Source organism: Mercurialis annua, linkage group LG3 (genome assembly GCF_937616625.2).
Source record: "Mercurialis annua linkage group LG3, ddMerAnnu1.2, whole genome shotgun sequence".
NCBI classification, from domain to species: domain Eukaryota; kingdom Viridiplantae; phylum Streptophyta; class Magnoliopsida; order Malpighiales; family Euphorbiaceae; genus Mercurialis; species Mercurialis annua.
In genome coordinates, this window is record NC_065572.1 from 8,707,426 (window position 1) to 8,763,688 (window position 56,263).

Below are 56,263 nucleotides of genomic sequence, written 5' to 3' on the forward strand. Positions count from 1 at the left end.
ATGAGTCTTTTAAATTCTAGTTCACCCGCCAACTCTCCTCTTGAGCTACTACATGACTCGGCAATAAGTGCGATTCACGATTCAAATCGTCTGATTTTATACGATTCGCCCATTAATCGATTCAAATCCTTTAGTGAATCGTAATTTAACCTAAATTGGTGCTGAATCTAGCGATTCTATAACGAATCAGAGTGAATCGGCGAATCGCGCGATTCACCAAGATTCATAAATAAAAAATGGAACAATTTAAAAAGAAACAAAATAAGCAAAAACCATTAAACTTGTGGCTTTTCATATTTCATGACTTAAAATATGAGAAAATTTATAAATAAAAGAAAAATTACCCATCTTAAAACTTTAATTTGAATAACACCTTAACATAGGAAAAAAAAAACCAATTGTACCCTTATTTGGGTTTTCATGTTTCAACTCTATCTCAAAGCATTAAATTGACCTTTTTTCATTTTAAAAAAAGGTTAAAATAATCTCTCATTTTTAGACTATATTCTAATTAGACGTTAATGTTATTAATAGTAGAAAAAAATATTCTTCCTCAAAAATTCAACAAATAATAATAATAATTTTGATTATATTAATTATCAATAACTTTTTAAAATTAAAAACCGTAAAAAAACACTCTTTACACAAAACGAAATCGATTTACACTTTTTCAATTTTTTTTTCGATTCTCGGACTTACCGCCGTCTTCCATCTTGATCGTCCTTCCATGGAATAAGGACGAGCTCCTCCTTCCAAAGAAGAAGAACTTATTCTCCTCGCTCCTCCTTACATGTAAGGAAGAGCTCGTCCTCCTTCCTGGAGGGACGAGTAAGATGGATGACAGTGGCGGGTCCGAAAAAGACAGGTGGCGGGTTTTTATATTGGAGGAGTATGATGGACGGTGATGGGTCGGAAGCATTTTTTAATTATTTAATTTTTTTGATAAAATTTAAAAAATTATTTAATTAATAGGACTTCTTTAAACGTTTTTAAAGATAAAAGACTTATTTGTATTATTCTAAATAGAAAAAAGAGTTAATTACATATAAAATCATCACCTTTACACGATTTTTCAAAAATAACTCGACTTTTTAAAACATGTCAATTCAGGGCATCATTTTTCATTTCTTTTCAAAAACAATATGGACAAATTTCGCTGTTTTGGACACTCGATGGTCTGCCACGTCAGCAAAAACACCACTAAAAATTACCGATGTTGTTTAAAAAAAACAAAAAATAGTGCCTTGAATTTTAAAAGTCGAGTTATTTTTGAAAATTTATGTAAGATGGTATTTAAAAAAAAAGTCTATTATTATCAAATGCTAGGTCGCCTTACCAATTATAAATAAAAAACTTTTAATATTTATTAAGATATTTCTAATAAATAAATTTTAATATCAATGACTACTATACACTAACTTGATTATTATTGCCGACCTCTATACTTATCATAATCTTTTTGTGGAACATCATAGAAGAAGCAATATGCGAGTGCTGGGGTGCATCATATTCTAAGCCGCACGTCAAATTGACCGAAGACGTGTCTCTTCATTGATAGCACAGATTTTGCTTCGTAAGTCTAAACTTCAAAAAAGTAAAAACAAACACGAATCGCGCTCGTTTCTCTCTCTAAAACAAAATAATAATAATAATAATAAAAAAAGAACAATCGTAAATGTAACGTAAAATTAGAAATTACTTCCGATCGAAATTATTATTATCTTTTGTTTGATAATTCATTTTCTTGAATATTCTCGCCGATCAAAAAGGAAATCCATGTTGAATACTACTGTTACAGTATCACTACCGCTACTATCGCGTGAGCAGATGATCGTCATCGCCTAATCAATCGACGGTCACCGGCGAACGGAAAGATGTTGGAGGATCAGGTGGCGTATCTGTTGCAGAGATACTTAGGGAACTATGTTCGAGGTCTTAATAAAGAAGCTCTCAAAATCAGTGTCTGGCAAGGTTTGTTCTCAACTTTTTTGTTTCACTAGCGTTTTTTTTAGTATTCCTTATGAAAATCGGATGTTTTATTGAAATTCGAGGTTTTAGAATTGGTCTAATTCTTGCTTAATTCATTTTCTGATGTGTATTTGCTATTAGTAATTTTTTAATTTCTATACGTGATATTTTTCAGCTATTTAGGTTAAGGAAATTGTAATGTCAATGATGATATTTTTTGTTTTTGATAATTTTAAGTATTCATGGATGGAGTTGGGGAAGTTAGTTTAGATTATAGAACTAAAGTGGAAGTAATATAGGTAAAAATTGCAAGTTAGAGGATTAAGCTTGGGGTTAAGCTAGAAGTTCGCAGGATTAACTAACTCAGTGTAAAGGGTGTATGTACTATTGTTCATTTGTATGATATTAATGCAGTGTGATCGAGATGGAGGATAACTATAGCTGCTCACTCATTGCTAAGTTGAAATGTAATTTAAATAAGGAAGATAGGATTCTTTATTGTTCTTGTGGTTTATTTTAGCTTCTAGGAGTCGCAATTGTGAAATTTCTAAAGTAGCATTACGTTTTTTTGATGTCAAATTTACCATAAATGAAGTCAGAAGTTGTATGTAATAGAATAGTAGTATTAAATGAACTCTATGTGCACCAGATTTGTATGACATATGCTCAGTTTTAGTTGCTTAGTTTTGATTTGAAGTTGAGCTGATCACAAGCTAGATGTTGAATCCGGAATAGGAAATCCATGTAATTGCTTAACTTCTTGAATGAGCTTTGACTTTCGATTGTGAATTTAGAGCTTTTGCTAACTTGGTTTTAAGTTTTTTCAATTGTGAAGTTACAGCTTTTGTTATCACATCATTTGACTTGGGAATGCCAAATTTAGAACTCGCATCCATTAAAAATTTGAGTTATTTTTTTTTGAGAACTACCAGAAAATAGGATTTTTATATTTCAAGTTCTGATTTTAAGTTTAGGCCTTTGCCCTTCCAAATCTAAAGCATGGTTTCAGCATTGGAGTTTCCTTAAATCTTTCAGACCTGCCAATTTTCTTTTCTCTCTCTTATCTGCTGAAACATAACAGAGTAATTTGCGAAAAACAATTCAATGTATAATTTCCTTGTTTTGTCCTTAAGCTCTGTCTAACTGGTTGAGTTGTTCTTAAGCTCTATTTCGAGTTAGCTGGTTGAGCTGTTCTTAAGCTCTATATCCAGCTAGTTGAGTTGTTTTAAAGTTTTAAATCCCACAGATTCAGGAGTCCTTTTGTTTTAGTTTAGGCTTTTCTTTCTCTCATCATAGCCTTTTGTCCTTGGGAACTAATGTAACCAGCTGGCTGTTCTCTATGATACCCTCGACTAGGGAGAATTAATTTTCCGTCAATGGCATTTGCTTTGCCCTCGATGGTGTTTTTCCAAGTTTCCAAGCTTGTTCAAATTTGTTAATTCCTGTGATAGGCCAAGGCTCTCATTCTTTGGCAGTATATAAGCTTTAGAATCTAGGGTAGATGTATGGTCACTGTATAAGTGCCACTTAAATCAAAATTGAACTTGTGTTGAATTGATGAGCTTCGGGCAAAGAGGTATAAGGTTAAATCCATGTCATATAATAGACATTTTGTCAATTTTGAAAGTGTGTTATTTTCCATGTTTTATATTTCTCAGTTCTTACAACTGTTAAAACTTAAAACAGGTGATGTTGAGCTAACAAATATGCAACTGAAGCCGGAGGCACTTAATGCATTACAGTTACCTGTGAAGGTTAAAGCAGGATTTCTTGGATCAGTAAAGCTTAAGGTTTGTTGGTGCAACATTTCCTTGAAGTAACATAGTTTTCCTGAATTCTAAATTCATAATGTTCGTGGGTGAATTGCTTTGTGTATGTGGTAGAAATGAATACATACAAATATCTTTCCATCAAAATTTATTTAAGGAGTTTAAAATTGTGCTTTATTTGACCTTATTTTATGCAGTGCGTTCTAGAGATTTTTTTATTGTCTATGGAGAGATTTTGGTTGTAGGAAGGATGCCGAATTGACCTTACCCCTTACGTAATGGAGCTGTCTAATAGAAAAAGAAGCAAAATTTTCTCTTTTAATATGTCTTGGGATGAAGTGGTGTATTTTCTTCTTAATTGACATTTGGATAGTAATTCATGACTTGAGAAATGGTTTTTTTAAGCTTCGGTAGTGGTGCATTCAGCAAGAAATAGAATGAAATAACCGACCGAATCAAAGTATTTTAACCTAACTGTAATAAAATCGAAATAACATTTAGTTTGATTTTTGTTTGGCATTGAAGATGACCAAACCTACCAGAATAAGAGTATATATAAGATATGTTTAAAGAATATCAAATTCTTTTATTTGGTTAAGTGGTAAAGTGTCTTGTTTTCCCCCAAAAGTATTGGTTTTGATTTCCATCACTTGTATTTTATATGTTTTTAGTTTGTTTTGTTAACTTAATTGCTATAAATACTTAAAAAACAATTTCTTTTGGGAATTGAATTGAGGTCAGATGGGACATGCATCAATGCCCTTCCTACCTGACCAGCACGATAGTTTATGTTATATAATTATCCTTATCTGGATATTGATTAGAAAAATTGAAGCAAACCGATTTTTTCTGTTCATTTTTTCAAGTCCCAAAATAACCATTCAGTTAAGTAGACCGAACCAACCGCTCCTCAATACTAAGTGTAAGAGTGACCATTTTGTCGATTAAGTTAAAACCGAACCAAACTCTCTCAAACTGAACTAATATAATTTTTTTGCGCCTTTAACCGAATTGGCCAATGTTTTCATACTTCACCATAATAAAGTGATTAACTTGATTAAATTTCAAAAATTAAAAACCAAACCATCCAAATTAATAGGTTAATTCTGTTGATTTTTTTAAACAATCAAAATTACAAACTCACTTAAATAAAATAATAAAAAGTATAATAACCGAACTGACTGTCTAACCAAACTTAATCAAAAAACTTTGTATGATCCAAATTAAACAAATAACCGAACTCTCAAACCAAACTTAACCAAAACACTTTACACGGTCATGTATTTCGGTCAAACTGACCGTTTGCTTTAGTCCTATTGAAGTGTTTGTTTGCGTAGCCCGATTCAAGTGTTATCCAATTTGGTCCGAGGGTTTATTCTCTTAGCTTGTTTCTATGCTATTGTTTTGTTTGTTGTTTGTTGAGTTTTCTGAAGAGGATCCGTTGTCTTTGAAGATTGTTAAGGTGATAAAATTATTGCTAGAGCCTCGCCCAACAGTTTGAACTTTTGGGTGAATTGGTTATTTGACATGGTATCATAATCTCTTTGATCTAAGAGCACGATCATCGACGATCCCCATCTGTTAAATTAACATTTGAATACGAGATAAGGTGGGGCCGTGTCCTTGTTTGTTCACACATCAAGCTTAATGAGCATTTACGTGCTGGAGTATGTTAAGATAATAAAATTATCGTTCGAGTCTCTCGCCCAACAACATGAGCTTTTGGGTGAATTGTTTTTTTTTTTTTGGGTGAATTGGCTTTTGAGACTTTTACTGAAAAAAGAAGAGAACTTTTGTGCTGGCATATGATTATTTATAATATACTTTATTTATACGTTGCACATTTAGAAAACATAATCTATTTACTTAGGAAAAGGATTTGGATTTTCAAATTGAACTTTGGTGTGAGAGTGTCCTGTTTTATTTGGGCGGGGTGGCTAAGAACCTTTGGATAAAACTGATCATAAAGTCATACCATACAGCACCGGCTGAGGTTGATGAGTTATCATAACTTTTTTCAAGAAGGCAACCTATCTTTTGTATAGTTTACCATAGAAGTGGTAGTGGATGAGTTAAGTGGGGGAATTGTGACTGCTAAAATGTCTGCTGTGGGTGATAATCATTGTGGGGATGGATTTTAGTTTTGAGATACCTCTGAAGCATTCCGTCTTTTAGACATACTGAATTATGAAATGGATTTGATGGTTTTAGCCTTTTAGGTTTCATTTAGTCTACAATTCAGATATTGGTTTAGCATAAATCTTCTCTTTTGCATTAGAGGAAAGATCTTTTAGTGCTTTACTTTTTTAGTCCCTGAAGTTGGTTGGTGCATCAATTGATTGGGAAATGAAATGTTAATGTTTGGCCGTTTAAGTTGTTGATAAGAATGGTTGGATTAGATCTAAATTTGCTTAGATGATTGACCATTCATTGCTCTTCTGATATGATAGCTTTGTGATCTGTTTCTACATCATTTATCTATTTGCTGTAGAAGGGATTGGTGTTAGGGACATTGGCTGGTTAGACGGTTTGGAGAAGAGGTTTCTTATTGGGGCCGCTTTGCGCTGGTTTTTGTGGATTGGCTTTTGATTTTTTTCTTTCTTTTAGCTTTTCCAAAAATTACTTCAGGAAGAAGTATTTACCAGATTCTCAAATTTTTTTAGGAGGAATAAAAGGAAAATAAAATCTAGAAGCTAATTTAGAAAATCTGTGCCAAACTGGGCCTTAACGTTCAGCTACATGTTGCAATAGGAACATCTGGTGCTATGATGTCGATTCAGTTCTAGTTATTCATGAAATTACCTGCGGGAGAAAAATGCTCTGCTTGACTGTCATTCTGGACGGATATTTTCTTTTTGATGGTTCAAAATAAGAGGCAACTAATTATGGGGCCAATTGGCAGAAGTGCATGAGTTTTTGCTGTGTTTGATTGGCTCATGACAATAGATCCAAGGTCCTTTTATATTTAGTTATCAATTGCACGGCAAGCAGAAAGTGGAAACAGATCATGATGTGTAAATTAGGCAAAGATGTCTTGGGGATAGTTGCAGAAAAGAAATTTTAGATATAATGGGATTGGTGCTGATGTCATTTTGTGGTTAGACCTGCATGCTAAGGATTTATATGCTGAGATCCTAACATAGTGATTGTATTTTATAATTGAATTATTTGATGTTTAACTTGGACTGCGCAGTATTATTGGTTGCTTCAAGCTTATTACCATAATCTGTTACTTCTTCTTTTTCAAATATGATAATCATTGTTATTTTATTTTCTCTAACTTACTATGACTTAAATCTTGGCGCTTATATTATTATTCTTAAGATGGTAAACAGAATTTTCTGAACTCTGAATTCATATCCATTCAGAAAAAAAAATTGATTTTATGTTGAATAGTGATAATACAGGAAAATGTATTGCCCAAGATAGAGACACAAAATACTGTTATTTTATAAATATACAAGGTAGAAATGAATGGTCATATTCTGCTTCCATGCTTACATATTATTCTATCGGCTCGCTGACTAACTAATTTTGGAATTGGTATCAGATACTGTAGATTGTTTGCTTGTTCAAGAGACATAATTTTTTTACATTTCAGGTTCCATGGAGTAGGCTTGGCCAAGATCCTGTTTTAGTTTCCCTAGATCGAATTTTCCTATTAGCAGAACCTGCAACCCAAGTGGAGGGGCGCAGTGAAGATGCAGTCCAAGAAGCAAAGAAAAACCGAGTACGGGTAAGACATGTTGATCCATGGGTAAGTAGATTCTGTTTCTATGTACTGATATTTTGATTCATTAATTGACTTTCCTATTTTTTGGTCATAGGAAATGGAGATGAAGTTGTTGGAGAGGGCACATCAATTGAAGTCAGAATTGGTATGATTTTTACCTGACGACTTATACACATCCAGCTAAATTTGACGATGCCTAAAAGGAGTCGTGTATACTGAAATATTTAGAACTTTGCAATTACATAAATTCCTTACAAGAACTTATACTGCTTTGTCTCCTAATTGGTGTGTCATGTGCCCTTGTAATGTAGGTTGGACCTTTTAGATTTATCTTTTTGGACATTCTTAGGAAGATAAGGCAAGTGCAGAGTTTTGGAGACTTTTGTTGGCTTGTAATGGATGGTCCTAAATCCCTTAGAATTTTTCTTTTTCTTATCTCCCCTGATCATTTGGCTGGAGATGCCCACAATTTTTAGTTTTTGACTTCTTGTGGGATTTGTTGTATTCTTTTGGTTTATTTTGTGTTTCTGCTCTTAGGATTTTTGGGAGAGTGTCTCTGAGTTTAGTGGTTTAATATTTGTTTTTAATTTAACTGACAGTTTTTATTTGTTTATTTCTTACATGTATCTCCAATATTTTTTACCTATTTAACTTTGCTGACAGAAGTCAAGCTACACATTAGTAAAAACTTTCATATCCAACTTATAGCTTACTGCCTTCTGTTGTCGATTTTTGCTTTTTTGCAACTTTTCAATCATGCCAAATTTTAAAAATTATCTTGCTTCAAGCGTTGAACTTTCAAATGTAAAGTAATCTTGCCGTAATTTGATATTCCTTGGTAGTGGTGTCTTTGGCTCAAGTGACGATGATAGTAAAAATGTAAAGTATGCGTTGTAAATCACCAGCATGGTTGACTTTGTTGGAGTATGAACTGTTCATCTATGCTGCTTTGTTGCTCCCACGCAGTGGGGAGTAATAAGCTGGAACATAGATAAGTTGGTGCTAACTTCTACTCGGATTTACCGAACAACCACTGGCAACCAAATCTGCAAACGAGCACCTTGATCATCCCAGTGTCTTAACCGTCCATAGCTTAGTGTCATGTCTTGTCAAACGTGTTCTCTATTTCTATATACCTATCATGTTTATATTTTTTTTAGTTTTGTTCTTTATTTGTGTCATTGGTTCATTGAAGTAGAATCTCTGCTGTGTTTCATACTGCATTCTTTCTATATTTTGATTTTACTATGCCTGTGTCCTCTTCTTTACGGTCTTTGAAACTGCTCGAGGACTTGCAGGAAAAGAAAATATATACTGAGGAATTGTGCCAATGTTCTTGGTGATTGCAATCTGTCTTGTGTATTTTGAGTTAAAAGTTGTTCTTTGTTCTTAATGTATTCACCTCAAGCGTTTTCTTCTATCATTCACGTATGTTTATCAACATGTTCCTTTTAGCTCCATTGAGATAAAATAGGATAGAAAAAACAGTTAATGGGTTTTCTGTAAATTTCATTTAGCACACAACTTGTTCATGCTGTCCTTGTTCTTCCACTTGTTTAGGTTTTTGGCACTTTTATTACCACATAATCAGTATAGTTCTAAGAATTTGTGGATAAGTCTTATTTGTGGGTCTTCCACTGTCCCACCAGTAATTTTATGATCTCTTTGGGAGTTGCGTTTCTCAAAGATTATATCCTTAAATTGTTAGACTTGACAGTATTGGCTTTTCATGTTTGACTATCAAGAATACATCGTGGATGGGATCCCTTGTCAACACTATAATTGGGAATTTGAAGCTTTCAATTTCAAATATCCATATTAGATATGAGGATCTGGAGAGGTATGCTTTCACATTTGAGTATCAATTGCTTGATTATCTTTGCTTTATTTGACACACTATTCTCTACTTTTTAGCAATCCCGGTCACCCCTTTGCAACGGGTTTAACTTTGGGGAAACTCTCAGCCGTGACAGTTGATGATAATGGGATGGAAACTTTTGTAACTGGTGGTACACTAGATCGTATTCAGAAGGTTGTATTCCATACTCTACCCAGATTTTCAATATGGTGAAACTGTGGAATGCTTTTGTATATTCATTCTCTTTTGTTGTAAGTGGAAATAAGTAGTTTATTTTAAATAGCCGAGTGCTTAGTCTAATGCTGCTAAAGTTTTAGGACCCATATCTTTTCTACTCATCTATTATACTTTGCTTTTAAATCTATAAGCTTAGACAAGTGCTTGCATGTGAAATGAATCTCTTTCTGGATATATCCACTTTGTGATTCTTCTCGCAATTTGTTTGGGCTATTCATGTTATTTTCTCTCAACTTCTTTACAGTCTGCTGAACTCGATCAACTTGCGGTGTATCTGGACTCTGATATATCACCATGGCATGTTGATAAACCATGGGAGGACTTGCTCCCCTCAGAGTGGGTTCAGGTACCATGTTTTCAACCTTGTTAGTATAGTATTTGTAGCCTCTATCAGTTCTGCATTTGTTTGTCTCGTCTCTATTAAATGATATGTAAGTTTGCTTGAAATTTCAGGTTTTCAAGTTTGGAACAAATAATGGTAAACCAGCTGATCATATAATGAAAAAGCACTCATACATTCTGCAGCCGGTGACTGGGAATGCAAAGTACTCAAAGTTGCGGTCGAATGAATATGCTAATGGTGATCAACCTGCTGGTCAACCTCTGCAGAAAGCAGCAGTGAACTTAAATGACGTGACACTGTCTTTGTCAAAGGTTTTTACTGGTGTTTCAATTCCAACTTTCCTTTGAGAATACTAGGTTCCTTTACGCTCATTAAGTTTCACTTGCCTTTACAGAATGGATACAGGGATATCTTAAAATTAGCCGATAATTTTGCTGCATTTAACCAACGATTAAAATATGCACATTATCGTCCAGTTGTGTCGGTAAAAGCTAATCCACGATTGTGGTGGAAGTATGCCTTCAGAGTTGTTTCTGACCATACGAAGAAGGGAAGGTATTTCACTAGTTGCTTTCTTTTTCCTTTTCTTAACATAGTGAATTTTATGTGAAATATGACCATGGATGTTTAAGTTTATAAATATTACAAATCAGATGACTTTTATCCTGATATAAAACTGAGGTAGTTTTCTATGATGTCAATTGGTGCAAAGCTCTTCCTGCCTGTTTGTGTAAGAGCAGGCGTGGACTGTGTAGTGCTGGTATATGCATTCCTTGAATTTTACGATCTTTGCTGGATTTCGCAATAAAATATTTTGATTAATTTAAGTGATCAAACCTTGGTAATCTTAGTGACGAAAGTACTTGGAAGTTATTATTAACTAGTCGTATACCCGCATTTTTATATAAACTCTAATTTCAATATTAACAATTTAAAAATAATAGTAAATGATTAATTTATTATTAATAACTTTAATTTCAATTGAATTATTTTTAAAATCAAGTATTTTTAGAAATAATAATTCTATATGAAAAATATATATTCTAAATATTAAAAACTTTATATTCATGATTTTATTAAATTTAAACTGCAATTATACTTCTATAAATTATAAATTTTATCATAGAAAAAATTAAATCATTTTAAAGTAATTTTTATTTTGAAATATTAAATAAATAGAAATTAATCAACTTATCAAAATAAGAAATTTATGAGAACATAAATTAATAGGATAATGTCATAAAAATTCACAAATTTTACACGTTTTCTCAATTTAATTACGTTCTTTAAAACTTCTCATAAAAATACACTAATTTTCATTTTTTTCCAAATTCATACACGGTGCTGACGTGACACTCATTCATTGGTGCAATTTGCTGATGTGTGCATGAATGAGTGACACGTCAGCACCGTGTATGAATTTGGAAAAAATGAAAGTTGGTGTATTTTTATGAGAAGTTTTAAAGAAAACGATTAAATTGAGAAAACGTGTAAAGTTGGTGAATTTTTATGACATTAACCCTAAATTAATTATAAATCATATGATTATTGAAATAATAAATTGAGGATAGGAATAATTAAAAAAAGAAATTAATTAAGTAGTTTATACAAATTCGTAGCTTATAGAAATGTAAATTAATTTTAAAATGAAATAATTTTAGAGCATTATAATGCATAATACATAATAAATTAAATAATTAGGCTATACAAACTTGAAACTCAGTAGAATGTTTCGTTAATGATATCTTTTTAAAAATAATAATTATTATCTTTTACAATATAATAAAAAAACTAATTAAATTATTTAAATATTTGTATAATAGAAAATCATGAAAATATTTTATCAATATTATTTTTCATAATAAAAAAAATTTAAAATTAAGTAGATTAATACTTTATAAATAAACAGTGTTATATAAATTGGAAAATAAGAAGTATCTAATAATAATAATTTTTATAATGAAAACTAAAAAAATTAATTGAATTTTTTTTATCCAATGGTAATTCAAGAGAATGATGCTTTGGTGGAAACTCATATTAATATTTAAATAAGTTGTTAATTTAAATTGAAATTTAACAAGAATTGTCCATTAATAATAATTTTTTTTTGGAGAAAATTAATGATAATATCTATCTATCTATCTATCTATCTATCTATCTATACTTCTATACTATATATAAAAGCATGGATGGGGGGATAGGCAAATTTACTGAATAATCCTTTTCAGTTTACTACTAAATAAAGGTTTATAGTCATTAACTAATTAGTTATTTAATTAATCACTATTGTAATTAAAGTCCTCATCAGAATAGGTAGCTAAATTATCTCCAATTTAGCTTTTAGTATGTAAAAAATAACTAAATTGTCTCCAAATTAGTAGGAATACCTATATTTTAGTTTAATTGAACTACAAAATTAAAATACTGTATTTGGTCAATATATTATTATTTAAATTTCTATCTTATTATTTTTAAAGATGTGCATAGCACGTAATGCGAAACTAGTTATAAGAAAAAGTAGATAAATAATTAATTCAAATTGGGAACTAATCTAATATTCCTTGCTGTTCTCAATTACATAGATATATCAATAATTATCCTTAATTTTTAAAGTTTTTCCCATTTAGCGAGTGTTATTGTTGAATAATTATATATCATAGCTTTGATATAAGTTGCATGAGAAAGAGAAATGGAAGTGATGCACATTCTTGTTTCTCAATGTCATCTTTGATGATTTCTGGGAATCATGGTGGTCGCATGAGGTTTAGGGGAGTGTAATTTTTCTGACCTTCCTTTTAGTTTTCAAAATTTCTATCCAAATTTGTATAGATATTGTTACTATACTTAAAAGAAATGATTTTTGTGGCAGTGGGACTTTATCCTGGGAGCAGTTGCTGAGGGATGCAAGGTTACGCAAGAAATATATATCTTTGTATGCCTCTTTGCTGAAGTCTGATCCAAACCGGTCTGTAATTGATGACAATAATGAGATTGAGGAGTTGGATCATGAACTTGATATTGAACTCATACTACAGTGGAGGTATGGATAAGTTTTTATGTATTGATTTATGCTGCTAATTGGTTCTATATCAAGCTGGATGGACATAATATTTAGTTGAAGTTTTAATAGATATTCAGCCTAATTGTATTTTATTAATTGACCTCTTGGGTTTATATAGTCGTAGAATCTTGCTAATAAGTTCATAGACTTTTCCCTAATTCCTATTTCCCAACAAAAAAATATTAAAATAATTTCATATTAAATTAAAATATAAAAATAGTATTTTAGTAATATACAATTTAATTTTATTAAAAATAATAAAAAAGAAAATAGTTTACAATTTTAAAAAAATAATTTTATTAACTTATGAATATCTATTTATATTTTTAATTATAATAAAATTAATTAGCCAAGGGAATGAAGAATAATAATATTTGAAATTTTTAGTCTTCATAAAACATGAAGAAATTGTATGGGGACGAGCAAATTTTTGGTTAAATTATAAAACTGATTAAATTAACAAATTATGATTAATTTTGTCAAAGTATTTTATAACTTTTGATTGTCAGTTTATTTAATTCAATTTGTAATAAATTTTAGTTCGGTTTGGATTTTAATTTCTAAAATTTAATAAACAGACCAAATTAATCAAATAAATTTATTTATCTTGATTCATGTTATATGATTTTATTATTTTGATTGCATTGACTAAATAAACTGATTAATTTAACTATTTGAATATGTTTAGGGAAAACCATAAAACTACAAAAAAACCCACTGAATTTTCAAAATCACGCTCTATATCCAAAAATATTCATCTTTAACTAAAAAAACAAAAATCTTTTCACTTTTTACGCTTTTATTTTAATACATCTTAGATGCATATTTGTACCTAAAAAGAATATTGCGCATACATCTCCGATACATCTCTCTGGTAACAAAATGAGAAACTTTATGCTTTTGTTTTTATCTATAAAAAATAAACCACGGATTCATATTTGATACCTTAAATAATACATTGCTGATACGGAGTGAAAAAGCGAGAATATTTAGGTGCTGAAGAAACTTTTTTTTCTAAATGTGCTGTTGAAAACTTTGCGCGGTTTTAGACTGTTTGTGTAATTTTTTTCAACTTTTTATATATTTGATTTTTGTTATTCATATCAATAAGTTTTGTTAAAACAAAGTTTGGTAAGAATAAAACCTGGTCTCTTCAATTAAATATTAAAAATAATTCAGTTAATATATCTTAAAGAATTAGATTTGGTTTTAATTAACTGATAAAATGATGGCTCCTATTTGTACAATTTATGAATTTCAAATTTGAGTTTTAACCAACATAGCCACTATACATAGTTATTAGGAAAATTATATAATGCCTTTAAAAAAAGATATAAATATAATTATTGAAAGTTTTCAATCTGATTTTTTTTTTTAAAAAGTGAGATAGGGATCTAATTAATTAACATAAAGTATGATGATTAAATGTATATAAATTTAAATTACAGGGATTAAATTAGATTTACTGCCAGTACCTTTTTTAATGGAAGGATTTATCTTATACAAAAATAAAAGTACAGGATGTACATTAGACAAAAAATAGTTCATCGTCTAAAAATGAAAATCGAGTAAAAGTATAGGGGCCAGATATGTGTTCAGCCAGAAAAAATAATGGCTCCAATTCTCATGATTCCGGTGATACTTATTTATCCAATATGGCTGTGCATGTCAATCAATTTCTTTCAAATTGCTTGTGAGATCAGATGCATTATTATCTTATATAGTCATCGTTATCTATGTCCTTATGATTGCATCCTACATTCTTATCCTGTTTTTTTTTTTTCATCTTTTGGAGTATTATACACATGTATCAAGTCACTATTTATTATTTTACAGTCAGTGACGGAAAGTACAAGATATGCATGCATATACTTCTCGATAATTTTTTGTTATTCAACGCTTGTCCATAAATCTATGTGAATACTCTATGGTTGCACCGGAATATTCTTGCTTGTGGCTGTTGTGGTGGTTAGCTAATGAATAGTATGTGATAGTGTTACACATTTTTGAGTTTTGATATGTCAACCTTTTTATTGGGAGTATTTCACTATATCTTGTTAGCACGTACGCAGGATGCTGGCTCACAAGTTTGTGGAGCAATCAATAGAATCAGAGCTTCACTCAGGGAAGCAGAAAGCTCAAAAATCGTGGTGGTCACTTGGATGGTATAATTTTTATTTTTCTTTGAGTTCAAAACTCTAGATGCTTGTCTTAGTTTCTCCGTAAGAACTTGTGCATGCATGTGTTTATGAAAAGAGACTTGATTGAGAAAAAAGAAACTACAGCATGAAGGGCAAGAAATCTTCTGTAACTTCATTACACAACTACAGTAAGAACAATGAAAAGCTCGAGTTATTCCCTTCAATCAAGTGTGATTATACTCAAAGAAAGGTCTTCCATACATCTTCAGAAGTGCCTAGATACATGCCAAAACTACCACTTTGTGCATAATAAATGGAACCGCATACAGCCTCCTAAACTTTTACCATGTTGAAACAAGGAAGAAGTAATTTAGTATACTTGCGATATATGATAGAACACACCTATTAGGAGTAAGAGCCTATTTTAGGCTTTCTTTCTATCAAACATCATTGTTGTTCAAGTATTTTTAAAAAATACATTTTGAGACCTTAAATGGACTTTTTATCTATAATATCTAGAGAATAGGAAGCACATGAAAATTTTCGTGTTTCTTTGATGTGATATCTGTTTCTTTCATATGAAAATACCACTAGAATTATCCACTTTGTTAAAATGGTGCGTCATATTTGAATGGACATCCCACTAGTTCTGCTGCAAGCCTTGTTGAATCTTAGTAGCCTTATACCTGACGGATTGACATCTAAGCCAATATATCAAGGGCCCTGTTTTAGATAATCAAGTTTCTTATACCTAGACACCCTTCAGAATTGGATGAACAAACCTGTTCCAACTGAGTAAAAATCTTGGTCGTTTCTTTCTATCATAAAGTGAGATCTTATTTTCAGTCGAGCTTCTCTAGTTCTTTCAAGATCTAATTCACTATCAGAACTAAGATCTTAAAAGAAGACACAAAATACTCATGAAAACTGGGTAAGCTATTCTGGATTAATAATGTTATTATTCTTCATCTTATTTTATTTTCAGGGGCAATCAATCTCTTAAAGATGAAAGTGAAGAGTTTCACTTCACCGATGAGGACTGGGAACAGTTAAACAAATTGATAGGTTATAAGGAAGATAATGATGATCACTCGATGCTATTCAACCAGAAAATGGATGCTCTTCATACTCATTTGGAGGTTCACATGCAACATAATGCTTCAAAGCTCGTTGATGAGTTCCATGAGTCTCTTGCTGAGCTATCATGTGACGGTCTTGATTGCTCCATTAAGCTTTATCCAGAAACTAAGGTTTTTGACATGAAACTAGGGTCATATAGGTTATCCTCACCACATGGTCTCCTTGCTGAGGTTGGAATTCCTTTAGTGACGGAAATTTCCTTTCTTATCCACAAAATTCGATTGCTGGTTTGTTCTCATTAGCATGGCACCATAAATCAAGTAATTTCTGCGTGCAGAGTGCAAGTTCTTTGGATTCTTTAACTGGCGTCTTTTGCTATAAGCCTTTTGATGCTAAGGTGGACTGGAGCATGGTTGTCAAAGCTTCTCCATGCTACATGACTGTATGTTGCTGCTCTCTAATCCTCTAGGATGATTTGTTAATTCTTATACTTGATAACTTATTAACGTTTTGGGCAGTATTTGAAGAATTCCATTGATGAAATCATCAATTTTTTTGAAAGCAACCACGCTGTTAGTACGACTATTGCTCTGGAAACAGCTGCTGCTGTGCAGGTATTCTTCTATTTATGCACTCTGGAATCTGGATCATACATTATAAGATTGAGTTTTAAAGCTAGTAAGCTGCTAAAGCTCTGCACATTGATTTGGATTTGAGGAATCATTTGTGGTTAGTATTAATTCTGATATGTGCATTGAAGATTCAGTAACTAGAATGGCCATGAGCAGGGTCAACTTTCAGGACAAGAGTATGAATTGCAGTTTCAGAAGCATGCTTATAGTTATTGCACTCGTGGAGAGCCTTGGAAATTTTCTTGAAACAATGTGTGCTTTTTGTACATATTATCTTCATCATTGCTGCTGTGTTATTGTTAGCATTACTTTTGAACATGCTGTGTTATGTAACATATGCAGTGGTGGAGCGAGGATTGAATTTTAGGGGGGCCTAATTATACAAAAATCAAAAGTTAATAACTATATTTTGAAAAGGCATAAAAACCCTTTAAAGTACTTGTTTGAACTCTTTTCCACATAAAAAATTATAAATGGATGACTTATTTTAACTTTTTCAAATGGAGAAGAGATCAATTTAGTACTTGAGGGTGAAATTGAAACTCAAAGGTGCGAATTTGGGTGCAGCTGACGAAACTGCAACGTCAGGGTGCATTTGAAAAGGGGCTAAAAGGTGTTTTTTTTTTGGTGGATTAGGCCTTCTAAAAAATAAAAAGTGGAAGGGTTTTTTGAAAAACAAAGTGTAGGGGGGCCAATTATACAAAATTCCAAAGTTAATACGAGGGTCCCCCTTGGGCATGCCCTGGCCTCCGCCCCTGGTGACGTGTGTGATATTGTATTTGAATGAAATTCTCCAAGCCCCAGCAGGATTTTGTAGCTATTCTGAATATTATGTTTTGTAGCAAGTAGGGCTTAGAATAATTGTTTCAGTGAACTTTACTTAATAAGTTAAGTTTTAAGACTCCTAGACGAGGATTGAGTCATTGGGCAATGACCTTTTTTTAAAGATTTTCTTTCCTTGAAATTACTGCATTGTGGAGCTACGGTGATTCTTGGAGCTAAAGCGGGGAGCTACGCCTACCCGGGAGTTCTTAATAAGAGAGCTGTCTTTCTTAAGATGGTTTAAAATTCTTTGATAATTTTATTAATATACTGTCACAGCCATACAAATATTACATCTGGCCTTGAGAAGCAAGACTCCTAATTTAAATAGAACTAGAAAAATATAGTACTACTAAAGAAGAAGCAAGACTCCTAATTAGAGAAGAACTAAGAAACATAATATCACTAAATAAGGAACCAACTAAATAAGAAAATATCTAATAAGAATAATAAGTAGTAGAAATAAAACTGCAGCTATGTATCTTCACTGTCAGTTGTTGGATTCTTCTGCTGCTTGTTCTTAGAATACCTCTAACCATAAAATGAATTCATAACATTAAGACACTTGATGCATCAAACAGGTGCGTCTGGCTAAAACAAAGCGCTGTAAAGTTTTATAATGGGGTTGTGGGATTTGGTTTTTTGCTTTCTATTATTGATTTAATGTCTTCTCCCTTGTTTTGGTAACTAGATGACGATTGATGGAGTCAAGCGCACAGCTCAACAACAAGTGAACAGAGCATTGAAAGATCAATCAAGGTTTGTTAATTGCTTTTTTTTTTGTTCCAGTTAGATAAAAGCATGGAGTGTTGCTGAAAACTTCTCAAGTTCAATTTTTTTAGATTCTTTATTAGATTTTCTTTCTTTTCCAGTGGAGTATCATGAGCTGATATTCTGTTCATTTGGAAAGCTTAACTTAGTTTTGTAATTAGGTGTACTTTATCTTCCCTTGAATATTTTCTCTCCCAATCTTATTTCGCTTTATTTTAAAATATATTTTCACCTAGTCATTATTCACGATCACCTAGTGATGGCATTTTTCGAAGATCTTTATGTTTTGTTCTATTAAGGAGTCTTGAAATGTCATTTTACTTGGGCAAGATATTACTGTTCTGATTTTTCTGGAAGCTTGCGAAGCAGATAAATTGTAAATTCAAAAGCTTCACAGTAAATGTTGTTACAGTTTAAAAATCTTTCATTTAGGGTGTGCAAAACTGAATCGGACCAAACCTTATTTGTTCTATTCGGCCATTATTTTTAACTTTTTAGTTCAGTTTATTTTTGAACTTTTTTGGTTAGTTTGGCCAGGTTTTTTAAATTAAAAACCTAAATAAATCAAATTGAACCGATATATTATATATATTATTAAATTAATATGTTTATTTACTTATTATTCTGACTGTAATTTATGATTTATTTATTTATCTTATTTAAAATATCTCACACTGAATTACCAAACTTAATCAATATATTTTAGTGCCGTTCAGTTTAACTCATAAATTCGGTTTGATTTGGTTTTGACTGGTTATTCGATTTTAATTATCTTGCCAATTAAACTGACCAAACCGAACTGATGTGTAGCCCTACTTCTATGCGAGTTTTTGCATTTTATTACTAACCATCAGGGTGTAGTTTGGGAATGTGAAGTCATATGAACCCATTCAACTAGGTTAAATGTCCACATTAATTGACATTTATAATTTTATGCTGATAGGTTTCTGTTGGATTTGGATATTGCGGCTCCAAAGATCACAATTCCTACCGAATTTCGTGCTAACAACGTTCATTCAACAAAACTTATGCTAGACTTGGGAAATTTGGTTATACGCTCACAGGTTAATCCTCATATTTGTTCTTTAAAATTTAGGATAATGTCTTAAATTCATATTTCTTTCAAATCTATACAGGATGACTGCGGAAAGAGATCATCAGAGGTGCTTGACCTGTATTTGCAGTTTGATTTAGTTTTGAGTGATGTTTGTGCTTTTTTGGTTGATGGTGATTACCACTGGAGTCAAACGTCTTTGCATCATTCTACCGATTCTGGACAATTAAGTGATATTAGCTTCTTGCCTGTTATTGATAAGTGTGGGGTAATCTTAAGGCTACAACAGGTAAACATATTTGTTTTTCCATGTAGTTGATTTATGATTGCTTATATGCACTTGCTTTTTGCATGTGTGGTGCACATATGCCCATGTGTTTTGTGACATTTAATGAATAGTTAAGTCATATAGTTCATATTGTGGTGTGTCATATTCAGATTCGACTAGAAAACCCAGCCTATCCTTCAACAAGACTTTCTGTGCGATTGCCTTCATTAAGGTTTCACTTTTCTCCTGCACGATATCATCGATTGATGCAAGTAGTAAAGATCTTTCAGGTTGAAGATGCTGAAAATGTAAATTTTAGTCGACCTTGGGATCAAGCAGATTTTGAGGGGTGGTTGCTGCTTCTTATACGAAAGGTTACTTTCATATCTCTGGTTCTGGTTCCTTAATGTCAAAATGGGTTGGAATTTTGACTATTGTGTTGCTGCTTTCAGCTTTTGATTTTGCTTTCTTACATCTATGTGACAGGGGATGGGAAATAGGGAAGCTGTGTGGCAGTGTCGCTATCTATGCTTAGTTGGGCCTTTTCTTTATATACTGGAAACTCCTGGTTCTAGATCTTACAAACAGTATATCAGGTTCAGAAATGAGCTCTTTTCAATTTTCTTATATGGGCCTGGCATAGAAATTCATCTTGACATGCACATAAAAAATGAAATAAATACCGAAGTTGACACCTATGATCTATGATTTACACTAAATTGTATGTTATTGAACTAGATGACCTATCAGTCTGGTGGCTCCAAATTGTTATGTTACTATTGTTTGTTTTTTGTTGCTGCTCCAAGTATCAGCATTAGGTTTATTTTGGGAATTGCATTTTTCTACTGTTATTTGATCATCATCGAAGTTCCAGTTAGAATAAATTAGAAATGAGCACCGGGAAGAAGACACATGCTCCTTATTTAGGCCATAGAGCATCATAGTAAAGATTAAATTAAGGTGCACTCTTCCATATACAATTTCCTTATCTAGTAAGGAGCTAATGGCTAAGATAAGTATTCGTTGATAACTTCAATGATTCAGTAGAACTTAATGCAGTTCAAATCCACTCATTTCCATGGATGGAGAAAATTATAATATATGGGTTATGATTTGTTTGAAGAGAAAGTTGTTTACAGGCTGTAGTGCATGGAACATGGCATTTACAATTCATTATTCACTTACTTTTGAGATAGGAAAAGCAGAAACATGTGCAAATCTACGACATTGTAAATTCTGAAATTGCCACTAAGGAAATAATTTTTTATTAATTAAAATTTAAAGCAGGACATTAGTAAGAATTGTATGGCATAAGCCAGTAATTTGGACAATGCATCAGTGTATAAGAGAAAAATTAGAATATTCTTCTTCTGGACCTACTGTAGGTTTTGGAGGAGGATAAATGAGGTCTTCATTTTACTATTAAGCGGATTTCCATGTGGTATGGCTGATTTGTGATGTTATTGATTTGCACATATTTTATACTCATGTTGTAGCTTACGGGGAAAACAAATACATCTAGTTCCAGAAGAATTGCTTGGTGGTGTGCAACATGTATTGTCTATCTCTGATGCTGGCCGTTCCATTAAGAAGGTTGTGATTGTTGTCTTTACAAGTTGAGGCCATATTGTGCATGCTTGGAGTAATTTTCTGAATAGCACCTCATATTCCTGTTGCGCGTAGGCTGTAGAAGATGCAAATGCATTAATATTGCGGTGTGATTCTGATGATCTGCGGCGAAGTTGGCAAAGCCGCTTGCAGGGGGCCATATACCGTGCTTCAGTAAGTCATACATTTAATTCAATCAGGTTTACTTTGTTTTTCTATATAATACTGCGGCATCTTCGCTTGAAAACTGTCCGTAGTCTGACAATTCTTATGAAATAGATTGGTAGAAAGTTGGAAAGCATTTATGTTTCTTGAAAGTGGCTCACATTTGTTTCTCTCTTTAGTGGCTGCAGCATTTGACTTGTGTCAAAAGCATGCTCTTTTTATATGGTAATTTAAGTTTTTATTATTAACCTAGTGGCTGTAGCATTAACTTCACTATTTATTTTTATCAGGTAATCAAAGTTCTTCCAAGCATAGCGATTCTAGGAAATTTATCAATCACTTATTGTATAAATATATACGTTAATAAGTAATTATTGAAAGCTAAATTCCAAAAAAAAATGCTTAGAACAGTGGGAAAGTATCTGTTTATGTGTTTTTCTTTCATGTCCTTGTGCTGTTGGTTGTTTGTGGCAAAACATTTTAGGGTAATAACTCATTGCTCATTACCCATTTGTGAGCAGGGTTCTGCACCTATTACTAGTCTTTCGGAAACTTCATTGGATGCTGATGAGTCAGAAATGGAACTGAATGACGAAATTAACAGTTATAATGCATTGAGAATGGAACGTGTTTTTCTAACTGGGGTTCTTGATGAACTAAAGATCTGTGTCAACTACAGTAACCAGGTACAAAAGGAATTCCATTGAAATCTGATAGATGTTTTGGCATCCCTGATGGAACTGCTTGAAATCTGATAGATATGCTGCTTTTTGTAGCATGAACTGAGTTTTCTAAAGGTCCTTCTTGCAGAAGAGAATCCTTTATTTGAATTTCGAGCAGTTGGTGGCCAGGTATATTGGCATGGAATGACAGTTTAGTTCATGCAAATATTTATGTTGCTCTCTTAAGAGGTTTTGAATTATGATCTCAGGTTGAGCTGTCAATTAGAGCAAATGACATGTTTATTGGCACTGTTCTGAAATCATTGGAGATTGAAGATTTAATTTCTAGAAGCATTATTTCTCGTCCAACTTTCCTGGCAAGATCATTCATACGAAGCGAAGATGAGAGTTCATCTCTTGATGAGCCACAAAACCTTGACAACAGTATGCCGACTCCTAGAGAAGGCGAGGATGAGTTCTACGAGGCATCAGAAAATTTGGTTGATCCTGAGTATTTGAGTTCCCAAAGTTCACTTCCATTTGAAATTCCATTGTTGAAGCCTCCTGTTTTTGTTCGAATTCCTGGTTTATTACCTGGTGATACTGCTCAAAACAGGACGGAGGGCATTGAACCAACTAATACCTTGGACACTTTTGTGAAAGCTCAGATAGTTATCTATGACCGGAACTCATCTCTGTACAATAACATTGATATGCAGGTGGGTTGTTTTCCTGTTAGAGTTGCTGCAATGTCTTCACTTGTGTGCTTGATTGACTGACTATTTTCTAAACAATTATTTCAGGTTTCAGTGACACTAGCTACATTGTCATTTTTCTGCCGTAGACCCACAATTCTCGCCATTATGGAGTTTGTGGATTCTATCAATGCTGATGATGGAACTAGTGAATCTCTTGGTGATAATAATTCACCAGCAGTGGTTAATTTTGCAGAAAATGTTGGTGATGGAAATGTAGCGACCAGTGAGGACCCTGTTGTTAAGGGTTTGCTAGGAAAGGGAAAATCTCGAATTATCTTCAATCTAATATTGAATATGACTCGTGCTCAAATTTTTTTAATGAATGAAAATGAAATGAAGCTAGCATCATTATTACAAGAAAATTTACTTACAGATATCAAGGTTTGATTTTATTTTTTTTATTCGCCCTCATATTTTTGCAAGTTACATGTTTATGGTTTTCCTTGAAAAAAACTTACTTTCTGTAACAAGGTCTTTCCAAGCTCTTTTAGTATAAAGGCAGCTCTTGGAAATCTAAGAATAAGTGATGAGAGTCTTCCTACGCATCATGCTTATTTCTGGATATGTGATATGAGAAATCCTGGGGGAAGCTCTTTTGTCCAGGTATTTATTTTTCTTTTAAGTTCTTTTAATGTTTTTATTCCCGTATGCAATGGAAATCATTATTAACTTTTCTTGCTAACTAGTTTCTTTAGATAACAAAATATTATGGTTGCATTTAGGTTTCTTTAATAAAGTTATTTGTTTGTCTGTATTTGATGTTTTTTTAAGAGCAATCACACTTTTCACATTTCATTGTAGATATTTCTAGGTCTCTGATCTGCTGCTTTTTAATATTTTCTAGCGTCTTCCATCTTCTCAAGCTTCTTTGTAATTATACTTTGGGTGTTTTACAAACTTTAATTATTATGCAGCTGGTTTTTACATCTTTCAGTACTGGTGATGAAGATTATGAAGGTTATGAATATAGCCTTCTCGGACAGCTTTCGGAAGTTCGGATTGTTTATTTGAACCGTTTTGTACAGGAGGTAATTTATTTGATGTGTTTAACCTTTCTTTCACAGTTTTCTATCATTTCTTATGTTATTTCCATATCTGACTTGCAGATTGTTAGTTACTTTATGGGTCTTGTTCCCAACAACCCAAAGGGTGTTATTAAGTTGAAAGATCAGATGACAAATTCTGAGAAGTCATTTACTACAAGTGAAATTGAAGGTTTACCTGCTCTGAAGTTGGATCTGTCACTTAGTAAGCCAATAATATTGATGCCTAGGAGAACAGACAGTCCTGAGTAAGTTTACAAAGAGGCTCAAGAAAGTTTGTTTCACTTTAAAATGACCAACATATATATGTAAACTATCTGAATTTCTAAACAGTTATTTGAAGCTTGATGTGGTTCACATAACCATACAGAACACATTTCATTGGTTTCAAGGTGGCAAAAATGACATTAATGCTATCCACTTGGAAATATTAATGATTCAGGTGAGAAGTAAATCAGGATGAAGGGATAAGCTCTGCGATGTAATCTTTCTTAGTTTGTTGGTCCAATAAAATAATTTTGAGTTCATTTTACAATCTAACCTAATATAATCACACAAGTGATTCCTTCCCATTTACAGTCGGCATAATCATTTTATTCTATGGACCTGCCTACTTATATATTTCATTTGAGTTGTAGGTTGATGATATCAATTTAAATGTTGGTTCTGGACTGGAATTGGGTGAAAGTATAATTAAAGATGTCAAAGGGGTTTCCATTGGCATTCGGAGGTCACTTCGAGACTTACTGCATCAAATACCAAGTGTTGAAGCTTCAGTCAAGGTATTAAAATGTTAAATAGGTGTCTTCATCAGAAGTCTTTTATTTTTTACATACTTTCTTCATTATTAGTAGTCATTTAATTAAAATTAATGAGAAAACATGATTGGTTACCTGCTTCTGGCTCTGTGCTTCATTAGATAGAAGAGTTGAAAGCATCTCTATCAAATAGGGAGTACCAGATTATTACCGACTGTTCCCAATCTAATATATCCGAGACTCCACGTGTAATTCCCCCGCTGAACCATGATTCTGTGGCATCCTCTGTTGATATGATAGAAGCTGTTGACTTTCAGAATGAAGTTAGTGTTGAATCTGAGGTCCAGAATGGGGAGGCATGGATTTCAATGAAAGTTTCTGTTCTTATTAATCTAGTTGAGTTGAGCCTACATAGTGGAGTAACCAGAGATGCATCTTTGGCCACATTACAGGTAACATTTCATGTAATCATGATAGCTTGTACTTTGCGGATTTAGCATTTTTCATAAGGCAGTTTTTTTCTCTGTAGTAACGATTTGGAACAATTAAGTTCAGCCACAATGACCTTTTAGTTCTATCTACTTTACTTGCCTTGTGTATCCATTGTCTTGATAGCTGTTGAAGTATTATAAAGTAGATGGAAGAGAAATATTAAATCTCATATATTATTGTTTATATATATATATATACATATATATATATATACGAGAAGTCTTAAAAAATTTAAAATATATACAGGAATAATACCTTCATATTATGTTCTTGTCAAATAATCAATTTACTCAAAATTTTAAACTGTTAGCAGAGGTTCTAACTATAGTTCTATTATCTTAACACATCCGGCATGAAAATTCGTATCGGGCTTTAAGCGTAAACAAACAAGCACTGTAGCACATAAGGTCATGCTCAAATATTTAATTAACCAAATGGTGTTGTCAAGGATCAAACTCTAGATATTCAGATCATAGACTCTTTGCAATGTCAAATAACCAATTCAGCAAAACGTTTTAGCTGTTAGGTGAAGCTCCAACTATATTTTTATCATCCGAACAGTGCTAATATAGAAAACCCCTCCAATATGAGAATACGTCAAACTTAACTCGCAAGGCTAGTAATATGCAGCTACCAATACACTTATGTCAAGATGGTACATAGCTATCTCGCATGTCCATCTTGCAAATTAAGACATGAAACAACTTAGACATGAAGGTTTAAGCTGCTAGGTGAAGCTCCATTTGCCATCTTAAATTGTAGTTTACACAAGTTAATAAATTTCATACAATAGATAAATATGCTAATAAACATATATGGAACATTATTAGACAATTATTTCTTTGATGTTCAAATTAATTTTTGAATAAAAAGTACAAAATAAAAAAATGAAAAATTTGGCTTTTAAACCGAACCGAATCGAATCGAACCAAACTTTTCAGTTTGGTTTGATGTAATCCAAACTTATAGTTCAGTTTGGTGCGTTTTGGGAACTTCGGTTGGTTGGTTTCGGTGGATTACAAATCAAACCAAACCGAGCTGACCAATGCACAACCCTATGGACGAGCCTCGACGACATTGATGAAAAAATGAGATGAAAAAATTAAAACTTCTACCGCGTCATTAACTGGTGTAGGATGAAAGATCAGGTCCAGGATTTGTGTTATATCTAACTTGTGATCCTAGCTGCAACTTGTGTGGCTTGAATCACACATGAACTTTCATGTATAAGAGTTCTTATACAGAGAAGGGTTGTCCTGTCTCAATATCTAGCTTCTGTGATGTGGCTCTCTCAAGGTTCTTACCAGCAATCAAAATCTTTCACATTCTTTGTTAGCTAATCTTTCTAATTTCCATGTTCTCATGTTTCCGAAAGCAATTTTAGCCGATGTCAGTGTAAAGTCTGTGATTATCTCTATTGATGTTTTATTATTCTATGCAGTGCTGGCACAAATGTAATGTTCATTTGATTACCATCTTAAATCTCTTAATTATTGGTTGTATTTAGGTAGGTGCTTACTTCCTGTTTCTCAATATATCGATCGAATTTACTAAGCATTATTATCAGGGCAGGCTAAAGTTGATAAGCTTAAAAGCATTGGCTGGAATTGGAGAAACCTACATTGTTTGTTGAATAACTGTTTTCTCGTAAAACCATGAAGAATGGCTGTTTGATAATCATTATTGAAAATGTGTTTAAAAAATATAAATTGAGACATGTTCCTTGCTGTTGTCTTACTTCTGCTAAATTCTTTTTCTCCTCGTTGTTGGGTTGATTTTTCATTTTTCTTTTTTTAAAGTTCAAAAATGTTTAATTGCGGAGAATGGCATGGATTATTTTCTTTTGTATAGACAAAGAATTAATGGCACGGATTATTTTCTATTGTATAGACAAAAGATTAATGGTCTTGCTTAAAAAACAGCTTTTTTCAAATTTCCTTTACTTCACAAAAAATAAAGCAGCATGATTGTGAAAACTTTGGGGTTTCAAACTTAATTTGCTTGGACGTAGATTTCAGCTTATTTAAACACGAACTTTCCTCCCATCCGTCAGTCCTACTGGGCCAAAAGTTAAGGTTTATTCATTCGGTACTTTTGTACTTCCGTGAGAGGCCTTTGTGCTTTGATCTCAACAACTCTGTTGATCTTTGTATACATTCCTCTGTACCTCTAAGCCTGTCAGTCGTCACATGGAACTTCACATGGAACTTCGTGGGAAAATATATGTTTGAGAAAGAACTGTTAGATCTGACTGGTCAAGGTTGCTGTTAAGGCTATATTGGAAGCACTTCCATGCCTTTTCTTCTATCACCATGTCAAATATCTGATTATATTTAGTATCAGTTCTAAGATGTATTATAGCATGATCAATGTTTATATTTATTTTTTCAAATTAAAATATTGAACTTTTCTGAAGTCTTTGTTTATGTATTCCTGCTGTCATGCAGATTGCTGGTGCCTGGCTTCTCTACAAGTCTAATAATCTCGGGGAAGGCTTTCTCTCAGCAACACTTAAAAGCTTTACTGTGATTGATGATCGGGAGGGAACAAAAGAAGAATTTAGATTGGCAATAGGAAATCCTGAGAATAATGGTTATGGCCCTTATGGCTCTCTAGCTGATGATGAAAACCGTCAGTTGCATGACAGCAAGATCAAACCAACCCCTACAATGCTTATGCTTGATGCCAAATTTGGTCAGCGCTCAACATTGATTTCCATCTGTCTTCAACGGCCACAACTGCTTGTTGCACTTGATTTCCTTTTGCCTGTTGCTGAGTTTTTCATTCCTACACTTGGTAATACAATGCCGAATGAGGAAAATAAGAACCCTTTTAATGTGGTTAATCCACTTATTTTGGACAACTCCTTATATAGGCAAATTTCCGTCGAAACCTCTCTTTCTCCATTAAGACCACTAATTGTTGACAATGAAAGATTTGACCATTTTATCTATGATGGCCAAGGTGGAACATTGCTTTTAAGAGATAAACAGGGACATAATTTGTTTGCCCCTAGCAAGGAAGCTGTCATATATGTTGGAAGTGGGAAAAAGTTGCAATTCAAAAATGTTATCATCAAGGTATTACCTTCTTTTTTCACTTTTTTATCTTGTAAGAGCTTAAAAAATTATTCTAGACGAAATGCTAAGATATGTTACAAAAATTTGATGTAGAATGGGAAATATTTGGATTCTTGTATTTCATTGGGAAGCAATAGCAGTTACCTTGCTTCAAGGGTTGATCAGGTCCATCTGGAGAAAGATGATGAAACTTCATATTCGGAATCCTCTGGAGAAAGCGAAGGCAATATACTAGCTCAAAATGCTGCTGCTGACCGATCCACAGAATTCATCATTGAGTTTCAGGTCATATGTTACTTATATTTATCTAGTTTTCTAATAATTTTGGTGAGTGGAGTATGAATCTGTTTGGGTTATGGTAACCTGGCATCTAAAAATTTCTCTTTGCTTAGATGCTTGTGAAGATTCTATCAGAATGGGGCACCTTTTGCTTTAGTTGGGTTGCAAATGGCGCAAGCCATGATTCTTTTTGTAGCTTAAATTAAATGCTTACACTTAGTTTATTTGTTTCAGCAAGTCATTTTGAGCCTTTTGCAGAACTGTGATCAAAGTGAAACTAGGATTACTGGAAACTTGTTTGTGGTGTCCCGGATAAACATATGAACATTAGGATTGTTAATTGTTTGATTTTGATATGTAATTTAGACAATGAGTATGTTTTCCTATATCTCATTCAACAATTGATAATATACAACAGTGATTTCATTCTCGGAATTTGAGTCGGATTTTTGGACTTGTGCCAGTTTCAGAATGGCCTTTCTTCCTGAATATACTTGAGAAAATCTTGGAAAATTATTATTGACACTTACTAGGATAGAAGATGATTCTAGTTCCATGGATAATTTGAGTGATTCAGATCTAATTATTTCAAAGGATTCGGGTGTAACACGGTCTGGAACACTAGGAAGCTCAACTTACGACAATGATTCAAAAGATTCACAAGTACCATCTTCCATCATTGAAATCTCCCCCCTGAAGATGAGACTTAGAAAAGAAAGGGGTATTTTCAGCAAATGTAACATCTATAGATATGTGAGTTGTTTTGGACAAAGGCTTGTAACACTTGTATCCTTTTTGAGTAGATGAGTAACATAGAAAAGCACATTTGGTAGCTCGGGGATCTAGCTTGTCTCCGTGTATGCTATGAACATGAACATGAACAAATGCAATGCATCCTGATACCCTAGGTTTGAGTCCATTAGAGGTTCTGACGTGGGGATAGAAACTATTGAGGGTCTCCATGGGGCTTTTTTTGTCTAATATAGGTGAGGGAAGCCTATTTATCTGTTAGATTCCATCTTAAAACCAATTGGTATTAAGTGGAGATGCCCAACTAATATATAAACACATGTCCATTCATACACACAACCAATGTGGGATTTCCCACTTTAACACTCCCCCTCACGCGTAGCGTGTACGGGCCGAGCAACAAAGTCCCCCCTCACGTAAACCTCACGTGGGCCGGGCCAAACTCAAATTGTGTGAATGGACAAGGCTTTGATACCATGTTAGATTCCATCTTAAAACCAATTGGTATTAAGTGGAGATGCCCAACTAATATATAAACACATGTCCATTCATACACACAACCAATGTGGGATTTCCCACTTTAACATTATCAAGTATGTGGCAGCAAGGACAGTCTCTCCCCAGTAGGATTTAGGAACATTCCCTTGAAGAAGTAACACACTGGTAGTATTCAGTAAATGCCCATTTTTTCTCTCTGCTACCCCTTTTTGTTGGGAGGTATTAAGTAAGTTGCAAATTGAAAAACTTACAGCAAAATAATAACGTTATGCTTCTTAAGCTCTTGTTCTGGTTATAATGTTCTTATTGATTGGACATGAATATTGTTTGGAGTGGACAGTATCATATGGCAAAATATTAACATTATGTGATCCATTGCTTTTAATTGACATCTTTTAGAAGAGAGATAAAAGCTATTCTTTTTTTGCAATAATTAGTTGGATATGTACTTATTGCTTTGATTTTGTAGTCAACCTGTAACTTTAATAATAGCTGGGGCACATTTTTCTCTTTTCACAAAGTGCACGTGGGACTCTTTTGATGTCATTTTGGTTTTGGCATTTTTATTTGCTAAATTATATATGTGAAGAGGAAATTATCTTATTTGCCATGAAATCTGTTTTATTATAGTCTTGTCTTTAGTTTACTTCTATTTATTTTTCAGCAATTTTCTTTTTAAATGGCCTTGAGAAATTTACGGCCACTGTCTTTCTGTTGAAGTCGCGCGGTTTTGTCGTGCTTTAGATCTAGTAAATCTTTTATGTTTTTCTTTTAATAGCTATCCAGGAAATAGTTTTGCAAAGGGTGGCTGGCTGTATTAGTTTTTTTTTTGATGAATGAAAATATTATAGAAAGCCAAAACCGGCAAAGCAACACTCAAAAGCGAAGTGCTTTAAGAGCGAAGCAAGAACAAAAACAAAATCATCCAAGCAAAATACAATCCGGGTGTATTAGTTACAAGGACAATTTTAGCACTTTTATGTGCTGGTGCACGTGGATGTGATGTTTTCATTTCATATGTGATTTTTTTATACTGTCGTATTTGTACTTTGGTTCTGCATGAAACTCTTAGTATAAGTTGGTGCCAGGCATTTAGAACAAACAATGAAACTTTCAGGGAAAAGCAAGCTCAAAGTACAAATAATTCAGAATTTGTCATTTGAATTTGATATGAAGCCTAACTGATGCATTTTTGTGCAGGCTATCGGCCCAGAACTTACTTTTTATAATACATCCCGAGATGTGGGAATGTCACCGACCATTTCTAATAAACTCTTACATGCACAATTGGATGCTTTTGCTAGGTTTGATTTTATTATTTACGTATCCTAAATTTCCTCGTCTTCCATTTATCTTCATGTTGATTCTTACTACTTTTTATTTTTGTGAAGGCTTCAAAAAATTAATGTACTAGTACAAATGTGCCCATTTTATTTTAAAATTGTTTATTAACCTAGGATACTATGTAATATGTTTCTGCTTCCTCATTTAACTTATTTCTCCCACAGATTCAAGTACTTTTTGCATGTTGCCCATTATGTTTTAACAACATTGCTTATGTTCATATAATAACAAGTAACCAATAGAAGGCATGTAATTAGTTAATGTTATTGATTGTCTCACAGCTATCTTCTGGGCTAGATAAAAGAATGGACAGTTTGGTTAATATTTTGAACCACCAATTTGATAAACTGCAGTGGAAGTTAGGGCACTTTTGGTAATAGATATGCTAGCTTTTTGTCATAATGTAGTGGAGCCAATGCTTTGATACAAGGGTCACTGTTTTCTTTATAACCCATTTTCTTGATTTTTTGAAATGGATAGTGAATATAAAGACAGTTTGGATTTGTTGAAGGTGGCTAGGGTGTTTGAATTTTCCCTTTCTCCCATGTTTCTTCTTCTCTGATCTTGTTCTTAGACAAATGGTAATAATTATTTCTACTGAAATATTATTAAAAATGCTTTTGACCAAACAACTCTCTCCCATTCTCTCTCTATCTCTATGTCATACACATGCTTTTTGCTTCTTTGTTTCTTAAATACTCTTTGCAATCCTATGCTTATAGCAATGATAATCTCGATTGAATTCCAATGGCTATTCTGTGAACTCATTTCTCTATCTTTCATCTATATTCTTTGAAGAAACAGAAACTTAGCACATGAATAATCTTAATTGCTATTGGTTTGATATTCACCTCAGTTAGATGTGGATGGAATTATTCCGACTATTTGTTTCCACTTTTTCGAAATTTTTATTGTTTTAGATTTTTAGGTACAAATAGAGACCGGATTGTCAAATATTGCTATGTATGGTGTATGTAGATTGCAATTCAACATAAAACTAAACAATTTGACAAATCATGGATGAAAAATACTTTGTTTTTCCTCTAATGAAGTATTGAAAAAAAACTTCATAAGTTATTTATGCCTTTAATTGTTTGTAGATTTATGGGTTTTGATTTTTCTGTATTAGTGTTTTGAAGTGGGAGTGGAGTGCATATTTATCCAAAAATTCAGTTAGTTAATGAATGAATCCAAGCAAAAGAACATGTTGTTAACCCTATTTCTGTATCATTTCCCGAAACAACCCTTAGCACTGTTTTCTATTTCTGCTCTTTTTTCATTTTATTTATGCTTGTTTTAAAGTGTGCTTTTAACTTATAAATATATACTTTTTGCAATCGCATAATCACTGTCCAATTGGTTGAACGAAAGTTTTAACTTCAAAAGTTCCTTCTGGGATGATTCATTGGAAGGAAAACTATTGCTGTTTTCTTTTGCCTGAATGATTATTTAACTTTGCAAAATGCATTTGTGAAAAACATGACAAATTAGCAATATGTAAACCTGCATTCATGCCAACTCACGCATCTGTCCTCATTTTCAGTGTTTTCCTTGTAGTATTTATATTCATATATACAGATATTGGTCTCTAGATGTACAGGAAAAATAATAATTGATGTATATGCACTTTTTGTGCTTTCAGGCTTGTATTGAAGGGTGACACTGTGGAAATGACCGCAAATTCTTTTGGTTTAATGATGGAGAGCAATGGAGTCAGGATTTTAGAGCCTTTTGATACCTCTGTAAATTATTCAAATGCTTCGGGGAAGACTAATGTACATATATCTGTTTCAAATATATTCATGAACTTTACATTTAGCATCTTGAGACTGTTCTTAGCAGTTGAAGAAGACATTTTGGCATTTCTGAGGATGACCTCAAAGCAGATAACAATAATGTGCTCTGAGTTTGACAAAGTTGGAACTATAAGAAGTATGTGATATGTTGACTTCTCCCTCTTCTGCATCAGTTAAGAGCATTTTTTTTCCTTGAGAGCTTTATTCATCATCTTATTTTGTGTTTTCTAGATCCAAGCAGCGATCAAATATATGCCTTTTGGAGGCCTCGTGCACCGCCTGGTTTTGCGGTTCTTGGTGACTATTTGACTCCATTGTCAGTAGAACTCTTAACAGTGCCTAATTTGTGGTTTTTTTTGTTTGTAATATTGGCCGTCATGTAACTGTTTTCCAATTTACAGGGATAAGCCACCGACAAAAGGAGTTCTTGCTGTGAATATGAATTTTGCAAGAGTGAAAAGGCCTATATCCTTCAAACTAATTTGGCCCCCATCTTCCAAGGAAATGTATGATCAAGGCGTGATCCGCTCTGGCTCTATACCAAATTCCCACAAAGTAGACGACAGTTGCACCATTTGGTTTCCTGAAGCACCCAAAGGTTATGTTGCGTTGGGCTGCATTGTGTCTACAGGAAGAACACAACCACCTCTAACCTCTGCCTTTTGCATTTTGGCCTCTCTGGTTTCTCCGTGTCCTTTGAGGGACTGTATCACCATATTCTCGACCAATGAGTAAGTTGCAGATTATGTGCTCTGAACTGAGTGTAAAGCAAATAGATAATAGCAGACAACAGTAAACATGAATTTAGATAGACATTTAAAATCTCAAGGCGTCACCACCAGTAAGGTTACATAGGCATTTACTTAAGAGTAATATTGCATTAGAAACTTATGAAAAAAAAAATAGAGTATTGGATGTAAAGAACACTAAACAAGACTATAAAGTTCTAGTTTATTTCCCAACTAAGCTTCTCATGAACAACAAAACCAACAATAGTCGCAAACATGTTCTGCTCCATTCTTTTTATTTGGTGGAATTAGCTGTTGAAATTACCTCCTTTCCTAACTTCAGATATCCATCAACTTCAGCCTTCTGGCGTGTGGAAAATTCTTTCAGTACTTTCTTGCCAGCAGACTCATCAACGCTTAACTTACTTGGTGGAGCTTATGAATTGCGCCATATAAAATTTGGGCTTCTAGATTTTTCTCCTATGGCTTCTAAAAGTTCAGATGTTGAAACTTCATCTTGTCATGCTAATGAACTGCAATCAAAAAATTCAACCTCTATAAACTCTGGCCGACGCTTTGAAGCTGTCGCTAGTTTCCAGTTGATATGGTGGAATCGGGCTTCAAACTCAAGGAAGAAACTATCAATATGGCGTCCAGTTGTCCCTCAGGGGATGGTGTTTTTTGGTGATATTGCTGTTAAAGGGTATGTAATCCTTGACTATAAGTATCGTTATATATTAATTTCCCTATTTAAGATAAAGAAGTTCAACTCTTGTTTGTTTTTTTTTGAAGTTAGGTATGAGCCTCCTAATACTTGTGTTGTCCTTCATGATACTGGGGATCAAGAGCTTTTCAAAGCACCTTTAGATTATCAACTTGTTGGGCAGGTTAAGAAAAAGAGGGGAATGGATAGCATTTCTTTCTGGATTCTTCAAGCACCCCCGGGATTTGTGTCGTTGGGATGCATTGCATGTAAGGGCTCTCCAAAATTATATGATTTCAGCAAACTGAGATGCATGCGGAGTGACATGGTTGCTGGAGATCAGTTCTTAGAGGAAAGTGTATGGGATACATCTGAGACCAAGGCTACAGGAGAATCATTTAGCATATGGACAGCTGGTAATGAACTTGGAACATTTATTGCTCGCAGCGGTTTCAAGAAACCTCCAAGACGATTTGCTCTAAGGTTGGCAGATCCTACCTCACCTAGTGGTTCAGATGATATTGTCATTGATGCGGAGATAGGAACCTTTTCTGCAGCGATTTTTGACGATTACGGTGGATTGGTGAGAACTCTTGATTTTTCTTTCAGCTTCGTTCAAAAAATACTTTGTTATGTTCAAGGTACAAATTGTCTCAGAACTGTATTTAAGTTAAAGCAGTGGATTAGTATCCAGAATTAAGACTCTCCATAACTTAATATCAAATCAATTGTTGTTAAGAGTCAATAAAATCATAGTTGGAGGCTCACCTAACTGTTTAAGCTTTTAGATTGATTGGTTACCTGACATGGTATCATAAACTCTATGATTGAAAGGTGTAGAGTTCGATCCCTGCTAATTTCCATTTGGTTAATTAAATATTTGAGTTCAAGGTAAGGTGAGCTTAATGGGTATTTGCGTGCTGAAGTGGAATGTATTATCATAGTTATAGTTTCATGCTCACCTAATAGTAAGCTTTTGGATTGATTGGTTATCTCACTTATTTGATGGCTGCACATAGAGGAGCCTGAATTTGAATAGTTTCTGGTTTTCAATCAAATACTGTTCTCATTTTTCCTGCTCCCTTATCATGCTTTGATTTCAACTAGTGGGTAATATGAGCTGTAGTACATTTGCAATGGTGTTTATGTAAAGTTATGGATCAGAGATCCTTTTTAAAATCTAGTTTTTTTAGGGCAAACATACGCAGCTAAGTTGATAGATTTTTAAGGTGAATGTAAATGTTTGAATGTGTCTTCTTTTAGAAGCTGTGGAGTTGTTGATATCTAACTCAACAACTACTTTTTTGTTTCTCTATCTATTCTGTCCATCTACTTAACAATATTGTTAATCAAATGCTAACTCTTTCTTTTATTATATTGAGAATGTAGATTCATGATACTGGTCACATACTCGAACGTCAGATAAATTATAATCAGCACGGGTGGTGTCTGTTAAGCTTTTTGAGGCCACTTACAATAGATAACTGCTTAGATAGAAACTCTTTGGTTAGCATTATATTCTAGGTTCATGGGCCATTTGAGGTTATGTAAGCTAGCTCTTAAGATTACTACCTTCTGGACTTCAGGCTTTCATAGATCATCTAGGTCCAACGATTTTTATTGTTCAAATGAAACCCATTGCAATTAGCATCTCCAAATTTACTTGAAGCATGTAATTTTTTTATGGAATATGATTGTTTTGTGCTTTGCATCTTTTGTAATTAGCATTAAAGGGGAGTTCAATTAGAATGAAGAACTCAGTGAGTTGGGATAGGGTTAGGATTAGCTCTTCTTCTTTTGGATTTTCATATGGTAGTAAAAGGTGAAAAGGTTAAGTATTTGCTCAAATATGGAATATAGCGAGTCATGAGGCTTCTATAGCATGTGGTTCAAATTTTCCCTCTACATAATCTTACATGACTGCAGCATGGACAGATATGAATAACATATATAGCTTTAGCATTTAACTGTTTTGCTTATTTTCTAGTGTTGGTTCCCTCTCTCTCTATTGAATAACCAACTAAATTATCATCTCACCATCTCATACCGAGACATTTGGTATCATAATTTCTTGTTGTTATGCAAATATCAGTAAGTGGGTGGTGTTCCGAACCTATTGATCTCTGTTTAGTTTGATTAATTGTTTGATAATTCTGATTTTTCATCAGCTGTTGATTGGCTTAACAATCCAAAAATACCCCACCTTTTCGACTTTTTTCGTTTATGGTCCGAACTTTCAAAATCGTCAATTTTAGCCTTTTGCTCAATTTTTATGCCCTTCATATTGCTTCATATTGTCCAATATGCTCTTTTACCATCAAGCATTCCAAATATGAAGCATTATGAAGGGTATATTTGAACTTTTTCCCACTCCAATTTTAAAAAATGACTACAATTGAATCTGAAAATTGAGAAATGGTCTAAAATTAAAGATTCTAAAAGTCGAAAAGGAGGGGTATTTTTCAATGATTGTGCCCTGTTTATATTATATGTATATATAGCATTTCCTAATCACTCACGATAAATTTTACGATAACTATGTTACCACATAGCTAATTGATTGCTGTGATTAATTATAATAATTATTTCCTGATGCTTGCAGATGGTTCCACTGTTCAATCTATCCTTAAGTGGAATAGGGTTCAATTTGCATGGAAGAACTGATTACTTGAACTCCACTGTTGGCTTCTCTTTAGCTGCAAGATCATATAATGATAAGTATGAATCATGGGAACCACTTGTGGAGCCAGTTGATGGATTCTTAAGGTATGTGCTCTCTTATATCAGCAGATATCTTTAAATGGTTGCTTGGTGAAGACAGACAGGGTATTGGAACCACTTGTGCTACAAAATTGCAACCACGCTGCAACTATACTTATGAAATGAAGCATAATTAAACTTCATTTTATAAAAAAGGCGTACAAAGAAAACTGATTTCCCAGTAAGTGAGAATAGTATAAGAGGTTTGTGAGGAAACAAGAGCTATTAAGAGGCCAAACCTCCAGTTTGGTTTAAAATAGTGATAAGAAGATCTTTTTGATCTGCAGTACTAATAAGTGAATTTCATGTATATCCTTGGACATCATTTGTGACTTATATGGTTATTTTTCTTAATCTCTTTTTTAAGAATTCTTGGGTGGGGATGAATGTTCAACTCCTTGGGATTTTATTTCTTCTTTCCCTTTTGTTGTAGAAATAATTTATTTCTGTTATTATTTTGCTGTCATTTCCAGATACCAATATGATCTCAACGCCCCAGGGGCAGCTTCACAGCTACGCTTGACCTCAACACGGGATCTGAACGTGAATGTTACTGTGTCTAATGTTAATATGATTATTCAAGCTTATGCCAGCTGGAATAATCTTAGTCATGCGCCTGAATATTACAAAGACAGAGTAAACTTCTGCCTTTTATCAGTCAACAATGCTATGCATGGTACAATTGTGCATTTTGTGGTTTATATCTTTATCAGCTAACGACATTTGTGATCAAATAGGAAGAGTTTCCTCCAAATTATGGTGCCAGATCTGTGATTGACATCCACCAGAAGAAAAATTATTTTATAGTCCCACAAAATAAGCTTGGTCAGGACATTTTTATTCGGCCAACTGAAATCAGGGGTCTATCAAATGTAATAAGAATGCCATCTGGGGATATGAAATCTTTGAAAGTTCCCGTTTCAAAAAATATGCTGGAGTCTCACTTGAAAGGAAATATTTGTGCTAAAGTTAGAAGAATGGTCACCGTTGTCATAGTTGGCGCGCAGGTTTGGGCATTATGCTTGTGCATTTGACAGTACATCTATTTATTTATAAATTATTAATTATTTCTGTTTTTAAATTCCTTCACATATAGGTGAATATTTAGCTATCAGTTCCTTTTGTTCAATTTGTTTTGCAAAGAGCTTTCTTATTTTAATCTCCTGTTTTGAATTTGGGAATTATGTAGTTCCCAGTGATTGCAGGGTTGACTTCAAATGTCTACACTGTAGCAATCCGTCTAACTTTAAAGCAGGATATGGGTGGTGAATCATGGTATCATCAACAAAGTGCACGCACAAGTGGAAGCATCTCAAACTTTTCTTCTTCGGAGCATGAAATGGTGAACTGGAACGAAATATTCTTTTTTAAAGTTGACTGCCTGGTATGGTTTTTTTTTTCTCACTTAATATTAATGCGATAAATTTCTCTTTCAATGTAATTTAAAATCTGATGAGCTAGAAATATTGCTGCCTCCAAGGAAATATTGCTGTTTCCTAAGAATCTTCTAATTCACCAACTTAGCTGCCTTGTAGATGTTTCACAAATTGAATCTTCAATTTTTTTTCAAAACCACTCTTATGACCTTTGATGTCAGCTTGATTCTTGATTATCATATTTCTATGTTACTTTTTGTCTTTAGAGTCTACATAGGATGTTCACCATATCATTTATCACAAGGGTGTCATAAATTCATTAAAGGTTCTTTGTAAAGAAACTGGTTTTATGTCCAGAATTTATTAGCCTGAAATACAGGGTTTTTGATATTTGGGTGCCTACTTGCTTTAGTTATATTCTTGTGTTTTAGCATGCCTCTTCACACCTTGGTGTTGTTTTCATTCAGTTGCTTAAATGGGAGAAAATACACACTTATGTGAACTATCCTCTCTCACTATCACTTCTTCCTTTTTTACTCGACATTTATTTGCCTTTATGCTTTATTCTTGGTCTTTCTAAATATCAAAATTTTGCAGGACAATTACTTGCTGGAACTTATTGTGACTGATATGGGAAAAGGTATCTTTTTGCATTTTTTTTATGTATTGGCTAGTGACAAATTTCACTGGATGACTATCTGAGTACTGTTGAGTTGCCTTCATTGGGTCTCTGTTCAGCTAAAAATCTTGAGTTGCCGTCTTTGGATCCTGTTCAGCTAAAAATCTTAAGTTGCCAACACTGAGATCTGAATCTACGGTTTGTCGATACGGCCGATAAAAACACACTGCTACCCAAATCGAGTCTGATATGGATAAATGAATTTGGTCAGCATGCTAATCATCTTCTAAAAAATCACTGTAGCTGCAGACTCTATAATCTGATGCAGTCCGATTGAAACTGAAGTTTATAAAACAATATGATACCATTTGAGACCCTGGAATCTAGATATAGCTAATTGTCAATTTCATTTTTGTTTCAACAGGTGATCCTGTTGGATTCTTTTCAGCTCCTTTAAATTTGATCGCAGTCGACATCCAAGACAGCTTAAATGAGTCTGATTATCAGAACTACTTGACCTGGATAGACTTATCCCCTGCAAAACATATGGTAACACATCTGTTTTTATCAGTACCATGATGTTAGAAAAACTGCTTTTGTTATTTAATAGAGGATCACCCAGAAACTGTTTGTATTTTTGTTATTTGGCATGCAGGCCGAGGATCATGGAGATAAGTGCAATAAAGCATCCGCCAGGATAAGATGTTCTGTTTTCTTATCACCTGGATCTGAAGTTGAGGACAGAGATGATTATTCCATTGGTGGAAGAAAACCTGGATTTCTTCAGATAAGTCCAAGCAAGGAAGGGCCTTGGAGTACTGTTAGATTAAATTATGCTGCACCTGCTGCTTGCTGGCGACTAGGCAATGATGTTGTTGCCAGTGAAGTAAGTGTAAAGGATGGCAACAGATATGTGACCATAAGGTCTCTGGTCTCAATACTTAACAATACGGATTTTGTACTTGATTTGCATCTTGTGTCCAAAGCTTCCAGAGACACAAATAAATCTGAAGATTTACACAGTGATGGTACTCAGACAGATGAGTTCTTTGAAACTGAAATCTACAAACCAAATGCTGGTTGGGTTGGCTGCTCAAATTACCCTGATGGTGGAAGTCTCTGTGAGGTGAGTGAACAATATAAGCTGTTACCATTCTAACTTTAATGACTTCTGTGAAAGTATGCGTGGGTCGTGGAACCTAGATCCTAAAAGAATAATTATCTAATTTTGTAAGATATTCTTCTTAATCAATCTTGAAAAATTGACATATTTTCAGTTTTCTTCTGCCAGTTTGTTGGACGTAAGTTCATCACCTTAGCCATTGTTCTTCGAGTACTTTGGTAGTTCAAAATTTCAATCGAATACACTGAAACTTTGGGCTGACATTTCAATTTTGTTGTGTTGATAATTTAAGTAAGTGATACTGGTTCACCATTTTATTTATCTTGCCTATGGACCTTTCAGACTCATTTTGGAGCGGAGCTGCCTTCAGGCTGGGAATGGGTTGATGATTGGCATTTGGACACATCATCTGTCAGCACTTCTGAAGGTTGGGCTTATTCTCCAGATATTGAAACCCTAAAGTGGCCCGAGTCTTTTGATCTTGTGAAGTTTGAGAATCATGCTAGGCAAAGGAGATGGATCAGGAATCGAAGGCATATCATTAGGGAGATAAAGCAAGAGATACCTGTTGGATCAATTAGACCTGGAGATTGTGTACATCTTCCTTTATCAAGCTTAGCACAATTTGGAATGTACGTCTTGCAATTAAGACCTTCAAGTCTTAATACTTCTGATAGTTATTGCTGGAGTTCCGTGGTAGAGAGGCCTGGTCAAGCTGAGCAAAATGGTAAACAGGAAGGTTCTGGAATATGCATATCCAATCTCACAGAGTCTGAGGAACTATTATACTGCACCCGGATAACTGGTACCTCTTCAAATGGTTCAAACAGAATGTGGTTTTGTGTAAGCATACAAGCCACTGAAATTGCAAAAGACCTTCATTTGGATCCTATTCAGGATTGGAGTCTTGTTGTTAAATCACCATTATCTATCAGCAATTATCTTCCTCTTGGCGCTGAATACTCCGTTCTTGAAATGCAAGCTACTGGTCATTTTGTTGCCTGTGCTCGGGGGATATTTGCTCCAGGAAAAACTGTGAAGATTCACGCTGCCAACATAGGAAAGCCTTTGTTCCTTTCACTGCTTCCACAGAGGGGGTGGCTTCCAATACAGGTGATTTTACAATAAAAATAATGTACATGTCCTCTATGGACATAACACTATATGCTGGAATCAGTTAGTACCACATTTGATTTTCTTTTGTTTTTCTTTTTCATCAATAACAGGAAGCTGTTCTTATATGTCATCCTAATGGACTTCCATCTAAAACACTAAGCTTAAGAAGTTCAATTTCTGGAAGGTTCTGGCACTCATTGTGTTGTTTCAATTTTCTAGTTTCGTCAATTGGTAGAAGTGCTCGCGATTTGTATACTGATGTTGTCCCAAATAATTAAATGTGCAGGATTGTTCAACTCCTCCTTGAACAAAATTATGACAAGGAACGACCACCACTGGCAAAGATAATTAGAGTCTATGCCCCTTATTGGTTTGCAATTGCCAGATGCCCTCCACTTACATATAGACTTGTAGATCTGGCAGGGAAAAAATATGTTCGGAAGATAGCTCTTCCATTTGACTCCAAAAAGAGCAATGAAGTAATTCTTGAGGAAATTACTGAAGAAGAAATATTTGAAGGCCATACAATTGCTTCCGCTTTAAACTTCAACATGTTGGGCCTCTCGGTATCAATTGCTCAAAGTGGCCAAGACCAGCAATTTGGGCCTACTACAGATCTTTCTCCTCTTGGTGACATGGTAAATCAATAATTAACAAATTTAATGAGACATAATTTTCTAAGTTTGTTAATCTCTCGTCTTTTGATTATTAGGATGGATCACTGGATCTCTATGCTTATGATGCTGATGGTAATTGCATAAGGCTATTTGTTTCTGCAAAACCAAGTTTCTACCCATCTGTCCCCACTAAGGTAGTAATAGGATTAAAACAACGTTCACATTTTAATGTCTGCCAAGTGGGAAGGTGCTTAATTCATAGTCGTTTCTTGTTAGGTAATTTCTGTAAGACCATTCATGACTTTTACAAACAGACTCGGTCAAGATATATATGTCAAGTTAAGCAGTTGTGATGAGCCAAAAATTCTTCGTGCATATGATTCAAGAACCTCCTTTGTGTATCACAAAGAAAGTGAAACGGATAAACTTCAGGTGAGTGAAATGCATCTGCATTCTGTCAACCATGTTTGTTTCTTATTCTTTTGAGATTTCTTACCTCGATTATATTCAATTTGTTGCTCTTTCGATTTTATTTTTCTGTACTATGTTCGAATTATAAATTTTTGTAGCTTCACGGGGAGCAGGATCTTTCCAAGTTTGAGCTAAATTCAATTTGGATCTGGATATCTAACTACCAATTACCCTTCTAAAATTATAGAGACATGGGCCATAAACTTCATGTTGCCATCTTCTAATATGAAATTATAGAACCATATATTTTAACATTACTCAGTTGATTGAGGAGTAATAGAATATCAAATCGTCTGAAATCTTGTTAGTAGCATTTTTCAGTAGACTTGTTTTGCACTTCTTTTGCAAGTATAATTTGCATGATAAATAACTTTGTTGTTTCTGTAATTTACCTCTTTATGTGAAACAAAGGAGCTTTATTCTGCACCTTGATTAATCCTCAACCAACTAGCTTTATGGTGAAAAATCTTTTCCCTGTTTCATCTCCATTTCTCTTTATTAAAAAGAAATAAAATCTTCCTCCTTGATGTAGTTTTCCTTGTTTCTTGCTTAAGAAGAAAGAAAAAAAATCAGGAATTTGTTCCAACATGTATTATCTGCACCAAGCTCACGTTAAAATTAATGAAAATCCATTTGTTGCCTTGAGTGATACAAGCAAAGAGTTCATTTGGAAATTTTTCCATCTGATTGCCACAATCCTCATTCTAATTTGACAATATCTTCCTTGAAGTTGATCATTCTTATAAACAAAATCCTGACATGTTTACCAATCTGAGTACCCTCAAATGGAAGAACTTATTTTACTAAAAGAACTGAGGTCTGGCTATAAGAATAGTGAATAACAAATAGGAAGATAATATGGCTACATGTAAAAGTGCACGAATGCTAGGAGCCCATTTTTCAACTGAGCAAAGTCGGTATTGTGGCCTGGCAAAGCAATTCGTAATTGCATAATTTTCTTGAAACATTTAAAAGTTGCTTTATGTTTGGAAACCCTGTGTATTTGTTTCTCTACCTAATTTTGAGTGTTTGCTTTCTTCGTAAAACATCTATTCAAGATGGAACAAATGAATCACAGTAGATAAGAATAGTTGTTACTATGTGGGGACTGGGGAGAAATTCAACAGTAGCTTATGTAATAAGATAAATCCTGATGAAAATTTATGGCAACATGTAACAAGATATGTTAGACATGCCAATGGGACAGAAAAGAATGCATGTGTGCTTTGCCAGCTAAGTGCTCTGAAACTGAAAATTTGGGAAATTGGGGTAAAATGGTTATACTGCACTAATATTTAGCTTTAAAAAAGGAATCATTTCCCTCCTGGCCAAGTTACAATATTTGACTTCTCTAATTTTTATAGGTTCGATTAGAAGATACAGAATGGTCATATCCTGTTCAAATTACAAAAGAGGACACCATCTTTCTGGTTTTGAAAAGATCAAATAGTAGTCGATATATTTTGAGGACAGAAATAAGAGGCTTTGAAGAAGGATCGCGTTTTATAGTTGTATTCCGCCTTGGATTAACTGATGGTCCTTTCAGGTACTTAATTTGCACACCATTAAACATTAGTACTTAACTTTTGCCAGTATGACATTCCTGCAAACTTTTATCTACAGGATTGAGAACAGAATGCCGAGCAAGACGATCAGCATTCGTCAAACTGGATTTGATAATGGTGCATGGATTACGTTGGAACCATTGTCAACAACAAACTTTTCTTGGGATGATCCATATGGTCAAAAATTCATTGATGCTAAAATAGATTGTGGTGGTAGAATTTCTGTGTGGAAATTTGACCTGGAAAGGCCTGGGATCTCTTCTGTAGAGAGTGGTGAAACAGCATTGCAGTTCCATGTTGTAGATTTAGGGGATATCAAAATTGCTAAGTTTAGAGATGATATGGGTTCAACACCACATGGAGAAAGCACATCTTCGTCACCTGCCAGCTATAGGGAAAATTCCAACAGGCAGATTGAGATGCATAATGACATCACACCTATGGAGCTTATAGTCGAACTGGGGGTGGTTGGGATATCTGTTGTGGATCATAGACCAAAAGAACTCTCTTACTTGTACTTGGAAAGAGTTTTCATGTCATTCTCTACCGGGTATGATGGTGGAACAACAAGCAGGTATGGATCTCTATGTTCAAAAAGATTTATAATGTTATTTACCTCAGAGGTGCTATGTTTTTGTGAGCCCTTTAAGTATTATGTAGGAAAGGCAGAGAAGAAAATATGGAAATTCAGTTTGATTTACCTTAATTCAGCATGTCTAATCAGAAATATGCAAGAATCAACTCGTAATAAAATATAGAAGTGTCTTGCAATGATGAACTCTTCAATTTACAGTACAAAATTTGTGTTTCAAATGTGATATACCTTCATATAATAATTCTGATCTCTGATCATGTAGGATTTCATTTCGTAAAAGCCATTTAGCTCGATTCCAGCCATTAGTAATGTAGAAGTGTTACTGTTTTGTTCTAATAATTTGACATGTTAGTTACGACTATTAAATTTATTTAAATTAATCAGTTAATATATAAGTGGGGATTTTGGTGGATCATATAAATCAATTAAAGACAGATCAGATAATGCTGATCATAGGTGTTCTACTAGCCTCTCTCTAGTAATGAGGGATTCTCATTCTTAAAAATCTCTGTTTGCATAAACTTTGGCCTCAACACCCCAAGGCATTCACACATAAGATAATAGTTTATAATCTTGGTTTTACTCCCCCATTCCTCTAATTATATTTTGCAAATATTATCCATATTTACAGCCATTACTTCAATTGCATGTTACTGAAACTGATTCATCAGGCTGAGGAGTTGATTGTTCACTTATTCTGTACCAGGTTCAAGGTCATACTAGGTCATTTGCAGCTCGACAATCAGCTTCCTCTTTCCTTGTTGCCAGTGCTTTTGGCGCCTGAGCAGACCACTGATATTAACAATCCAGTTTTTAAAATGACTATAACACAATGCTCTGAAAACACTGGTGGTATCCAAGTCTATCCGTATGTATATATACGGGTAATGCTATATCCTACTTTCAAATGCATTTAGATTTTGTTTAGAAGAAAGCACATCTATAAATTTGTGAAAATCTATTTCAACTGTATAGGTAACCGAAAAGCTTTGGAGGCTTAATATCCATGAACCCATCATCTGGTCATTTGTTGATTTTTACAACAATCTTCAGCTTGATCGTCTCCCCCAAAGTTCCAATGTCACACAAGTTGATCCGGAGATATGTGTGCAGTAAGATTTTCATTTTCTTATTTTTATGCGACTATAAAGTTTTTACCTCTTGATGCTCAGGAATATGTTTGCGTTGGTGCAATTTTCATCTTCTGCATTTTGATGTTGTTGATTGCTATTGCATCTGGTTAAGCATTGTGGATCCTAGGCTTGCAAAAGGGAAACTATTTGTCTGCTATAATTAGGATTGAGGAAGGACTCCAGATATGTAAATTGAGGGGGAAGCAATGAATTATACTTGGGTTTCCATTACATTTTCCTGCTTTCATATCCCCTTCTCTCTTTCTCTCATGCTCAGGAGTTTCTTAGCCTTGCTGTGATTCTCAACTACTACATATCTATCTTCTTGATTGCTGTCGCAGCTTTTTAAGCCTTACAGATTGTAGGCTAGCAAGAGTACAGATGATAAACAATAGTATTTGAGGGTTGAGGAAAGACTTCAGTTGGTAAATTGAGTGTAAATGATAAATTTTACATGGGTTTTAATTGCTTTCGCTGTTTCCATATCCCCTACGCTCATTCTCTCATGCGCAGAAGTGAAATGTGTTTTTTCTTTAATTATATCCATATGCACAGGTCATTTAGCACCCGTTGCAGTATCTCACAAGACAAACAATTGCATATATGTAGCTGGAACCTGACAAATTGTTATATCTTTTGTTTTTTACATCTTTATCATAAATGGGACCTTCGACCTTGTTTGCACCAACGACCACATGGCTCATGATGTCATTACAAGGAATTCAGTGTCATCTCCTTGAAGCTGGTTTCACAAGTGTCATGATGAATTAGTGGTTTCGAGGGGATGATACCGTGTCATGTTTCCTTTGTTAATGTATTATTGCTGACTTTATTAATATAAAATTACTGTTTTTTTAAGAGTAGTCATTGTGGCAATCACATTTTGAGTCTGCATATGTAATCTTTCCATGTAGTATTAATATTAATTGAAAAACATGACCTCCTTTACAGGCTGATAGATGTTTCAGAAGTAAGGTTGAAGGTGTCGTTGGAGACAGCACCAACTCAGAGACCTCATGGCTTTCTAGGTGTATGGAGTCCTATTCTCTCTGCTGTTGGAAATGCATTTAAAATTCAGGTCAATCCAGTTGCTTTAACTTAAAAATAATGGAAAAGAAGCTTAATATTTTATCATTTTATGCTCTTGCAATTCTAGACCCTTACTATGCACGATTCACCCTAAGATTACTCATAACTTTGTGGCTGCTGAAATCGCACACATGAGATATTGAAGCACTAATAACTTCTGCACGGCTTTCCCTTATATGGTTGATACTTTGTAAAATAAGAATGAGGTCTGGCTTTTATGAAAGCTTTTAACAGTTTATGAACTAGTTGTAGCATTAGTTAGCACTTTTATTTGCATGTTTTCCATTTGAGGTTCATCATTTATAAAGATTATAAGATGAAATTCATGGATGATGTTGGGCCTGGCTTTCATATCCCGATTATGTTGTTAAAAGTCATTGTACAGTTATCACCTGTGAGAAAAGCAGCTATCATGTTCCTTCAGGAAACTTTCATTTAACCATTTTCTCACTTAAGCAATAGGGTGCCAGTTTCCTACTTGACTAATAGTTTTCCATGTGTTGGCCTGTGTGGTATGTAACAATTTGATATCTCTGATTTAGGTGCATCTGAGAAGAGTAATGCACAGAGACAGATTCATGCGAAAGAGTTCTATTGTTCCTGCCATCACAAACCGAATTTGGAGAGATTTGATCCATAATCCTCTGCATCTACTATTTTCTGTAGATGTACTTGGTATGACAAGCTCAACATTGGCTTCTCTCAGTAAAGGGTTTGCTGAACTTTCAACTGATGGACAGTTTCTGCAATTACGTTCTAAACAGGTACATTGCTTAAAATGTTTCATTTCGGCAGTGTTTTTTGTGCAATCTAGTGAATAAAGATCATTCTGACATGAAAACAGGTGGGATCAAGAAGAATCAGTGGAGTACGTGATGGATTTATTCAAGGAACGGAGGCTCTGGCACAAGGCTTTGCCTTTGGGGTATCTGGAGTGGTGACAAAACCTGTGGAGAGTGCCAGAGAAAATGGTCTCTTCGGACTTGCTCATGGGATTGGGCGTGCATTCTTAGGATTTATTGTACAGCCAGTTAGTGGAGCTTTAGATTTTTTCTCATTAACAGTTGATGGGATTGGTGCAAGTTGTTCCAAGTGCTTAGAGGTTCTCAATAATAAATCCTCCTCCCAGAGAATTAGAAACCCTCGGGCTATTCATGCTGATTGTATACTCAGGGAGTATTCTGAGAGAGAAGCTGTTGGCCAGGTACTGCCGTACTGTAGTTATTGCTTTTTTTATTTTGCTTTGATTGTTGTCAGTTCAAAGCTATGAAGCACCGATACGGGTACGGACACAATGAACAGCATTAAAAAAAAAACGAGACAAGGACATTGCGGGGACACGGAAAATTAATTATATATTAGAATATATATATATTAAATATACATATTATGTAAATAATATACATGATTCATTCAATATAAGTAAAATAAGAAGTTTAATTCATTAAAATTATCTCCAATAATAAGTTTTAAGCACTTAAACAATCCCTGTATAGGCTGTGTGTCCCTTGGTGTGTCCCTTGGATTGTCCCCAGCATGTCCCTTGGAGTGTCCCCAGCATGTCCCCTCCTTTCAACAGTGAAATCTGCTGGGACACTTATTTTGCCGTGTCCCTGCTTTGTGCCTGGTGTGTCCCCCCTTGTATATGCCACCTCCGAGAAGTGTCTGTATTTCATAGGTTAAAAAAAATGGTTTGCATTTGTCAATAAGAGCATTTCATAGATTTTGTTGGCGCCATGGCCCATAGTTGTTAAGGTGTCACCATTTCTGGTTGTTTACTAGAACTTTTGTGACTCCCAACTGAATTAGGATATTCAAGCACAATATTTTAACCCTTCATTGTCTCTTAAGAAAAAAATTATTTTTCAGTTTCTATGTTTCTGAAAGTCTTCAATGAAATAAGTGCGGTTAGAACTTGCAATTATTAGAGTTTTGGTGTTTCTGCTTGTGATTGTGCTATTGAAATTTGAATCTTAAGATGCGTAACTAAATTAGCATTTTCAACTAAAATTTATTTCAGTTCATCTTATTTTTTCTCCAATAATAAATATCCCACCCTCTGTTCTAGAAATATGTTGAAGTATACTTACCTGGTTAGAACTTATAATTGTTGTCTTATAATTTTCTTTGGTTGCTTGGTAGAAAATTGACTCAAGATATTGTATGCTTCTTTCATTGTATTTTGTAACACTTGTCTGAAATTTTGAAATTGTTTATTATCTCTATCTAAATAACTACAATGAAGAATTAGCTAATATGTGATTTGCGAGATAGGACAACTGGTTCTCTATAGTGATACAAGAGTAATCTATATTTTCCAGTTCTAAACAGAAAGTCCAAGACAAAACTTCAAATTGCATCTTTACTAGTTGAGGCCAAAAGTTATCCTAATTATAATATTGTTTACATGGGAGATTGAAGTGTTATTCCTGTTATACATCTTAATTTTCTCCTCTTGGTTTCCAGATGGTACTTTATCTTGCAGAAGCAAGTCGTCGTTTTGGCTGTACTGAAATTTTTAAGGAGCCCTCTAAATTTGCATGGTCTGATTGCTTCGAAGAATTTTTTATTGTGCCTTATCAGAGGATTGTGTTAGTGAGCAATAAACGCATCATGCTGCTACAGGTTAATGAAAAAGAGACATATTTCCATGTCTTCGAATATTATTCAAATTTATTGTGTTCAATTTGGATATTTAATTTCCTTTCCAGATAGCATGGTAGTCTAATGAATTTTGTTCTTTGCTGCTTGCTTATAGTGCCCTGCTCCAGACAAGATGGACAAGAGACCTTGCAAGATTATGTGGGATGTTCCATGGGAAGAGCTCATAGCCCTGGAGCTGGCAAAAGCAGGCTGCCTTCAACCTTCTCACTTACTCCTCCATCTCAAGAATTATAGAAGATCAGAGAGTTTTGTTCGGGTAATAAAATGCAATGTTGCAGAAGAATCAGATGAAACTGAACCTCAAGCAGTTAGGATATGTTCTGTGGTCCGTAGGGTGTGGAAACAGTTCCAATCTGATATGAAGAATGTAATTCTAAAGGTGGCAGTTAACTTGTTACTTAGTAGTTTCTGATACTTAGTCAACAAATGAATTTCAAGTGGAACTGATTCTTAACTGAGTTCTGATGGCTTCCCCATGTTTACTTAGGTTCCTTCAAGTCAGAGACATGTCTACTTTTCTTCGGGTGAATCTGATGGCGGAGAGCCACGTACCCTTTCTAAAGCAATCATCGAATCAAGAGAGCTATCTTCATCAAGTGTTACATCTGATGAAGGAAAATTTGTGAGACACAGTATCAACTTTTTGAAGATCTGGAGCAGTGAACGGCAATTCAAAAGTCGATGTAAATTGTGTAAGAACCAGGTACTTCCCAATAAATCGATCTTTGCCGGTTATGAATTTTTCCTTTTCTATCATCAGCTCATGCAGATTATGCTAATGCAAAACATGGATATCATTTCAGGTTGTCGGTGATGACAGCATATGTAGCATCTGGAGACCCATTTGCCCAAATGGGTAATTTCCGATTGTTTTTTGTGTTCTTCTGGACTTTATTTCTCCATCTATAATTGACATAGTCTAAGCTCTACTACACTAAATTTTTTTGGTCACTCTTGTATATGTTTATGTGTAGGACATAGACACATTGGTCTAGTGAATTAGGGTGCAATCATAGATCGGCTTTACCAGAAAGTGAATCGTTAAATAAAATTCTGCCTGCTAAATTAAGTCTTCGAATAAATACTAGCTTCTACCATCTTGGAATGGATAGTGTTTTTATCAAATCTTAATCTGGAGCCATTAGGAATGAAAAATTACTAGATAAGTGACCTTTGTGATATAAGTCAATTTTGAATGATTTTGGATGTCGTCATTATGGCGAATTACTGGAATACTCATTACGATTTAACTAGTTACTTTGGCTCACAAGGTACACATTATTTGTGAAATTTTAAATATGACAGTTCAAAAAAATATTAGAATTACCCTTTTTTAATTCATAGTGGTATAAAATTTGATGGAAGTACATATTACACCTCAGCAATTTTGTAATTGACCCATTAAATAATTATTGAAAGTCAAGTTATAAAATAGAGCTCAGGAGGCTATGGCGTTTTAGCAGATAGTGAGTTTGGCAAAAAGATCTTTCAAGGTACCTTCAACCATCAAAATGGAAAACAGGCAGTCATATTTTTTGCTCTTTTAAGTTTTCGTGTTCCTTTATTTGCCAAGGGACCATGAGGTTCGGTACTGATTGTTAGACGCTTGCTTTTGCACCATGTTGGCATAAGCTTATGCTTAAACAGCTACATATTCTAGAGCTTAAGCAGATATTTGTCTTCTTCCAGGTACATCTCGATTGGAGACATAGCTCATGTAGGCAGCCATCCTCCAAATGTTGCTGCTCTTTATCGTAAAGTTGATGGATTGTGTGCACTTCCAATTGGTTATGACTTGGTAAGAAACCCTCAATTTTTCTTCAGCAAAAATAATTTCTTGTGCAGGTTGTATTCCAATTGAGTACAAACATATGCAGTGATGTAACACGAGTTGTGTAATGTTTTGGTGTTATGCAGGTATGGAGGAATTGCTTGGATGATTATAAATCTGCAGTATCAATTTGGCATCCGAGGGCTCCTGACGGATTTGTGTCTCCTGGATGTGTTGCTGTGGCTGGTTTTGAAGAACCAGGACCTTACATAGTACAGTGCATAGCAGAATCACAGGTAGAACAAACTGAATTCGAAGAGCAAAAGGTATGGTCATCTTCCGATTCATACCCATGGGCTTGTCATATTTATCAAGTGAAAAGCGATGCTCTTCACTTTGTTGCCTTAAGGCAAGTGAAAGAAGAATCTAACTGGAAGCCAATGAGAGTTATTGATGATCCTTACCCTCTGGTGCAATCTACATAAGCTCAGTAAGTAAATTTCTTTATGTTTTTGATTTGATTGCCACTCTGGAAGGAAAATTACATAACCTTGTATAATAGATTTTCCTATAAAGTGGGGTTTTTCGGTTGCCCCTTTTCGGTTCAGTGATATACGAAAAGAGAATACTACAATTATAGCATAGGCGTGTAAAAATTTATTTTCATATCTCAAATAAAAGGAAAAGCAACAATTATTTCATTATTGATCTAAGGAACTGCCTTGGACCAACTGAAGTTGGGTCAGCCAGTAGCTCTACATATTTTAGCCTAGAAAGGCGTAGTATGCTAGAAACGTACTCCTAAACTCTTAGCAAATCTCCTGAAAAGGTCTATTGCATTTTCCGTTGTCTGATATTGATATAAAACCCTGCCCCTAACTAGTTCTGTTGAATTATTCATATTGTTGTCACTTGTGAACTCGTTGAGGCAATAGGAATTAGAATAATGGGCGGCTGTGAGCCAGTCCTGAATCTCCCTTAACCGCTGTGAAAAGGATTCATGACCTTGACCTGTGGTTACCAAGTTATGGAGTATTACTATGGACTGGCTAAGGGAATCGTGTGCCGCATCAATAAGGCCGGAACAATCACTTGCTAAATCCGACTCCATCATATCACTTTCCTCTCGAAGGGTCAATCTTGTGATGTCTGCTCTGAATAGGCTTGCCAGTAAAGCCGTTTCCGCCAGCTGCTTTTGGTTCTCTAGACTAGAATTTGGAAAGATGGAGAGGCATTGCATGCATATAGCAGGATACCTGGTTTTCTGGCATGTTGCCTCCAAGCTAGGAGTTGATGCTCGGGATCTTCGGGACAATCTCGGCTCCACTTGGCCTGAAAGGCATAGGATGGCGGCGACCAGTAGTAGTAACAATAGTTGTGAGGAAATGCATTCTGCTCTGGTCATTTTGTTTCTTCCCATTCATTGCACTGTAATGGTTCTATTGAGAGATAACATTGGGGGAAAAGGGGCAGCTGAAAATAAAAGTTGGTTTAGTAGAATAAGCAAAATATAGGGGCTTTGTGCCTAACACCATACTCTTCTGTCATGCCTTGGGATATTCCAACAAAATATATATTGGTATAACTTACGTAAATGAATTAAACTGTGCAAATTACATGACCTACCTTATGTTAAGAGTTTAGTTTGGACACGCAGATCACAAGAATCTAAAAAGTATTGCTTCTCATCTAATCTTTGAAAATCCAAGGCCGGTACCACTCATATCATTTTTTTTTTTACTTTATATTTTATTTCACAACAAAAAGTGCTGTTAGTTTGTGACAAATAAATTGTCCCAAATTGCTATTTGTGACGGAATTTACAATGAATTTGCTGAAATTTGTCACAATTTTTTTTGCGATGAAAATTTTCATCTCACTTTGTGATAGGTTTTATATACAAATCCGTGCTACAGCTACAAATTACAACTTTTTAAGAGTATTTTACATGGCATGGTAAAGAGTGACTTGCCCACAAAATATTTTAAGTAGACTCGACATTCATAAAACTGGAAAAAAAATAGGGTTACTTACATAATTACGTCTTTTAATCAATCAATTTTTATGAGTACGCTGCTTCTAATTTTTATGCAATAATACGCTTTTTGAGAAAGTATAATTATATTTATACGCTAATTTATCCTCAACCTGGTCAGGTCGAACTAGTTTACTTATGTCCCTACCATATAAGTACGTAATTAAGTCTTATTATGATACATATATCTTTTACAATTAGATATTTGATTTGTTTTGATTAAAATTTTTTTCTTCATTATTTTTCTAGAATTTGAACTCCACCAACTGCACACTATTGTTAAAGTATTGGTGTTATTTTTATTAGGATTAATCACCAAAAAAACTCTCACCTTTTAACCCCCTTTTTAGTTGCACCCTGACGTTGCAATATTGTCAGTTGCACCCTAATTCGCACCTTTGGGTTTCAATTCCACTCTCAAAATCAAATTGGACTTTTTTCACTCGGGAAAAATTCATAAAAACCCTTATAAAGTACTCGTTTGAACTCTTTTCCACATAAAAAGTTAAAATTGGATGACTTATTTTAACTTTTTTCAAATGAAAAAGAGATCAATTTAGTACTTGAGGGTGGAATTGAAAACCAAAGGTGCGAATTAGGGTGCAACTGACAAAATTGCAACGTCAGAGTGCATTTGAAAATGGGCTAAAAGGTGAGGGTTTTTTTAATGATTAAGCCTTTTTATTATAATAAATATATAATTTTTTAATTAAAAATTTACTTACATCATCAAAATACTTATTATCTTTGAATATTCAATCTTTTAAAATGTAAACATCTTATACAAAACACTTATTATTTTATTTTATTTTAACTTTTAACTTTCTTCTATTTAATATTTTATCAAATTACTATATGTCAATACATATAATTTTACAGTTGCTGATAATGAACATTACTCGGTTTTGTTTTACAAGTCATTCCATCTGGCTTTTAGTTACTCTTATTTAAATGTTTTCCGTAGTTTATGTTCTTTATTCATTCTTGATTGTATTAGTTCTTTTGCCATCCACTCTTTGTGGATGAGCTAATACAAATATCTTTTTATCGAAAAAAAATATTGTCGATTTTATAAAATATATTTTTTAAAAATATAGATTACTTTTCATTTACAGAGCATAAAAATATAATATTATTTTTCATTCAAATGAATTTATAGTTAATTGGTAATAATAATCAATAAAATAGAGTAAATAATATCTCATTGCATAAGCATCAACAACAGCCAATAATTAATCAAGAATAACAAACAAGCACAAAAAGAGCAAAATAAGAATAATAAAAAGCAATGAAAATTAAATTCGATTAAAATAAATAAAAAAGCAACTAATGAACAACTAAAAATCAACTAAAGAGCAACCAACGAGCAGAAATCAAAAATCAACCAACAAGCAACTAAAGAGAAACCAAAGATCAACTAAGGATTAACCAATGTACAATCAAAATTAAAATAAAACTATACATATATCATTTTTTTTATTGTTTTATATCTTATATATTAATAAATTTTAAAATAAAATCTTATTTCATTAATGTCACGATATAGCATATTTTTTATGTTTCTTTTGATTTAAGCACAAATAAAAAAATGTCTCATCCATTAGCACAATCTTTTCAAATTTTTCATTTTATACTCCGGTATTGCGTCTTATGCCTTATTTTTTGGTTAAAATGACATACGTTTTTATCGTACGGATGACCAAAACGACGTCATTTTATACATTTATGCTATATATGCCACATAATCAAAGATTGTGCTATTAGTTGAGACGTTTTATATTTTGTGCTTAAATATAAAAAAAACGTTGAAGATTGTATTATATTGTGATATTAATCCAAACTAATAATATTAAATGATAAAATATAAAGATATTTATAAAGGACAAGTGATTAAGTGACAATAACCAGTGTCTTAATACCATAAAAGTGTTTAAAAATGTCTATATATCAAAATAAATAATAATATTTTTATATAAGAAAATTAAAATTAAAATGACAATGACGAGGTTAATGGACACCCTGCTCTAGATGTCCACCGTGAAGCCCCTGTTTATGTTTCCAGATTTTTTTCGCTTGTTATTTCACTTTGGTTAATTGAACACTCGTGCAATGTCTATAAAGTTTTTAGAAAATTACAAACAAGATAAATCTTTTCAAAAATACAAATTCTTAAAAAAGAAAATTACAATTACTATCTCATTTTTTTTTATATTTTCTATCATACCAATAAAAAAACATGTCTTGTCTGTATTAGGCGTGTACAATGACATGTTTTTTCTCTAGCTTGTTTCATGAAAGGGAAAAGGGGCAAATATGCCCCTATCGTTTACAGTATGGAGCAAGTAGGCCTTCTTTGAATTTCGGATCTCAATTAAGCCCCTAACGTTTCAAAAGCAGACCATATAAGCCCCTCTGTTTAACAGCATTAACGAAACGTTAGTTTCCGCTTACGTGGAATGTCCATGTCATATTCTACGTGGTCAAAATAAGGCAAATATGCCCTTATGGTTTAAGGCGGGAGCAAATATGCCTCTATGGTTTAGGATGGGAGCAAATAGGCCCTTTATGAATTTTTGATTTCAATTAAACCCCTGAAGTTTTAAAATCAGCACATTCAAGCCCCTTTGTCTAACATCGTTAACGAAATGCTCTACGCTGTTACTTCGTGCCTACATGAAATGTTCATATCATTTAATATCTCAAATAAAAATTTCCATGTGTTCTACTCATTTTTATATTCAAAAAACATTTTATCTTTTAAATAAAATTTTAGGGATCTTTTCAAACTTTTTTATATTATATCTTTCCTCTTCGAACTAACAAACACACCATATGCATGTTTGTTCGAATCTAGTTAGGTTTAAATAGACATGTTGTTGTAAAAAAGAACTATGTACACCATAGGTCTGAAGCCCCCCACATGAAAAA

General features: G+C 33.8%; 2 protein-coding genes across 2 annotated transcripts; one reads left to right on the plus strand and one right to left on the minus strand.

The window, feature by feature from the left end:
• The first annotated feature begins 1,573 nt into the window (after positions 1-1,573).
• Positions 1,574-52,001, plus strand: LOC126673249 (uncharacterized). The gene is made up of 64 exons (XM_050367325.2): positions 1,574-1,971; positions 3,655-3,758; positions 7,339-7,473; positions 7,565-7,615; positions 9,216-9,310; positions 9,385-9,502; positions 9,810-9,911; positions 10,019-10,219; positions 10,303-10,463; positions 12,778-12,948; positions 15,042-15,134; positions 16,096-16,420; positions 16,528-16,632; positions 16,709-16,804; positions 18,336-18,403; positions 19,359-19,479; positions 19,552-19,758; positions 19,908-20,111; positions 20,224-20,333; positions 21,234-21,330; positions 21,421-21,519; positions 22,032-22,196; positions 22,287-22,361; positions 22,442-22,891; positions 22,976-23,311; positions 23,402-23,533; positions 23,845-23,958; positions 24,037-24,221; positions 24,307-24,415; positions 24,612-24,755; positions 24,893-25,183; positions 27,671-28,303; positions 28,397-28,588; positions 31,031-31,134; positions 32,817-33,106; positions 33,202-33,286; positions 33,372-33,701; positions 34,042-34,401; positions 34,495-34,984; positions 37,004-37,167; positions 37,635-37,797; positions 37,899-38,168; positions 38,351-38,545; positions 39,135-39,177; positions 39,581-39,705; positions 39,812-40,282; positions 40,622-41,392; positions 41,506-41,579; positions 41,682-42,033; positions 42,108-42,206; positions 42,289-42,444; positions 43,848-44,029; positions 44,107-44,622; positions 45,350-45,527; positions 45,619-45,755; positions 46,728-46,854; positions 47,408-47,629; positions 47,710-48,069; positions 49,332-49,490; positions 49,624-49,908; positions 50,017-50,232; positions 50,333-50,385; positions 51,219-51,327; positions 51,447-52,001. Exons 1-64 carry the CDS (start codon positions 1,875-1,877, stop codon positions 51,783-51,785), a joined length of 13,011 nt encoding a protein of 4,336 aa, XP_050223282.1. The 5' UTR covers positions 1,574-1,874; the 3' UTR covers positions 51,786-52,001.
• Positions 52,002-52,087: 86 nt separating this feature from the next.
• LOC126672212 (pectinesterase inhibitor 9-like) lies at positions 52,088-52,540 on the minus strand. The gene has a single exon (XM_050366162.1). It carries the CDS (start codon positions 52,538-52,540, stop codon positions 52,088-52,090), a length of 453 nt encoding a protein of 150 aa, XP_050222119.1.
• Between the last annotated feature and the right edge of the window lie 3,723 nt (positions 52,541-56,263).

Coding starts and splice junctions, on each gene's coding strand:
- LOC126672212 (XM_050366162.1), bottom strand. CDS start 52,540: ATGCAATGCCTCTCCATCTTTCCAAATTCTAGTCTAGAGAACCAAAAG.
- LOC126673249 (XM_050367325.2), top strand. CDS start 1,875: ATGTTGGAGGATCAGGTGGCGTATCTGTTGCAGAGATACTTAGGGAAC. Junction 9,912..10,018: donor TCCCCTCAGAGTGGGTTCAG/GTACCATGTTTT, acceptor TTGAAATTTCAG/GTTTTCAAGTTTGGAACAAA. Junction 33,287..33,371: donor GGTGACTATTTGACTCCATT/GTCAGTAGAACT, acceptor TCCAATTTACAG/GGATAAGCCACCGACAAAAG.